Genomic DNA, 72,089 nt, shown 5'->3' on the forward strand with positions numbered 1-72,089 from the left:
GAGGCAAATGCTGCCACCTCAAAATACTTAGAGTCCCTGTCAGTTTCTCTGTTCTATTCTGTTTATCTCTCTTCTCTCTCATCTGTGTATCTCCTCATATCTCTTTCCCTCTCCTGCCTATCTCTTTCCTCTCATTTTTTAAGTAGCTTAGATACGAAATTGAAAGATTCTAGATATACACATTCTCCTTATATCTATTGACTGAAGAAATATGTTTTCTGTTTTAAACCAGGCAAATGTAATCTTTTGTCTTTTGAAAACAAAACTAATCAGGTCACTTTGTAACTTGGTGCCTCTGGGCATGTTACCTACTGCTCCGCGCCTCACTTTCCTCACCTAGAAAATGGGGATACTAACAGCATGTGTTTTAAAGGGTCATTATGAAGATGAAATGAGTTGATAGATATAAACAGCTTTATTTTTTTACCTTTTAACAGTTTTATTTTGAAGTAGTAATTAATATACCATAAAATTTACCCTTTTGAAGTTTACAATTGAACAGTTTTTAGTGGATTTACAGAGTTGTGCACCCACCACAACAATCTAATTCTATAACATTTTTGTCACTTCAAAAAGATACTCTTTAGCAGTCTCCATCTCCTAAATTCCCTAGCCCCTGACAACCAGTGTTCTACTTTCCATCTCTATACTAGACATGTTATATAAATGGAACCATACACTAACTGGTCTTTTGTAACTAACTTCTTATACTCAGCATAGTGTTTTCAAGATGTCAAGGTTCTCCTATGTTGTGGCATATATCAGAGCTTAATTGTTTTTCTGAGTATGTGTGTGTGTGTATATACATATAATTTTTTTCTTCTTGGTTCTTTAAAAAATGTCTAAAATTTCTTTGGTTTCCAGCTTTTTTGAGGCATAATTTACAAATAAAAAAAATTGTACATGTTTAAGATGTACAATGTGATCCTTTGATATACCTATGTATTGTTAAATGATTAATGCAATCGGGATAATTTTGCACATCCATCACTTCACATAGTTATCTTTTGTGTATGTGTGTGTGTGTGTGCAGGGGAGGGGGAGTGAGAACACTTAAGACTTATCTTCTTAGCAAATTTTAAGTATACATACAGTATTATTAATTATAGCTACCATGGTGTACAGTAGATCCCCAGAATTTATTCATCTTACAACTGAAATACTCAACAAGTATAAGGAAAGGTGCTCAACATCGCTAATCATCAGGAAATACAAAGCGCAGCCCCAGTGAAATATCACCTCACACCTATTAGAATGGCTATTATTAAAAAGACAAGTGGTAACAAGTATTGGTGAGGATGTGGAGAAAAGGGAACCCTGGTACACTGCTGGTGGGAATGTAAATTGGTACAACAATAGTAGAAAACAGTATGAAGCTTTCTCAAAAAACTAAAAATGGACCTACTATATGGTCCAGTAATCCAACTTCTGAGTGTATATCCAAAGGAAACGAAATCAGCATCTCAAAAGGATATCTGCACTCACATGTTGCCTGCAGCATTATTCGCAGTATCCAAAATGTGGAAACTACCTAAGTGTCAATCAACAAATATTGGATAACAGGTTGTGAGATTATATATACATATGTGTGTATATGTGTGTATACATATACATATACATAAACAAAATGTTATTCAGCCACAAAAAAAAAAGGAAATCCTGCTACTTGCAACAACATGGATGAACCTGGAGGAACTTATGCTAAGTGAAATAAGTCAGATACAGAAAAAAATACTTTTTACATATGGAATCTAAAAAGACAAACTCATCCAAGCAGAGTAGAATTGTGGTTGCCAGGGGCTGGGGAGTAGGGAAAATGGGGAGATGCTAGCTAAGGGATAAACAGCTCTAGAATGTGTGTGGTGCCTGAATGTGTTACGTATTTGCTAATATTATGAAGCATTTTTTTTTTACCCTCTTTGTGCATGAGTGGACCTCTATTTTTAAAGTCTTAGACATTGTAGTAAAACTCTACCTGTACTTATTTCTGTGATTATTTCAGGAGCATCTTTCACCCAAAGTCTCCAATGGTTAAGCAGAACTTTTCCATTTAAGTCAGCATTAGAGATGATTTATCACTGAGAGAAAGAAAGTGAGGAATTTAAGACCAGCCAGCACCTGATTCTTGGAGGGGAGTTGCTAGAAGGTTCTGACAGAACACTGGGTCTTGAATCTTCCCCTGTGTTGGGTGATACTGACTCTAGAACAGTAGATCCACACTAACATTTAACTTTGGGGAACAGTTTATTGCTGTTGTAACTGTGGCTGTGTAACTGTGGCTGTTGTAACTGTGTTATACCATAACTATGGTATAACAAAAATACCATAGAACAGGTGTATTAAACAACAGAAACTTATTTCTCACAGTTTTGGAGGCCAAGAAATGTGAGATAAGGGTGCCAACATGGTCAAGTTCTAGTGAGAGATCTCTTCCTGGTTTGCAGATGGTCACCTTCTTACTATGTCCTCACATGGTAGAGAGGTGCTCTGTCTCTTTCTCTTCTTACAAAAACACTAATCCCATTATAGGAGTTCTACCCTTATAACTTAATCTAAACCTAATTACCTACTAAAAGTCCTACCTTCTAATACCATGCCATTGAGAGTTATGATTTTAACATAAGAATGGGGGTTATGATTTTGACATGCAGTTCATAACAATTGCTACTTGTCAACTGTCCTTTTTATTGTAATTATTTGATATACCAGTCTATCTTCCTTTCAGGCATTGAGCTGCTCGAGGGATGGGGCGAGTACCTGGAATACACTGCTCATGGGACATTCAGTCAAATTTTATTGGGCGGAGACCAGTCAGAATGGCATAGAGGGTGGAGGCTTTGTACGTTTCCTCTTATGACCACACCAAAATTATGATGAAACCACAGAGTAAACAGTAAGTAGAGTCACCTGGGGCCTGGATGAACAGAAGCCTTACAACTAGGGAGAAAAATAAGAAATCACTTTGGAATGGCAGGAGGGGTGGAGACGTGAGGCTCCTCAGTCCCTGTGGGCTAAGCGAGACAGGCTATGGCAGCAGCAGCAAATAGGTGCAGATGTTCCTTTCAAAGGGACCATAACCATGACTGGACTTTGGTGGTGATGCACTTGCTCACTCTGAGCTCCAGCATTTGTGCATCTGCTTGAGGGGTACCAGGGACATATGGGTGGGGAACACTGAGTTGTTGGGCTTCGGGGTGACAGCCAGAGGGGAGGCTTTCTCCCGGGCATAAGTGCTGGCAGTATCCATTGTTCCTTTGTTGAGCCCTTCCCCCTCCCAGTGTATGGACACAGGTGCCGCCATAGCTGAGTGATCATTAAACTGGATAAGAGAGGTCGCTCCACCCGGAAGATTCCCTAAAACTCCGCCCCTCCCAACTTGTGGCCCTACCCAAGCCCCATCCAATGGTATTCTCAGTGTGCCCTGTGCCTCTTGTTAAGCAGCTCCAAACCCCGCACTGGTGGCAGGCAGCCAGCCTCAGTTTCTGGCATGGCCTCTTGAGGCAACCATAAGCATAGCATGGGTGGCATCTATATGCGGATTTCTTGGTGACCCTTACCAGATGGCCCTGGAGGGGCATAGGCTGGAGCTAAACTTGGCCTGCAGCTAAACCCCTCTCAGAATTATGCCACTGGGCCCCACAGGACACCTACTACATAGAGCCATGCTACTAAGACTGGGAGACTTAGGAGCTTTACTACTAAGACTGGGAGACTTAGGAGCTTTATTTAGTACGTAGAAACAGACACAGAAGGCAGCCAAAATGGGGAAGAGAAAGAAGCATGTTCCACATGAAAGTATAGAACAGAGCTCCAGAAAAAGATGTAAACAAAGTGGAGTCAAGCAATCTACCAGATGCAGAGTTCAAAGCACCAGTTATAAGGAGGCTCGAGGAACTTAAGGGAAAAGTAGATAAGCTCAGTGAGAACTTTAACAAAGAGATAAGAAATATAAAAATGGAAATGGAAATTATAAAAGGGAATCAATCAGAAATGAAGAATACAATATCTGAGATGAAGAGTACATTAGAGGGAATCAACAGAGTGGATGATGAGGAATACAAACCACCATTATAGAGGATTGGGTAGCAGAGGACACCCAATCAGAGGAGCGACAAGAAAAGAGGATCCAAAAAATTGAGACAGTTTAAGGAGGTTCTGGGAAAACATCAAGCATAACAACATTAGCATCATAGGTGTACCAGAAGGAAAGGAGATAGAGCAAGAAATTGAAAACCTATTTGAAGAAATAATAATGGAAAACTTCCCTAACTTTCCTTAATTTAGTAAAGGAAATAGACATACAACCCCAGGAAGTTCAGAAAGAGTCCCAAATAAGATGAACCCAAAGAGGCCCACACTAAGATACATCATAATTAAAATGCTAAATGTTAAATACAAAGAGAGAATCTTAAAAGCAGCAAGAAAAAAGCAACGACTTACCTTCAAGGGAGCTTCCATAAGACTATCAGCCAATTTCTCAATAGGAACTTTGTAGGCCAGAAGGACTTGGCACAAAGTATTCAAAGTGATAAAAACCTAAGATCTACAACTGAGATTACTCTACCCAGAAAAGCTATCATTCGGAATTGAAGGACAGATAAAGAGCTTCCCAGGTAAGTAAAAGCTAAAGGAGTTCGTTACCACCAAGCCAGTGTTACAAGAAATGTCGAAGGGACTTCTTTAAGAAAAAGAAATATGGATCAAAAATATAAATAAAGACTAGCAGCAACTACGTATCTATCAACAAATACCTCAGATGAAGAAGAATTAAACACTCCAATTAAAAGATGGGGTGGCTGAATGGATAAGAAAACAATACCCTTATATATACTGTCTATAAGAGACTTACTTCAGATTAAAAGACACACACAGACTAAAAGTAAAGGTATAGGAAAAGATATTTCATGAAAGAAAAATGCCCTATGATTTCATGTACATTTGGAATCTAAAGAACAAAATAAACAACAACAAAAAAAAAACAGCAAAAAAATGGAAATGAACTCATAGATGCAGAGGATATTTTGAGGGTTACCAGATTGGAGAGTATTGGGGCAAAGGAATTAAGAAGTACAAATGGACAGTTACAAAATAGTCAGAGATATAAAGTATAACATAAAGAATGTAGTCAATAATATTGTAATAAATATGTATGGGGCAGAGGGGTACTAGATTTATCGTGGTGATCACTTTGGGAGTTATACAGATCTCTAATTACTACGTTGTATACCTCAAACTAATATAATAACATACGCCAAGTATAATTGAAAAATAAAAAATATTTTTAAAAAAGTTTATTGGAAAAAAAAGTCAATCAGCAAGTCTAGACATTTTCTGTTTGAAAATATATTCATCAGTAGAGACTCTTTAAGTTGTCCCAGAAAACTGCTTTCATTCAAACACACTGCAAACACTTAAAAATGTACTTACAGTAGATGGAAATTATATTAATGGGAAAAAAAGTTGGTTTCAATGTTTGATGGTATGCAGTCATTCTCTCACAACCCAGTAATTTATGAGACAATAATTACACAAAACATCCTGCTTGGGTTTTATAAATATTTAAACAGATAATCCATGTTTTAATTTGACACTATTAACACATAAAAGATGTTTTAAAAGTAGAATAAAATATTCAAGAAAGCAAGTTGAAAAATTAATCATGATAGAATGAAAGACCATCAAACTCTCTGGGGTACATTCTAAAGATATATAACTCTGTTGAAGGTTCACTGACTTAGAGGGAAAGAGTATCTAGAGCTTACTATTAGTGAAAAAAAAACAGTCTAATGTATTTTTTTTTTCTTTAGAGAATATGCAAATACACCTTGAATTAAATTGGTTTTAACTCCAAGGTCTGTTAGGGCATGAACCCCGTTTTCCAATTCAGTGGTACATTCCCTCTGCTAAAAAAACAAAAAAACAAAAAAACTTGCTTCAGACAAAATAACATTTGAAAAGGGTATTTATGGTTGTTTTACTATTAAAATTTTTATTATATTACATTTCTTAAGAGCAATAGCACATCATGCCATTTATGCTCGCATAAGAGGCTGGGAAGAGCAGAGTACTACAGAGATGAATGTCGAAGACCTTGGGGGAGAATAATCAAGACCCAGCCTAAATCAATATCGTACATACTTGTTTCCATAGGAAGAAGTTTGTTCTCTGTAATTTCTAGTGGGAAAGAATAACTTGATAATACTTCTTTACTAGAAAGCCAAACGTCTTTCTATGTCTTTTGACAGTACTTTCCGCTATTCTCGACAGGCTACTTCATTCCATCATTTGTGTTTCTAGTGATGTGGGCTCAGAACTATCTTAGACACAGCGAGAACTGAGGCTCTAAGGATGTAAAAGTGACCTCTTAAAGACTACATGGGCAACAAGGTGACCAGCTTTTTTTCATATCAGGAGGCAAGGAGATATCGCTGTCCAGTTAGCATGCTTTTTAGCCAGGTTTTTCAATTTCAAAAAGCAGACTCTGAGAAGCCACCCCACAATGTCAAGGTGAAAAAGTAGATGACCATGTCTACGTTAAACTAGCAAAATTCCATCTCCTGGTGGTACCTCCCCTGCCAAGGGGAGAATAAGGGCTGCGTTTGATGAAGCTGGTATGGAGTAAAGCATCTGAGACAGCAAGGTGCCCTAGTGGGAATCCCGCGCCGCCCCCAGGACGCCCCCTGTCGCTGGTGGGGGGGGACAAAATGAGGTGGCTCAGGCTTGGATCTCCACACCCCATTCCCACCTAGCAAGGTGCTGGGGCCAGCTTTGGGAGGGGGCTCTTCAGAATTTTAATTGAGAGTGTCTTAATCCGGCCGCCCGCAAGGTAAGGAGTGGATCCCTCCGGTTCTGGGGCCTCCACTCCAAGCCGCGCTTGCAATGGAAAAGGGGCGCCGCTCGGAGCTCGATTGCTCGCGCCTGGCAGCGGCTGGGACTCTACGCTCGACGTGTCCGGCCTGGCTCGCGCGGGCAGTGACACGCTCTGTGGCCACTCTGGGGCCTCGCGCGAGTGGGAGGGGAGGCCAGGGCTCCCCGCGCGGGGATGTCGAGGAGCTCGAAGACGGTGCTGGGCCTCTCGGTGGTGCTGACGGTGGCCACCGTGGTCGGCGTGCATGTGAAACAGCGGCAGGACCAGCAGGTCGGTGTCACGTGATCGTCTCTTCTGCGGCCCACGCGGCAGCGGCCTCGGCCTCTGGTCTCTCGGAAGGGTTCCCCGCTCCTCTTGGTCTTATCCCTGCACGTCTCCTTCGCGGCCCAGCCGGGCACCCTCAGGCTTTCGCGACTGAGGCCGGGCCGCCGCCCGCAGAGCTCTGAGTGCTGTAGCCCCGGCGGCCGCGTGCGACCTCTAGGCCCAGGCCAACTCCTCCTGGCCGGCGCCTGGGAGCCCAGCCTTCCCTGCCGAAGTTGCTTGGCTCGCGTGAATGCGCGCCGGTAGGATAGTCAGCGGTACCGTTTTCAAGTCACAGCCAGGTTGCAGTGATATGACCATTCGGCATCTTACTAGGGCCTCTAGAAAGGAGAGGAAAGGAAAGGGTTACCTTGGAGTGCATTCAGTATGTTACCTGCCTCTCTCCAGTCCCAGGCCCAAGGTTGGATCTTACTTGGTTTAAATGCTAATAGTATTTTAACCCTAGGATAAAGAAGGCCTCCTTGCACCCGCCTTCGTGCCTTTGGCCAAGTTTTGGTGAGGTGCTTGTATTTATTTTTTACTTTTTTATTTTTTTAGGAACAATTTGCTATGGAAACAAGATGCTGGGAACGGTAGCGATGTTGGCCTCCAAATTTATTTAAGTTGTCCAACGTTTAATGACTTATCACTGTGTGCCAGGCACAACACTAGGCACTTTGGGGGAAACAAAGATAAGGAGGCATAGCCGCTCCTTGGGCTGTAAATGATTCAAAACAGTGCTAAATGTTCAGTGTGAGAACAGGAGCTAGGTCGTCGGTGAACTCTCAGAGAACACCTTGGGGCAGCTATTGGTTGAGCCTAGTTTGCCAAGGGCGAAAGCAGTAAACTGGATGATATCAATGATAAACTCATTTCTTGCATTGGACCGTGCTGTGTGCTCAGTATTCAGAGATGAACCAGCTGAGGTCTTTGTCCTGGTGTTCCCAGTCCGTGGAAATCAGACAAGAAGTCTGTGATGATTACAAGAATTTGGGAGAGGAGAGAATGGGATGATTAATAGTGAAAAGGCATGGGAAAAAAATCAGAGATTTTGGATTAAAGCATGTGTTCTAAGGGTACTTTTGGTATAGAGTCTTCCTCCTCAGAGAAGGAAAAGATGATCCCGAGAAAATCTGATATGGAGTGGAGCAGGAGTCCCTAGTCCCAGGGCTGCAGATAGCCTATTAGGAACTGGGCCACACAGCAGGTGGTAAGCGGTGTGCCAGCAAGTGAAGCTTCATCTATATTTGCAGCTGCTCCCCAGCGCTAGCATCACTGCCTCAGCTCCACCGCAGATCATCAGGCATTAGATTCTCATAGGAGCACTGGTTCCAGGTGCCAAAAAGATTCGAGACTGCTGGAGCAGAGGATGATCTGTCAGATGTAGCTCTGGTCAGTGAATAGGAATTGTCAGAGTGTCGGGGTAGAGCTGGGTTAGAGCTTGGTTTTGAACCCTAGTTACACATCCAATGTTTCTGGGAAGTTTTTATAATGCAGGTGAGGTTGGGCCCTACTCCAGATCTATTAGATTAGAATTTCTTGGGAATAGGGATCTGTCTTTGGTATGTTTTAAAAGCAACCAGAGCGGGGTGGGGGTGGGGAGCTGAAAAAGAAAACAAAGCGACCCAGGGGATTCTAACATGCATGCAGCAAGAGTTGAGAGCCACTGTGTTATAGAGAGTGGAAGAACAAGAAGATTTAGATATTTGGAAGTTAGAGATGAAGATGGATTAGGATAGCCAATGTTTATCTTATATCCATTCTGGACTTACTTTCTAGCAGAGGGAAAGAATTGGCCAAATGATTGACAGTGGATGTGTTGGAAGGTTCAAGGGAGCAAGAAATAAAATAATGGCTGTTGTTCCTTATTGTTTCTTGACTGTCTGTCACATACCAGGCACTGTACTAAGCACTTTATGTACATCATCTTTAATCCTTTCAGGAACCCAGCAAAACAAGTAGTACTTACATGAGAAGCCAGAGTTCTAAATGTTGGAATAGTAAACAAACACGTCTTAGTAGTTAGTAAGAGAAACGGTTAGTAGGAAGGTAAGTGGTTAGTAATGGTTTGTTGAGTGGATCCCACAGGAAGGATATGGGAGGCAATGAGGATAGACATTGAAATTTGGGGAAAGATAGCAAATGAATGGAGAACAAGATCCTAAGCATGTGCTAAAGTATCTGAAAAGGCAGGGTAGGATTTCAGACGCAGGTGTGGAACGATTTCAGTGGACAGCGAGGACTTTGGGTGGTTGTGTAGGTATGGTGTAAGGAGCACAGGAAGAATGGAAGGGAAGAGTGAAATTAGCATCTCTCCATTTCTGTCTCTGGAGATCTTGCCAAGGGTGCAGAGATCAAGAAAGTTGGCCCTCAGTTGAGTTATTAGTCTCAGGACTCAAATTTCTCTACTCCCCCATTATAGGGAGTAAGCTCTAGGCCTGGAGGAGGTACAGTATGAAAGTACTTTGTGAGTCTTTTAAAAAGACATAATAATAATTTAAAAAAATACCCAGACTTTGGGCCCTATCCCTATTAATTCTGCCTCATGAGGCTACTGTTAAAAACTTATTAGAGCATTTTGTATCCTGTACACTATAAAATGTTAGTTATTAGTAATGACTGAATTGATGCTTTAAAAAGTCTCATCTTAGGTGCCAGGTCCATGTTCTGGAATTTTTTATGTGTCTTTTTATGTGTCTTCCCCCCCTTCTTTTTATGTGTCTTTTTTTCTCCCCTTCTCTGTCTATTATGTACTAGATTAGTAATCCTGTATAATTTTTACTTTTTATGTACTAGTAGAAGCTGGGTTCTTTACTTTCTTGCATGCACCTTACAGCTTGTTCAAATTTTAATAATCTTTTTTTGATATTTATTATTCAGCTAAGATAATTGCTAACATGAAAGTAGATTACAGAGTTACTGTAGTAATTCTTGTCAAACTTTTAAAGTATCATATATCATTTAAACTCCTTTTAAAATTCAACGTAGTGTCAGTTTTTTTTCCTCTTTTAATTGTTATTTCCAATTAAGTCTTCTATACTAAATGTTTAGGAATTTCTTAAAATATGGTAAGTAATCATTTAAATGATGACATTATATCATACTACCAAATTAATCTGATGACACCTTTATTACATTTTACATTTGTACAGAAAGTTAATATAGTAATTGGGTATTTGGAATCTGAAAGTTTCAAGTATATTTTGGTAACACTGTTATTTGGACTTGAATGGCACAAGGATGGGAAGGAACCACCTGTTCAGAGTGTTACTGAAATCTGTTTCTTATGTTTTTAGAGGCTTCGTGACGGAGTGATCAGAGACATTGAGAGGCAAATTCGGAAAAAAGAAAACATTCGTCTTTTGGGAGAACAGATTATTTTGACTGAGAAACTCAAAACAGAAAGAGAAGATGTTATTGGCAAAGGATCTCAAAAAACATAACTTGAAATGAATGTGAACTATTGATGAGACAGATAGTGTTGAGTGTGTTGATGGAAAATAGCTTAGTGAGATCTTCACTCTTTTATTTATCTCTGTCCTTTTAAACACCATCACGTAAAAGAACAGTAGATCATACATTCTGAATTATTGCTTTAAAAATTCTTTATTTCTGAGCAGAGAAGTGGCATTCTTCTGAAAAGTATCTCTGTAATCCAGATAGAAGCTCCTTTAAGGTTGGTGTCCAGAGCTTAGGATTGTTACACAAAGCACTTCTGACCCTGTGAGAAGGAAGGGATGGATAGTAATATTCACCTGAGTAGTTTGATAAGTCGCCACGATGATGAAGCCACGAGAACATCTACCTCAGAAGGACTGGAGGAGGGTGAAGTGGAGGGGGAGACTCTCCTGATTGTTGAATCAGAGGACCAGGCATCAGTGGACTTGTCTCATGATCAGAGTGGGGATTCCCTCAACAGTGATGAAGGAGATGTTTCCTGGATGGAGGAGCAGCTGTCCTACTTCTGTGACAAGTGCCAGAAATGGATACCGGCCAGTAAGGAGCTTCTCAATTCCTTTGATTTGCCAATTCCTATGTAGTTTGTTTTTCTAACCCGTGAAAGAAACATGAATGTAAAATAGACCTAAATAAAAAGATGATTATTTCTTTTTAGTTTAGTTGATTAACTACAAATTTATATGAGATACTTGTGCTAATAAAAATTTTTTTGTCAACCACTATCATGTTGTTAAATTAACATTCTTGATGATAACCCAATACAAATTAGAAAATTGGAAATCCTGTGTTACTTAAATAGCCAGATTTTTCTAACAAAGACATGTTAAGAATTTGGGACCAAATTTTAGGCCCAGTGCAGAATTAAAGTTCACATTCATAAAAATTACTCTTAATATTTAGCTTCCGTGAAAAACTGCTGTTATATGGTGAAGTAAGGTCAGAATTAGCAAATTAAAGGTGTTTGGTGCCTTTTTCTAGGACTATTCTTGTGTTCTGCTTGTCGGCCTCTTTGATCTGCTGACTAGAGATAACGTATACATATTCTTCCCTGTTACTTAAGTCTTTCAACTTATTATTTTCAACTGCTACCTTCCTAGTTCTCAAGGAGGGGTATACTTTGTCAGTTATCTTGAGTCTTACCAAAACAGGATTTTTCCATTAGGCAGAGACCAGTAGAGATATACATACTAGAGGAATCTTTGTATGATAGAATTTGTAACTAGGTCAGAGAAATATTAATTGTAAAGTGGGTCATTTTTCTAGTATGTGGAAATGTTTTAGTTAAGATTCAACTCCTCAGATTAATAGTTACTACTAATAACTTTTTCACAGAAAACAAACCTCGAATTTATTATGTATTAGGTTGTTTTTGTTTCTAAGGTGTTTCTTTCTCTTATTCAGGGTCTTGCCTAGAAATCTCAGTGGCTGCCCTTTATGATCAGCCCCTGCTAACTTCTTTAGCCTCTTTTAAACAAAACTTTGTGGTTAGTATGAGCTTTTAATTCCCCACAAATCTTTTTATCTTTGTGACTTAGCACTTTTTAATTTCCTCTCAAATATGCATCTCTATAGCCTCCATGCCCTCCATACACACAAGCACCTCTCTTTCTCTGGCCAATTCTAGTCATTCTGTAGAATTCACTCTTTCTAGCTCTCCTATCTTTTTAATATGGATTGAGTACCACTTTTATGTGTCCTCACATTGCCCTTATCCTCTATCATCTTCCACTGCAGTAGTTCTCATTTCTTCCCAGAGCATCAGCATCACCTGGGGAACTTTAAAAAATGCAGAGACCTGACCCCGGACCCACTTTAGAGATTGATTCATTTCATGTAGGGTAGGCCAAGGCATGTTCAAACAACTCCCTGGGTAATTCTGATGCACAGTGAGGGTGGAGAAGTACTGTGCTGTTGTGATTACCTATTTTCTTATGTTTCCGTTACAGAATTTGTAAACTGCTGAGAGCAGGCACTATGCCTATCTTGGGTGTTGTATTTTTTAGCCTAATGCTTGACTCTCTGGGAGCTCAGATAGTTTTTGAAAGGACATGTGAAGAGACCTATAGGAGACAGGAATGTTAACAGTTGGAAAAACCAGTGAGAGCAATAATACCTGCTTTTCCCAATGTTTTTCTCCTGAAAATTAGGGAACTACTCATCTTAGTGGGCATACACTTGATATTGAAAGAATAAAAACTTTTCTTCTCTATTCCCTTTCTCACCTGCTTCCTGCAATGGACTGGCTCAAAAAAGGAAAAACAGCATGAAAAACTTGGAAAATCAGGTTGATAAATGAATTAAACCTTTTGGGTTACTGCTGCTCTAGATAAACCTATAATATGCCTTTTTGTTTTTTTCCTAGGTCAGCTGAGGGAACAGCTCAGTTACCTTAAGGGTGATAATTTTTTTAGGTTTACTTGTTCTGATTGCTCAGAAGATGGCAAGGAGCAGTATGAAAGGCTGAAGCTTACATGGCAGCAAGTGAGTAAAATCTCTTCCTGTAGAATTCATGGGGTTGGTCACCCAAGGAATTTATAGAGAAAGAGGAACATAGGTAGCGCTTTTGCGTTGTCTTCAAGGTCACTGTTTCACATGAAAATTGTATACTGAGTATATGGGGAATAGAGTACTTGGTGCTTACTGCTAACTTAGTGAATTGAGTTCGAGATTCTTGAAAACTTCACACACACAATTTTATTTATGTATAATACCAAACTTAATTGAAAATGTGGCTGACTGCATCAGGTCTCCATTAGCCAATAAATGGAGAGGGATAATTTAGCTTTCTGCATTTGAACTCAAACATGTTTGACCATTTTTTGTTTGATGAATATGTCCACTTTTAACCATCTTTAATACCAACATCCTTATTCCTTCTGCGTAGCCTGAACAATAGCTTTTTACTGATCTTAGGTTGTATTAATATTTTGTTTTTGTTTTTGTATTACTATGTCTGTGGTAGGCACAATGTATATATGGTCTTTAAGTTCTAAAAAGGAATGAATTATATATACTGTATCTTACATTTATTCATTCAACAGATATTGAGTACCTGTGATGAACCAGGCACCATTTTAGGCCTGGAGACATTTTCAGAACTTTCTTATCTTCCCAAAATGAAACTCCATATCCCTTAAACAGTAGTTCCCCATGGACAATAACTGTTTAAAGGATGCTTATTGGCTGATGTAGACCTGATGCAGAAATAAGTGGAAGAATTTGAAAAATCTTTTCATGGGTTAATTATCTGTTAAACCATCAGCAAGTTTTACAAGTTTAAGGATGGGAGGAATTGAAACTCAGTGGAATCATCAGAATTACCTGAGTCATAGATCTTCCCATGAGATCATTGGGGAGTTAATGCTTTAGACTCAGATATGTTATTTATATGTCTGCCAAATATTTACCAACTTGGGGCCATGAATTTATTACCTATTAAATAACCAGGTTGGACTAGATTGAGAGTTTTCGCATTGAGCTCTGGAGCCCTCTGAGAATGGGCTGAGCAGCAAGGCCTTTCAGGTCCCTGCCCCTGACTAATATTGATTTCATTTGAAGAAAGATTTTCACAGCTAAAAATAGTTAAATGCTGAGTAGGTGATATCTCACATTATTTTCAGAGCTTAGAAAAATTTATATGTGGGGGTGATTTTCAAAAATTTTAATAAAGGTTAGCACTCTCAGAAGATGCTGGCTGGAGTAGGCACCTGGAGGCCTCCTTGATGGCCAGTAGTTAGCACTTTATTTAGTGCTGCATTGTGTATGATGGAGGGATACTGGGATGGGGGAGGTGGTTACTTAGGGCAATGGTTATTTATCATATCAGTTCAACAGCACATCAGCCCTACATATGTAACATGTAAGGAACAACTGTACACAATTAAGCGGACTAGCGATATTCATCTGAAAGCAAAAAGGGAAGCAAAATTCTATACTGAGAATTTCCAAGATATTCTTTCTTTATTTCCCCTCCGTTCCCCAGCTTTACTACCCAGAATATAAAACAACAAATGTTTCTCCCTAAAGATTAATCATGCCTTTCTCCCAGCCCTTGTTTCATTTGTGTTTCAGGTTGTCATGTTGGCAATGTACAACTTGTCTCTGGAAGGAAGTGGACGTCAAGGTTATTTCAGGTGGAAAGAAGATATCTGTGCTTTTATTGAGAAACATTGGACTTTTTTACTAGGAAATAGGTAACGTGATTTTTAAAAATCTTATACTTGAACAAAGATGCAAAGAACAAAGTATATAAGATTTGAGACAGTCTAATGCAGCTCCTTAGAGAATTAGAGTGTGCATTTCCTTATGGCAATTACAGAGAATTTTGTAATCCAGAAAATCTTGTTACTTTTTAAGTTAAAAAACTTCTTTATGAAAAATCAAAATGGAAGTGTATTCTATTAAAAGTGTAGATTTTCATACTTCACTCATCCTACTCCCAGAGGAAGCTGTTGGTTTCTACAGAGCATGAAGAGATTTCAAAGTGTTTTGTAGAATGTAAAAAAATAGTGTTTAATTAAATGAGGCTCTTTGATAGTTGGATAAGTAACTATTTAATTTCAGGAGATAGCATTATTATGTCCTTTTAAAATTAGTGCCTTATGGGAGATCAAAAGAAGAAAAATAATGGCAGTTAATAATTGCATTCATTTTAATTGCTCTTCATTAATAGTCTTATGTTATTAGTATTTGTTTTCATTAACTGAAGGGAGAAACTGTTTTATACCTTTTGGTATTACAGTGTTTAGTACAGTCAAGGTACATTAATACACATATGGCTTATTCATTCATTCTTTTTTTTTTTTTCATGATAATGCTTTGATTTTGTTGCTGAGTGCACCCCTCCTTGGTGGCTGCTTTGGTTCATCAGACTTAGGGATTCCAATGCACAGACATTGAGACCATATGTTTTAACTAAAGGCGCACGTGGATCTAATAAGATCATTATTGATATCTTTATTGCTATTTAGGGATTAGTGAGTTTTCAACTGCATTGGTGAATTGTATTGGAGATTCTGAATTTTTTTTTTTAAGGTGACATTGGTTAATGAAATCCAGTAAGTTCCAGGTGTACAATTCAACAGTAAGGCATGTATATATATTGCATTGTGTGTTCACTGCCCATAGTTAGATTTCTTTCTGTCTGGAGATTCTGATTATTAATTGCCATCTGAAATCCTCTATGAGATTCATAAATCTTGCATATTGTGTCAGTGTAGACAAGATAAAGGCTCTGATCACATCAGGTCAGAGCAGGGAGTTTGCACCTGTCCTCACTCTGAACTCACTGCAGTCTCTGTTTCCTTGGATGCTGAGAAGTCACAGCTCTGCTAATACTGCTAAGAAATCAGGGAGGGTATTTGAAAGGAGGCGTGACTTTCTGAAGGCTAGCTGTGAGGAAAAAATAGAATAAATTTAGTACATTTTTACAAAGGAGTTATTTTTGTTCTTGAGTTTTTTAGTGGTACTAAGAAAAGAAATGACAGTATAACTCATTCTTTTTCTCAAAGAAAGGAAATCTGTTGTCTTAGTTTAATGATTTAGCACTATTTGTGGAACTTAATATACCCCATTTGTAAGGGACAAGAAAGGGAAAAAACTGGTAAAATTAGATCTTGGAATGTTTTCATGATCTTTCAGTGCTGTTTTGTTTAATAGATTGTCTTCTGAAAGAAATTGGATTTAAATTGCCTATTTTTAAGGATATTGCCATTATTTTAACAGGAGTTGTTCAGTTTCATTTATTCATTTCTACAGCCTGTTCTGAGAGGAATCAGCTAAAGCATTTTTCTTTAATACTTCTACTGAAAGGCATTAATTACTCTCCCACTGCTGTGTAGTTTAACCATTAAATTAGTGGTTTGGGCCATATTAGTGTATCACTTGAATTATCATTTACTTATTTAAATCAAGTCATTTCAAAAAATACATTCACTTTAAAAAGAAACTTCACACCACTCTCATAGGTGAAAAACTCTTATCATTTGCCATAAATAGAATGAAACTATAAAAATAAATGCACTAAAATTAAAACAGTGCCATTAAGTTGTAGCTGGATTCCATGGCCTATAGAGACAGTCTGAGGCCCTCTTTCTTGATTAAAAAAAAGGAGACTGCATGTGTTAGTGAGAATTTCAAGCAACAAACTTTCTCCTTGATCTAACCAGGAGTGAAAGAGAATTAAAAATTACTTTGTGACCTTGTCACTCAGTTTCCTGCCCAGTGCTAACCTTCACTTTGGGAACTCTGCTTTAAACATCAGTGATTGGTGGTCACTGCACACTCAGACATCTCTGTGTACGAACATACACCGAGTCACTGCATACCAGAGAAGCAGGCTGCACAGAACATTTACAGTCATACGTTTTTTTCTAGCTACTAAAGATTTTAATTCTGCTATTCATAGAACATATTTTAAATTCTTGAAAATAATAGCTATTTCTCATTTGCCATAGCAGCTAAGGGAATAGTGTACTGTGTAATACATTCTAAGTTTGAATATATTTTCTTTCAGATACTTATAAGTTTTGCTTTTATGCTTTTAATTTTTTTTTATCAAAGTTTAAGCATGAAAAGGATTATTTAGGGCTAACCTAAAAAACTATGTACCTATTATAGAAACAAAAAGTATACAAAAGCTTTATTAATTACTAACTACAGTTTAGTTGCTATCTTATGTGTGATCACTTAATTTGCTTTTAGAATCCTAGCCTTGAATTCTTCTGGAAGAGAGATAACTGATTGGTGAAGAATAGTTTGAATACTTTTTGTGTTACCGTATTTAATTGATTTTAAGATGCATATTATTTCAGATGCTGGTTTCTCTGACAGCTGGAAATATCTTACAAGTGATGGTGTGTCAAAATTTGATAGTTTTATTATTATTATGTTTTTACATAAAATGACATACCTTAAACTCAGTGGCTCTTATAGTTGATGAAATATGATACAACACATTCATAGTTTTAAAAATCGAAAAATTATATGACAAGGATTCTCAGAAGATAGAGTAGGAAGCACCAGAAATCTGTCTCCAGACCTAGACAAAATTTGCAATTGCAGAATCTGTCTTAAGTAACTATTTTGGATTTCTGGAGTCTGTTGAAGACTTATTTACTGTTAATTTCAGTCAATTTAAACTCAGCCCAGTAGCTTTTGCCTATCTCATACCTTTTAGCCTCCTGGCATGTTCCCAAAGCGCTTGCGCACAGCTCTGGGAACCAGGGTGAACAGAAAGGACACTCTGCTCTAAATATTGGGGTCTGTACTCTGATCACTGATTACTGCTTCTCATCACAGAGGTGCAGACAAAGAGGTGGGCAGCACTATTGTTGTACTTCCCCCATTGTTGCAAACCCCTGCCTCTCTGCCTGAACCAACTTTAAGGGGATTTAACAGGTCGGCACCTTCCTCTCCCCTCTTCATTTTTCTTTGTTCTCTTTTGGGGGCCAGACATTGAAGACTAAGATATTCAAAAGCAACTACACACAGGGGATATTAGAAGGTCACCACACATGCTCAGGAGAAGGTGCAGGCTCAGAAATGACCTGAGAAGACCTTAAGTTTATACAACTCAGGCTGATCTTTGGCACAGGGAGACAGCCTCCAACAATCAAAACAATAAAACCTGTAAATTCTGGGGAAGGAAGAGAATATAATTTCCAAAATTACTATGTTATTAAATTTAAATGTCCAATTTTCAACAACAACAACAAAAAATTAGAAAAAATACAAAGAGCAAAGTAGGCCCATTCAAAGGAAAAAAAGTTAACCAACAGAAACCATTCCTGAAAAAGACCTAATGGTGAATCTACTAGATAAAGACTTTAAAATAGCTTTAAGTAGGGTCAAAGAACTAAAGGAAGATGTGGAGAAAGTCAAGAAAATAATGTATGAACAAAATAAAAATACAACAAAGAGAGAGAAAACTTGAAGAAATTCTGGAGCTGGAAAGTACAATAACTGCAATGAAAAATTCACTAGAGAGATTCAAAGACAGGTTTGAGTAGGCAAAAGAAAGATTCGGTGAACTTGAGGATAGGTCAATGGGAATTAATCAGGTCTGAGGAATAGAAAAAGATCAAAGAGAAGTGAATAGAGCCTAAGGGACCCATGGGACACCACCAGCTGGACTAACATACACATTGTATGAGAAAGCAAGTGGATAGCTTCCTCCTTAGTATATCCTTTGGGCAAGAGGAGGGGACTTGGAAAGGTTAGAAAAAGTTACAAATGGGGAGAGGTGCTCTGGGATGAAAACACTGAGGGTAGAAGATATGGTGTCGTTTGCCCCATCTCAGGTGGTGCTTATGTCTATTAAAGTTTACTTTTTTAGTTTTAATGTGTTTTCTAGTACATATTTGTTCCTAAGAGTTTTCCTTTTGCTTCCCTAGCAGTATTTTCCAATAGTTACACTACCCTTCTTATGAAATACTTTTTTAAGATTTCTGGTAATTGACTTATGTTTTCAAGGTGGAAGTAGAACAGTTGCCTTTAAAAGAATTTTTGACAGGAAACTGAATAGTTGAAATTTTACATATCATTTAAAATTTTTGTTACATACACTCTTGGGTAGTTATTTTGAAATGCTTGCTTTTTTCTTTTGCCAAAGTTTTGTATTCCTCCAAGGATCAACTCTGTGTTTGTGGAACATACTGTGTAGTTTTATTCCCACTCTACTGCTAAAGGCCAGTAGGAGCAGACTAGAGTTGCATTTGCCACCTTGGGTAAAATGAATGGTTTACCAAGGCTAATAATTCTCCTGCTTGCTTTCTGGAGAGGTGTATTTAATTCACATATAAAAGCAACTCAAGTTAATTAAAATTAGCTTGTTGAACTCCGTAATCATGATGATTGTGAAGAGAAGTGTTTCATGAGCTTTGTTTGAATTATTTCATCCCCATAGCAATCTTGTGAGATAACTTCTATGATCCAGATTTTAAAGATGAAGAAACTAAGGCAGCTAGAAGGTGGTAGTGCCAGGATTTGAAGCCAGACAGACTTCAGAGCCCCTCGACTCTCATCTCTGTTCCTTCAAAGATTGGAGGTTCTGTAGCATATCACAGGCTAGGAGTCACAGAGTATACTTAAGAGTGTATTTTCCATACGATGATAGAAATGAAAAGCCAGTAATTTTTGAATTCTTGGGCTCTACAGGAAAAAGACTTCAACGTGGTGGAGCACGGTAGCAGGTTGCCTCAGCGTGGGAAGTCCTATGTACTTCCGTTCGGGTGCTCAAGAATTCGGAGAACCAGGATGGTGGAAACTTGTTCACAACAAGCCCCCAACAATGAAACCTGAAGGGGAGAAGTTGTCTGTCTCTGCTTTGAAAGTAAAAGGTACTGTTGGGAGAACAGTATAAGAGGTGCTAGCCAGAGCAAAGCCAAGCAAGTGTGACCTTAGGAGGCAGGCCCACTTTTGTCAGGCACAGCTCATCTGCCTCCTGAGCAACTCTGCTTGGCAATTTTATTGCGATGTGCTTTTTGTATGCCACAAATATGTGAAAATACTTGATAATTTCCTATCAGGTTCTCAGTTTTATAAAAATTTCCTTTGATATCTGAAAGGTACTCTATTTTAATGTGATTTTGTTTTTAGACTTTTTATTACAGAAAATTTTAAACACATACAAGTGTGAGGAGAGTAATACAATGAATCCCCATGTACCTTTTACTTCACTTCAACAGTTAATGGCTGGCAATCTCATTTCATCTAGACCGTGGGTACTTTACCCCAAATCCTCACTCTTCCCTAACCTTGGATTATTTAGAAGCAAATTCTAGGCATCGACATTGCACTCTTAAATATTTCATTATGTATCTCTAAGTGATAAGGACTCTTTTTTTTTGTAGTCTAATCATAATGCCATTTTCACACTTCAAAAAAATTAATAGTAACTATTTAATAGTAACAACACATTGATCCAATTTTTTAATCTAAAAAGTTTTTAATGAGCTTTTAAAGTTTTAAAAATATAATTGGGAAAAAAATAAAATAAGATTGAAGGATGTAAAGTCTGAAAGTTGCTCTTCTGTACCCACCCCTGCCTAATTTTCACTCCCCAGAGTAACCACTGTTGTCTCTTGTGAATGCACTTAGAATTGTCTCTGTACATTTAAGCATTTTCTTATTAAAAAATAAACAACTGTAAATGGACTCATACTATAATACTTGTTCTCCATTTTTTCCCCATTTATCTGTATATCTTGTATATTTTTCCATAGCAGTACATGTAGATTTACCTTTTTTAAAATTTTATTTCATTTTATTCCATCTGATATCTCTGTGATAATTTATTATATCCTTGTTGATGGACATTTTGGTTATTTCTACCTTTAGTTGTTATTTTAAACAAGATTACAATTGTACATATGTGGGTACCTGTGCAAATTTTTTCTTTTGTGATAAATTCTTGGAAACAGGTTGCTGTATCAAAAGACATCTTCATTCAAAACTTTAATCAGTATTGCTAAATTATTAATAAGGCATGAAAATGTCCATTACCCCATATGCTTGCTGAGCATTATCAAACTGTTAATGTTTACCAATTCCAATAGGTGAAAGATAGTTTTTAATTGTTCAAATTTGTATGACAATTTTTTCTTCTTGTTAAGGGATCTCTAAGTCCCAGTTTAGGGCATTCATTGAACATTTCTCTATTTTGAACATGGTAGAAGGTTCACAATAATAAATTAGTAAAAGGAACTAAAATTGAATGGTTATTTAAAAATTTAGATGTTTATTCTTTTCTAGCAGCCTCAAAACCAACTTTAGATCCCATCATTACCGTTGAGGGTCTTAGAAAACGGGCAAGTCGCAATCCTGTGGAATCTGCCATGGAATTAAAAGAAAAAAGGTCTCGTACTCAGGAAGCAAAAGACATTAGAAGAGCCCAGAAGGAGGCAGCAGGCTTTCTTGATAGGAGCACTTCTTCGACCCCTGTAAAATTTGTAAGCCGAAGCCGCAGGCCTGATGTGATTCTAGAAAAAGGGGAAGTGATTGATTTTTCATCCTTGAGCTCCTCTGACCGCACTCCACTGACCAGCCCATCTCCTTCTCCATCTCTGGATTTCTCTGCCCCTGGGACCCCTGCTTCTCACTCAGCCACACCAAGCTTGCTTTCAGAAGCAGATCTGATTCCCGATGTGATGCCACCACAAGCCTTGTTTCACGGTAAGACTTACCTTTCTTGGGTCTTTTATGTGTGGCACATGATATAAAAGTGTATGTTTTTACCTTGTGAGTGGAGTGCTCTGCATTTCTTCTTTCCTGCCTTATTCTCTGCACAGATGATGATGAGATGGAAGGCGATGGAGTCATAGACCCAGGGATGGAGTACGTTCCACCCCCTGCTGGGTCAGCAGCTTCTGGGACAGTGGTTGGGGGCAAAAAGAAGGTCAGAGCACCTGAACAAATAAAGCAGGAAGTAGAGAGTGAGGAGGAAAAACCTGACAGGATGGACATTGACAGTGAAGACACAGATTCCAACACATCTTTGCAAACAAGGCCTCGAGAAAAGAGGAAGCCACAGCTGGAGAAGGACAGGAAACCTAAAGGGCCCAAGTATACCCCTGTGAGTATCTATGAGGAGAAGATGCTTCTGAAAAGGCTGGAAGCTTGTCCTAGTGCTGTTGCCATGACACCAGAAGCTCGGAGACTGAAGCGTAAATTGATTGTCAGACAAGCGAAAAGGGATAGGGGATTACCACTTTTTGACTTGGATCAAGTTGTTAATGCTGCTCTTCTGTTAGTTGATGGGATTTACGGAGCCAAAGAAGGAGGAATTTCCCGGCTTCCGGCTGGCCAAGCCACGTATAGAACCACCTGTCAGGACTTCAGAATTCTTGACCGATACCAGGTGAGTCAGCACAAACTCTAGAGGTGAGAGTAGAGGTAGGATAGGCAGCTCCCTGGGATGGATACAGTTATGCTGTGACTTTTATTTTTATTTTATTTATTAATTTCTTATTTTTAAAAATTTATATATTTATATTATGGTGACATTGGTTAATGAAATCCAGTGTTTCACCTCTACACTTTAATAGTAAGGCATAATGTATTTACACTGTGTGTTCACCTCCCATAGTTAGATTTCTTTCTGTCACCACATATCTGACTCCCGTTATCCCATCTACCTCCCCCTCCCACTTCCACTAGTCTATTGTCCACGTCCGTGAGTCTCTGTTTGCTTGTCCTGTTCATTTGTTGCTTTTAGGTTTATATCCCAGATGTAAGTGATTACATATGATTTCAACTTTTTCTGTCTGGCTTGTTTTGCTTAGCATGCTTATCTCAGAGTCCATCCATGTTGTCACAAATGGCAGTATTTCATCTCTTCTTATGGCTGAGTGATATTCCATTGTATATATATACAACAGCTTCTTCATCCAATTATCTATCGTAGGACACTTCAGTTGCTTCCATTTCCTGGCTACTGTGAATAATGCTATGAACATCGGTATACAGCTGTGACTTTTAAAACCTGAGTAATTTTGGGATAGTGAAGAAAACAGCAGGAGAGAAAAATACAAAAATTGCTGGGCTTTATTTTTTGAAATTGTTCTGTATGAATACTCCTTAATACATCTGAGTTTTGTTTTTTTTTTCTCTCCTTTGGGCATTCAAGGCAGAACCTAGACATTTTCGTTGTATTTCTTAGTCTCTGAGTGTAGCTATACATGGTTTGTGTCATAGCTTTGATGATAGTTGTGTTGAGGAAATTAGGTGTACCATCCTCTGTGTTGAACAGGATTGAAGACATATAAACATTTGTATGGTTAGGAGACAACATGGATAAAGAGCAGCCAAGGGATCAGTGGTGTCAGTGTTGTCTGAGGTTATTCAGTGGAACCCAAGTCTAAGTGGGCTCCTAGAACAATGAATTCTTCTTGGAACTGCCAGAACACACCTTCACACAGCAGGAATGGAAGGTCTTATTTCCCTGTATCTTTGTTAGCACTTTCTGTTAACCAGCCTTTAACTAGTGTAGCTAACTGATGGCTGTAAAGTAAAATCTTGTTTTTTATTTATATTTCTTTGATTATAGGTAAGATTAAACATTTTTCATGTTTCCTACTTGTTTTGCTCTGAATTGACTATTAGGATTCTTTGTACACTTTTCTATCCTGTTCTTTTGAAAGTAGTGGGCTCTTATTGCAAATATTCTGTCTGGGGCTTTTTCTTTTATTGTGTTCAGCATTTGGTGTGCGGGTCCTTTCAATTTGAAACTTTCTTTGAGTTTTGGAAAGTTTTCGTAATTTTCTATCTGTTTTCTCTGTTCTGTCTTTAGAGCACCACTACTTGGATACTGGATCCTTTGGACCAGGGATTAGCAAACTTTTTCTGTAAGGGGTTAGATAGTAAATAGTTTCTACTTTGCAGGCCACATAGTCTCAGTTGGAACTATTCAATGCTGCTGCTGTAGTGGAAAGCAACACAAATGAGATATAATGAATGGGCATAGCTGTGCTCCAATAAAATTTTATTTACTAAAATAGGCTGGATTTGGCATATGAGCTATATATAGTTTGCCAGTGGCCCCTACTCCAAATGGATCCCCATGATTTTATTTTTTTCTTCTATTTCCTATCTTCCCTTTCCTAGGAAGTACTAACCTGCCTGCCTGTATCCTAGGAACCAAGTGACTTGGGCCAGGAGCTGACCATTCAGCTAGTAAACTTCCACTGAGTTGGCCTGTTTTCAGGACAGTACTTTCATCCTTAGGTATCAGGTGCCCCTCTGTCTAGAATCTCTCTTTCGAGCCTCTTCAGTTTTGCTTTGCTGGGAAAGATCATTTCCAGATGTGGGCAGAGGGGGCTTTAAGAAAGACTTAACTTTAGCAGGTCCTAGTGTCTTCGATTGCTGCACTTTCCTGAGACTCTGGCATGTAAATCATACTGCTCTTGGCCTGTCTTCCTTGCTGCCTTAGGTTTTGGCACTCCGTTCTAAGTTATTTGCCACTTATTCATATGTTTTTGCTGCTGTCATCTGTTCACCTGTTCTTTGTTCTCATGGGTTTGTCTTTTATCTCTATACTTTATTTTTTTCCCAGCTTTATTAAAATATAACATTTAGTTGCTCATATTTACATTGTACAATTCAGTGAGTTTTTTTCAATGATAGTTGACATATAATAATATATTAGTTTCAGTCGTACAGCATAATGATTAGCAATCTATATAACTCACCGAGTGATAACCCCACTAAATCTAGTATCCCTCTTCCCCCTTATATATTTATTCCAACACTGTTGACTATTTTCCTTATGCTACACTTTATATCTCCATGACTATTTTGTAACTATCCATTTGCCCTTTTTCACCATCCTCCCAACCCCCTCCCATCTAGTAGCCCTCAAAATATTCTCTGTATCTATAAGTTTGTTTCTGTTTTTTGTTGTTGTCATTGTTGTTTATTTTGATCTTTAGATTTCACCTGTATGTGAAATCATGTAGAATTTGTCTTTCTATCTGATTTACTTCATTCAGCACAATACTCTCTAGGTCCATTAAGGCAATACCTGTTTCCATCTTGTTCCCTTTAGTCTTTGTGTGTCTTTTAATCTGAAGTGAGTCTCTTGGCAGCATATGTAGGGGTCTTGTTTTCTTATCTATTCATCCACTCTATCTTGTGGTTGGAGCTCTTAATTCTTTTCACTTTGAGGTACTTGTTGAAAGATCTGTAGTTATTACCAGTCTTTATTAATGTTTTTGATACATGTTATTTTTTTCTTAAAGACGTCCCTCCAACATTTCCTATAATACAGTTTTGGTGTTGATGAATTTCTTTAGCTTATTTTTGTCTGGGAAGCTCTTTCTCTGTCCTTCGACTCTAAATGATAGTTTTGCTGGATAAAGTATTCTTGGTTGTAGATCCTGGGTTTTCATCACTTTGGATATTTCATGCCAAGCCCTTCTGTCCTGCAAAGTTTCTTTTGATAAATCACCTACCAGTCTTATGGGGCTCCCTTGTAGGTAACTAACTGCTTTTCTCTTGCTACTTTTAAGATTCTTTCTTTGTCTTTAACCTTTGGCATTTTAATTATGATGTGTCTTGGTGTGTGTCTCTTTGGGTTCATCTTTTTTGGGACTCGACTTCCTGGAATTGTAAGTCTTTTTTCTTCACCAGATTAGGGAAGTTTTCCATGATTATTTATTCATACAGATTTTCAACTTCTTGTTCTCCCTCTTCTCCTCAGTTACCCCTATGACATGGATGATTTTACATCATTTTTTGTCCCATAGGCTCCTTAAATAATTATTATATTTTGGCTTTTTTTTCTTGCCGTTCGGATTGCATGTCCTTCACTTCCCCATCCTCTCTATCTGTGGTTTGATCCTCTTCTTCATCCACTTTCCTCTTGGTATGCTCTTCATCTCAGATACAGTATTTTTCATTTTTGACTGGTTCCTTTTTATAATTTCCATTTCCATTTTTATGTTTTTTATCTCTTTGTTAAAGTTCTCACTGAGTTTATCTACACTTCCCTTAAGTTCATTGAGCATCTTTATAAACAAGGTTTTGAACTCTTTGTCTGTTAGATGACTTGACTCAGTTTTTCCTGGATCTCTGTTCTATTCTTTCATATGGTTTCTGCTTATTTGTCTTCCCATTTTGGCTGCCTTTCCATGTCTGTTTCTATGTACTAAGCAAAGCTCCTAAGCCTCACAGTCTTATTCATGTGGCTTTGTGAAGTAGGTGTCAAGCGGCACAGTCCTGAGAGGGGTTTAGCTGCAGGGCAACTTTAGCCTCACCCTGTGTCCCTCTGGGGCCACCTATTAAGATTCAGCAAGCAATCCACAGATGCTGTGCTTATAGTTGCCTCAAGAAGCCATGCCAGAAACCGAGGCCAGCTTTCACCAGTGTGAGTCTTGGAGGTGTTCAGCAAGGAGCACCTGACTTGCCAAGGACACACCTTGATGTGGCTTGGGTGGGGCCATGAGTTTGGGGAGGCGGATCTTCAGGGAATCCTCTGGGTGGAGGGACTTCTGTTATCTAGTTAGGTGAAGTCTCAGCTATGGCAGCCATGTGTTTGCACAGTGGAAGGGCTCAACAGAGGAACAATGGATACTGCCCAAACTTCTGCCAGGGAGAAAGCCTTGCCTCTGGCCCTCACTCCAACAACTCAATGTCCCCCTGTAAATCCCTGGTGCCCTCCAGAGCAGCAGACCCAGTGCTGGTGCTCAGAATGAGCGAGTCTGTTACTATGAGAGTCCTCTAGTGGACACGGCCCCTTTAAGAGGAATGTTTATGGCTGCCGTAGCTACTGTCCCACTCAGCCACTTAGGACCAAGCAGCCTCGTGTCTTCACCCCCTCTTACCTCCTACTGTTGCAGGGTGATTTCTTATTTCTCTCCCTAGTTTTAGAGCTTCTGTTCATCTAGACCCCAGGTGACTCTGCTTGCTGTTTGCTCTGTGTTTCCATTACACCTTTGATGTTGTCATAAGAGCAGAGGAACAAAGCCTCCATCATCGATGCCATTTTGCCCAGTCTCTTATACTTTATTTTTTTAATTATGAAATGTGTCATACCCATAGAATAATGCATAGAACATATGGGTATAGTTTAGAGATTAATAAAATAAATTCTTGTGCTTCTAGTTCCTGGGTTAAAAAAACAGAGTGTTACAAACAACTGAGAAGTCCTTGGGTGCACTGCGTGCTATCCCTGGAAGGAGCCATTCTCTGATGTTTAGTGTTAATTCCTCTGCTTTATTAATGTCTATATCCCTAAACAATATGTTTTTAGTTTAAAAAAAATGAAGTGGGAAGTACAAATCTGGCTGTGTAAGCAAATTGTCTCTTAGATGAAAGTTTCTAGAAGATAAGCTATACAATCTTTGTGGGTCATTGTTGTAGATTGAATTGTGTCCCCCAAAAGGATATATTGAAGTCCTGACCCCTAGTACCCACAAATGTGACATTATTTGGAAAAGGCTTCTTGTAAATATAATTAGTTAGGACGAGGTCATACTGAAATTGGGTGGGCCCTTAATGCAGTATAACCAGTACCCTTTAAGAGAGATGAGACACAGAGACAGATAACACAGGGAGAATGCCATGTGATAACCAAGACAGAGTGATGCGTCTGCAAGCCAAGAAACACCAACGATTGCCAGCAGCCCCAGAAGCCAAGAGAAAGGCCTGGGATAAATTATCCCCCAGAGCATTCAGACAGAGCATGGCACCTTGATTTTTGACTTCTAGACTCTAGAACTGTGAGAGAATAAATTTCTGTTGTTTTAAGTCACTCAGTTTGTGGAATGTTGACATATCAGCCCCAGGATACTGATACAGTCATGTTCTGGCTACAACTTTCATGAGCCCCTCCTGGAGAAGTCAGTGGTCAAGGTCATTAGAGAGTCCTGGGAAACATAAGGCTTACTACTGTCTGAGCGTCGGGTTGGGCTGCAGTGCGTGCCAGGCAGTGTGGCAGGAGTCTGAGCTGGGGAATGGGGTTCACTATATTTCCTGACTCTGGGCTAACATGCTTCCCTCCAGCTTGCTGGAGGCCAGAGCAGTTATTTGTGGGGGGGAGTATCCTCAGCTGATACAGCGAGCAGGCATGGGAGGAGTAGAGTGTCAGAGTACATGGTGAATGAAGTCAGGCAGGGCACAGGTGAGACTCCAGGCCACAACTCCTTAGGGTTAAAAGATGGTCCAGTGATGAAAAGGATGATAGCTTCAGTGTGTCTGCCCCTTGTGTCACACTGCTCGCTCTACTGGCTGCCGTTTGTGTTTGATACTCAGTGGTGTTGGGATCACCCCTTACTGGAGATATGTTTGCCCCCCTCTGTATTGACTCTCCTGTTTCCTGGGACCCATCTTTACTTTTTGTAGGTTTACTTTCTGTTTTGATAGAGCACATCCTTAGTAGCTTCCCGAGGAAAGCTGCCCGGGAAGTAAAATTTGAGACTTTCCATATCTGAAAAGGCCTTGAACTTAAAGCCAGAATCCTAAGCTAGCATTGGTTAAAGCTGAGGGCCAATTTGACAACAGTACTGGAAGCAAGTAGACAATGGAGCAGTGCTTTAAAATTCTGAGGGAAAATGGGGTTGAACCTGGAATTCTGTACATAGCCCCATTGTGTAGGTGAGTCCTCTGGAAGATCTGCAGTGTTTCTTCCTTGAGGTCTCTCTTATCATAGTCCCCACAGAGGAGTGTTCCGGTCTCAGAACCCTGGTTGCCATGTGGGGAAGGGGGAACTTGGCCTTTAGCTTGTACAGTGTTCACATGTCAGTGCTATGTGAGCTACCGTATCCAGAGCCCCAGTTAATGTTTCCTCTTAGAGATCAGCTCTCTGGACTTTAGCAGCAGGGAGTAGAGGTGGGAGTTGGGGATCTTAATGCTTTGTACACAGCTTTTACCTGTCTTTGAATGAGCATGTGCCCCTCGGCTGTGACAGTCATAAGTGCTTCTGAGTTCTTCCTCCCCAGTTAAGGAGGACAGGATGGCTAGAGGGAGCTGCAGTTGGTTAGGCTCTAATAAAACCCCAGTGTGCTCACTTCGGCAGCATAAAGTACGAAAATTGGAAAGACACAGAGATTAGCATGGCCTCTGTGCAAAGGTGATAATACAAATCTGTGAAGCCTTCCAAGTCAGACAAAGACAAATACTGTATGATCTTGCTTATATGAGGAATTAAAAAACTCATAGAAAAAATCAGATTTGTGGTTACCAGAGATGGGGATGAGGGGAAGGAAATTGGAAGAAGGTGGTCAAAAGGTATAGACTTCCAGGTATTAGATAAATACATCCTAGGAATGTGACGTGCAGCATGATGACTGCAGCTAACACTGCTGAGTGGTGTATAGGAAGTTGTTAACAGAGTAAATCTTAAGAGATCTTATCACCAGGAGACATTTTTTTTTCTTCTATTTTTTTAATTGTATTGATGTGAGGAAATAGATGTTAGCCGAACCTATTGTGGTAATATTTTCACAATAAATATATATCAAACCATCATGCTGTACACCTTAATCTTATGCAGTGATATGTGTCAGTTGTTTCTCAATAAAATTTGGGGAAAAAAATGTTTCTAACAAGCGATTTAAAAAAACCAATAGGTTAGGTTCTAACAAAATGGTTTCTCTTGAAGGCAGGTCTTGTTGAAAAGAATACACTGTACTGTGTTGTTCTTCAAAATGGCTACTTTTCTCCTCCCTTTGTCAGAGGCATGGGGGGATTTTTTTTTCATCCTTAGGAAAACCTGGTAGAGCTCTTGAAAGTAAAAGTCACAAAAATGTGGGACCCCCCTCCTCCCACAAGAGATTTTTCTCTCTAATTTGTCCAGTAGTTTGTCAGTTGCAGTTTGGGTTTTTCTACCCAGCACTTGTTTCCAGAGCTTTCTGTTCATGGGTTTCTGCTCCAATAAGTTGTGATTCTCTGTTTTTGCCTGTCTATCTCCAATTTGGGGGCAGTGTGTGGCCCAATGAGCTCAAGCCTCTGATTGAAGAAAAGTTGTTAGGATGCAGTGATGACTTCCAATCCCTGCAGACTGGAATCTGGAAGTCCTTTTATATCCTGCTTTAATCTAGGAAATTCTTCATCATTGCTTCTTTAAATATATTCCTCCTTTACTTTTTTCCTTTCCTTCTGGACTCCTAATATAGATGTTGACACCATTACTTCTTTATTTCTTCCTTTGCCTTTTTGATGAGACACCCAACCTGTCTCTAATAACATCATTCATCAAGTGCTTTATTTCTGTGATCATGCATTTAATATCTGATAATGATGTAGAGATGCTTCTCATTCCTGTTTCCAGGCTCCTTCATTACTTTGGAGCCTATTTATTATGCTTTTTAAAAACAGCTTTATTGAGATACAATTTATATACTATATAATTCACCCATTTAAAGTATACAATTCAGTGGTTTCTAATACATTCACAGAATTGTGTAACTGTCACCATAATCAATTTTAGAACATTTCATCATCCTTAAAAGAAACCCTGAACTCTAGCTGTTACTGTCTAATCTCCCACACCTAGCCCCCATTAATATACTTTCTGTCTCTATAGATTTGCCTATTCTGAACATTTTATGAAATAGAATCATATAATATGTGATATTTTCTGACAGCTTGCTTTCACTTAGCATAATGTTTTCAAGATTCATCCATGTTGGAGCATATGTTAGTACTTCATTTCTTTTTATGGTGAAATAATATCCCATGATATGGATATACCACACTTTATTTATCCATTCATCAGTTGATGGACATTGGGTTGTTTGCAGCTTTTGGCTATTATGAATTATGCTGCTGAACATTTGTGTACAAGTTTTTGTGTGTACATGTTTTCATTTTTCTTGGGTGTATACCTAGAGTGGAATTTCCCACTTTAATGGTAACAACATGTTTAACTTTTTGAAGAACTGCCAGACAGTTTTTTAAAATGGCTGCACTATCTTATATTACCACCAGTGTTGTATGAAGATTCTGAATTCTCCATTCATCTTTACCAGTGCTTGGTATTACCTATCTTTTTGATTACAGCCATCTTAGTGGATATCAAGTGATATCTCATTGTAGTTTTGATTTGCATTTTCCTGATGACTAGTTATTGTGCTTTTTAAAAATTATTTTCTGTCTGGTAAATTATTTCTGCCTTTTTCCAGTACAGTTTGTTTACTTGGTTGTCTTTTGTTTTGCACTCCTTATTTACCTCTTGATTTTTTTTCCCTGTGAATGCATATTCCCTTAGTGTTATCAGTTGCCTTTGTTGGCAGTATACACCTGGAGGGACCGGCAAAAGCCTGGTTCCTGCCTTGTCACCTTTTTGGCAACTTTTAGAAAATGAGAGGCCCTGGGCTCAACCACTTCCAATCATCACCTTTCCCATGATCGGGCAACCACTTCCCATTCTCACTTTCTCCGCAATTAGGTGACCACTTCTCATTCTCACCTTTTTATAATTAGGCAACCTTACCTCACAGAACCTCCTTGGACATCTGGCCCCTGTACTTCATTTTACCTCCCTCTGCTCTTAATGCCTGGATTATGGAATGCTCAGGGGCTGTCCTCAGGGTGTCTATCTCAGAAAGGCTCTGGCACTGCTCTGATATCATCCCTGTAATTGATACTTGGTGGCAGAGTTGCTTGACAGAGATCAATCCAGAGCAGAGGAAGTAGCCTAACTAGGAAGCTTCCCCATCATGGTGAGCCTTTTTCTCTGTACCCGGTTACCTTTGATCTCGTTTGGGCTTTCTCACAGCTTTTGTGTTCAATCTTCTCTCTCACTTTTTGGCATCTCCCAGATTGGGTTTGGGGAAGCCCACCTAGCTCTCCATTTTGTTTAGCACCAGAAGTTTGAAGAAGCTCATTTAACATTTTCCAAAGTTATTTGACTTTGAGATGCTTCCCCCCCCCCCCCCCACCATTTTGTCATCCAACTAACCTAAGTTGAGTACTTCATATGTGCCAAGCACAATTCTGTCTGGTGATACTGTAGTGAATTAAGACAGATAAAGTCCACCCGCATCCCCGCTTATGGAGCTGTCATCCATGAGCAGGGAGATGACAGTACTAATACCCTAAACAAACAGGATCACTTCCTACAAGGTGAGTGCTGTGGAGGAGCAGAGGGCAGTGGCACCACTTCGGATGGGGTAGTTAAGGACAGCCTTTCTGTGGAGGTAACACTTGAACCAAGTCCTGATCCACAAGGAGGAGCCAGGCTGAGGAAGGTTCAGGTCAGAGGCCCAGGCCCATAGGACCTAAGACAAGAGTCAGTTTGGTGTATGGACCTGAAACATAGTGATGCCAGAGGAAGGGGGTAAGTGGAGATGAGGCCACAGGCATAATAAGGGCCAGATCCTGCGTGTCAGACAAGGAGTTTGAATTGTATTATGAACACAGTGGGAAGCCACATAGACATTTCCATCAAATTTATTAGGTTTTGAAAGAAGAACCTGGCTCTCTATCGAGAATGGATGATGGGGTAAAAATGGCAGGCAGAAGGGAACTAATAGGAGACAGCAACAGTGGTCCAGATAGGGTGGTTTAGACTTGGGAGAAAGCAGTAGTGATGGAAAGAAGTTGGGATAGTGTGTAACGTCTATAGAGATCCATGAAACTCATCTTGAGACATTAACCAGATAGTCTTTCCTGGTCTATTGGTTCAATGGCTGGTGTTATGCTTATCTGTTGCTGCATTGCAAACCATCCCAAAATTACTATTTAATATTTCTTCTGATTCTGTGGGTTGACCAGGTTGATCTAGGTGGTTCTTTAATGGCTGCATTCAGCTGAGAGCAGGGTTAGGACTGAAATGAACAGGATGGCTTCTCTTCCTCCAGAGCCTGTCTCTGTGTGACCTCTAATAACTCAGTGGTCCAGCCTGGACACCATGGCCGCTGAACTCAAAAGTGGGCAAAAGTGTAAGCTGCCAGTTCTCTTAAGGCCTGGGATTTAGAGTCCCAGAGTGTTGCCTCTGCCATTTTCTGATGGTCAGAGCCTGTCACAGGCCCACCCAGATTCAAGGGGAAGGGAAACTGACTCCGCATTTCGATCCGAGAAACCACATGTACCTAGAGAGACGCGGGAACAAGTATGGGGTCAAGTTTGGAAATTATATACCACAGATTTCAATTTTACTTTGAAACTTATTTGAAAGTCCTGGAAGAATTTCAAAGTTGGCCTTTGAAAATTTCGTTGTCCAGTTTGGGAAAGTAGTGAGAGCAAATTATAAAAGAAGGAATTTTGCTCTTCTTCCAACAAAGTTATTTCTAGGCTAAGAGCAAACTGATTCTATAAAAACAACTCAAGTTTCTAAACTTTATCCAGCCTTTGGCAAACTGCTTTATGAACGTGCCTTTTAATCTTCCATCTGAGCTCTTTGCTATAAAACCTTAATTGCACATGTTTTGTTACTACATGACCGAGGGCCCTGGAGCAGCACTCACTGAGCAGCAGATCTCTCCAGTTGGGCTCCTGGGTTGAAACCCACCAGTTCAGTTAGGAAATCTGCCTAAGGAGCAAAAACCACATCCTCACCGAATCTCTAGCAGGGCCTTTCCACTACTGTGATTTGTTTTAGGAATGATCATCTACATCAGTCCTACTTTTGTCAAATTTACTCATTTCAATAAAGACATATTTTAATAAATCTATATACAACTACACCAAAAATTGGCCCCCATGGCTGTGTGCATAACGAACTACTCATAAAACATGATCCTTGTTACCTACATGCTACCTAGTGCCAGTTAATATTTGATGAATGGACTAATAGTGTACTATAGACAAAGTGAAACCTAGAGAAGCTGTAAATTCAGTACTCAGTCAAGTATTTAATTGGTTTTAAACATTTTAAAATAAACATTTTTAAATTATTTTGATTTTAAACCGTTAAAACCATAATTAGTTTTGCATATCTAATTTTATGCAAAGTTACCTATGAATTTTTTGTTGAAATTTGAGCTTTTCAAATACATAATGTAAAAAGACCTTTCTGACACATAAAATGTCATGAATACTAATTATCTGTAGAAATTAAACCAATCCTTTGAGTAATTTTATTTTTGTATGACTAATGTTTCATTCTCATAGACTGCCTTGCCATCCAGGAAAGGATTTCGGCACCAAACCACCAAGTTTTTGTATCGTTTGGTGGGATCAGAAGATTTGGCCGTGGACCAGAGTATTGTCAGCCCTTACACTTCTCGGATCTTGAAACCATACATCAGGTATACGGAGAAAGCTGTGATATTGCGTTTATCATGAGTAATGTTTGTGGTTTCTGCTCCCCCATCCCTCTGTTGGAGTGAATAAATACTGAAACCTGTGAGCAGGTGCTGGTAAGAACTGGGTCTGTGCTCTGTGTTCAGTCTCAGCCTTGGCCTGTTTCAGGTGCACTTTTTTGCATAAAGGATGGTCCTTCGATACAAACATAAAAAGCAAGGATCAATTAACTCTTAGATATCATTATGATGTTCATACTTGTTTTGTTTTAAAATTTAAAGTTGTATGTATTTAGTAATCTGAAATAAAAAAAAAAATGGGAGTGATTGTCTCAGTCAGGCCTATATCTAGGCTGCATGTTGGGCAGTTTCTGATGAGTCTAGGCTGTGCTGTGGAAACTGAGCTGATGAGAGAGGCTTCCAGTGCTGTCCTGGCTGTGACTGACAGAGCACGTAGTCTTAGTTGACCATCTGTGCTCTGTAGCTCCATAGTCACCTGACCCTCCTTCCCCGGCACTGCTGCCCAGGGAGACACGTGGAAAGGCAGTCTGTGAGCCTGCTTCAGTACCCCTGGTGTCTGGTGCCCCTCAGCTGCCCTAGCAGGGTTACACCTTCCCTGTCCTGGTCTCCGTCCTGGTCAGAGCACTCAGAGGACTAAACTAGGAAGTTGTGTCAGTTTCCTTACTCTGTTCATAAGACTGACCAGCTTGAGTAGAGTTTCTGGCAGGTGCTAAGGGGTTTGATCCGACAAATATTAACAGAGTGAATTTTAAATTCATACCAGAAAACTATTGTAGCTGTTATCAAGCTAGCTGCCATATAAATTAGTGCAAATTAGTTCAAATTTCAAGCAGATCAAAGAGTTTGTGTGAATCAAATTTCTAGGAATAATATTGGTTTTTGGTTTTTTTTTTTTTGCCTTGTATTTATTTATTTTCTGATACTGGAGGCGTGATTATGAAACAAAGCCACCCAAACTGCAACTCCTGTCACAGATTCGTTCCCATCTGCACAGAAGTGACCCGCACTGGATGCCGGAGCCTGATGCACCTCTTGATTACTGCTACGTCCGGCCAAATCACATCCCAACGATAAACTCTATGTGTCAGGAGTTTTTCTGGCCTGGTATGTCCTCCCACCCCAAACTGGGCAGATCAGTTTTCTGTATAGTTCACTTTAGTAATTTTTAAAATTAGTGTATGCCATGTGACCCTAAAACCTTTACTCATATAATCTCATTCAGTTTGTTTCTACTTAACATAGAAATATTAGAATATAAAAACCTATTTTTTTCCTAAGATCAAGAAGAAGCCTACAATTAAAGTAATAAACAGTGTTTTGATTTCTCTTTCATGTTTGTCTCTGCTTCCAGAATAAAAGATTGATCCTGTTTGCTTCCGCATATGTTTAGATACCAGGTAATGTCTATCAGCCAATCACAGACTGGTAGCTGGGGCATTTGGCTTAATAATTCTGTATACTTTTTTTATTTAGCTATTCCTTAGAGAGTGTTAGTACAGCCAAAAGGTGTTATTAAAAAGCCAAATACCCCAATCATAGACTTTGAAAGTAAGAGTAAACTCAATATGATTTGTTATTAACATACTGTCTCTAAAGACCAAAGCCATCAATTAAAGGAACACATTTTCATTGCTAAATATAAACACATTCTTTGGGGGATCTGCTTTATTGTTCTGCTTTGAGATGTAAACGGAATAATGTGTGTCTTCCAGATGTTAGGTAAGATTTCATCAGGATGAGAGCTTTGTCATCTTTGTTGTCTGATAATCATGTAACTGCATGTGGTGCCAGAGTTGTGCTCACTCTTTTGGGAGTGGTATAGGGGCTGAAAGGAACATTCTGGAAGCATTTACTACTTCCTGCCCTTACACTAGGTGCTTCTATACATTATGCAAGGGAATCATTTTTTATCTAATCTTTTCATTGTAAAATGTAGCATTTGTACAAAAGAGCTTATAAATTGAAGATGTCTGAGGTAAAGAATACAATGAAATGGATACTCTCAGGGGATTTTTACCCAAAATCTATCAGGTCTAGGTACACTCTCATTATAAGCATTGTAGAAACTGAGGCTGAGACATTTAGAGATGTGCATGCTGATACCTGTGGCAAAGAGGCTGAGTTCAAAGCCAGGTGTGTCCAGTTCTGCAGCTGTGCACTCTCTACTACCCACCCTGTTTTGCCTCTCTCCTTTTAACATATGTATTTAGAAAAAAAAAATGTTAATTTTTGTATTTTTTAAAATTCACTTTTAATAATCTGGATGTATGGTGTCTATAGTAATATCTTTGTCTCATTTTTTTGTTTCATTTTTTTCTTAGCATGCAGGTGTAGCTGTAAGTACAGACTCAACAGCTTGGTGTTCATTAATTCCGAAAGGCATATGGTTTGAATCTCCAATTGTCTCTTTTCTTTAGGCATTGACCTGTCTGAGTGCCTGCAGTACCCAGACTTCAGTGTTGTCGTTCTGTATAAAAAAGTCATCATTGCCTTTGGTTTCATGGTTCCCGATGTGAAGTACAATGAAGCTTATATTTCATTTCTGTTTGTCCATCCTGAATGGAGAAGAGCAGGGATCGCAACTTTCATGATTTATCATCTGATTCAGGTATTTTGTCTGTGCTCATCACCTGCCCACTTTATTCTGGGCTTTTCAGAAAAACTTGTAGGAGGTGAAGCTGAGGAGGGCCCTCCTAGAACCTCCCAGTGGAATGTGAGACCAAGTGAAAGAAGGCCAAGCACCATCATTCATGAGTTTATTATAACACACAGACCAAAACGTTTGCCCCTCTAAAATAAGATTACTGTTCAGATCCAGGTTTTAAAGAAGCCAGTTTTTGAACACATGTAGTAAATAAAATGATAAAATACCAAGAGTGAGAGCCTGAAGCACTTGTATTATCCATATTGGTAATGCTGCTGCTCTTAGAAGCAGCACCACTGGACTCTGAGAAGTGGAATGGAACTATGATTTTTAGTTTTTAATTATTTTTAAACATTTTAGCTAAACTGTTATCAATCAGTAGTACATATTCTGTTCTTGCTGATTGTTTTTACTATCACTATATAAGCTGGTATGAATCTTCTAAGACTTGATTCTCATATCAAATTATAATTCATCCTTTGTTACATCTGTGAAGAAAATACGTCATGTATTTATGTACTTACATCAGAAAAACATTCAAGGATTTTTTCTTACCCCAGAATTTTTCTGGTTATTTTTATTTATAAATTATTTGGTATGGATAATTTTGTGTTATTGGTCAAGATTCCTTTTTTGTTTTTTAGATTCTTTTTTGTTATTGAGGTGTAATCGACATACAACATTTTATGAGTTTCAGCTGTACAACATAGTGATTTAATTTTTATGCATATTGTGAAAAGATTACAATAAGTATAGTTAACATCCATCACCGCACATAGTTACAAAACATCATTTTTCTTATGATGAGACCTTTTAAGATTTACTCTTTTAGCAACTGTCAAATATGCAATACTGTATCATTAACTGTAGTTGCCATGCTGTACCTAACATCCGTGACTTATTTATTTTATAACTGGAAGTTAGTACCTTTTGATTTCCTTAACCCATTTTGCCCACTTTCCACCCCACATCTCTGGCAACCACTGGTCTGTTTTCTATCAGCTTGTTTTTTTAGGATTTCTTTTAAATAGAGGATGGAGATGATAAAACATTTTTTTTCTCAATTTTTAATGATACTTGCTCAGTAATTCCCAAGTATTGGCAGGAACCTTGAGAACTATTTTCCTAGAAATTGCTTTCTTCTCTCTTCCCTTGGCAGTTAACATGTGCTACTTTGTGTTGTCTCGAACTGAGACCTTCCCAGTTATTTCTACTGTATCCTTTCTTTTCTCTGCCTCACTCATCTCACAGAATTGACCTCTACTGTATGGTCATTCTCCTGTCCTAGCAGAACACCTACAGGATTTGTCTTTCCCTTCACTGGCTAGGGCTTGAGGGCAGGGCAGAGATGACAGTTGATGTCTGTGCCTGATACAAGGCCAGGTCCAGTCTGTCCTCACAGAATGTTTGCTGAGTGGGAAGAGGAGTGTTCTTTTTTGTATGCGAGTACCTGGAATCCAACCAGACATATATTTCAGGCCCAGACACAGTCAGTAGTACTGGGTGACGGCCATGGTCACATTGTGCATAAAGAACACTAGTCTCACCCCACAAAATTAGTTTTATACACACTCATAACACATTCTTGTCCTTGGTAAACTAGTAGTTCTGTCTTATCCTAAAAATGCCTTTGGATGCAGAATGTGAATTAAGCAGAGAAAAGAAGGTAGCTGTCTACCTTTGACAGTGTTCTTAAATAGAGGCTGTACAATCTCAAGGACCCTATCAACCTCGGCACTTCAGTGCCTTCCTCATTAAAAAGAAGTTCTATATATGACTTTTGGGGCATTTTATTCTGTGTAGCTAATTAAACAATCTAAAGACTTGCCTTAGATTGGTAGAACCATTATTAGTCTTTTCCCTTAGGATTAGGCTGATGCTAAATACAGATATCTCAGTTCTGAGAATTGAATTCCATCAGGTAGGGAGGAATGGGAGGTGGACTTTGGGGTTCAGAAGATCTATACAGACTCTTCTGGTATTATAATTAAAGACTTAATATTTCATATGTGGCCACATAATTTAACATATTTCTAGTAAGACTAGGAAGGAAATTGTTACAATTTCCTCGCAGGATAACATTTAGTTTTTAAAGGCAGAATATCTTGTTTGCTGTTTCTTCAAGATTGTCACAGTGTTCGATATTGCTGTGTTTGACATATTTAAATGTAATTGAATTATAAATAATATAGTTGACAATAAAATATCCCCCTTGGCCCTTTGCTTCAGAAATTAGAAAGAACACTCAGCATACTATCAGTTTCCTTAGTCTTGATGAATGTTTTCATGAATGTTTTGATCAGCAGCAAAATGTCATTCAGTTTTCAGCTGTTGCTAGGTGTTGCAATGTCTCAACTTCAGTTCCTGCCTTCTTTAGTTTCCATAACTAACTACCTGCCTACCCTTAAAAGAGTTTCTTCACCTACTCATTTTCCCTCAGGCTTTCTCCTTTTCATCTTGTATTTTTCCACTCTTTTGGCAGACCTGCATGGGCAAGGATGTAACCCTTCACGTCTCAGCAAGCAACCCCGCTATGCTGCTGTACCAGAAGTTTGGATTCAAGACTGAGGAATACGTTTTAGATTTTTATGATAAGTATTACCCCTTGGAGAGCACAGAGTGTAAACATGCATTCTTTCTGAGGCTCCGACGCTGATGCGAGTTGAATAAGAGACAGATCTTCACATAAACCTTATTCATTTCACTGTGGCTTCTAATCTTCTGGGATTAGACATTCATTCAAACTTCTCAAATGAGATGAGAAAAGAGGTAGGCAGTGGAATGAATATTGAGCAGCCCTTCGGTAAAATCACTGTCTAGTCCTTTCTGAAGAGGCCTTCAACCCACATCTTGGGACTCCACAGTTAACAAAAACTGAAAGATGCTGCTATACTCTTTCCATTCAAACTGACACTCTGAGTGAGGGAGAATCTGTCTGTCTTAATTTAAAGGATGAGCAAATGTGATTGCTATTAAAGATTCATGCAGTGCCCGAGAGGCACCCTCTTGTTCTGGAATGATGAGAGATTATGAGAGTATTACATAAAGGGATGTCAACCCTTTTCCCAGCCTCGATGTTTTATCATTGAACCCAGCAGGACTTCTGGGGAACTGAGGTTCTGTTGTCTCTCTTTGACTTTGGTCACAGTCAGAACAAACTAAATGTGTCTACACATCACTTTACTAGTGCAATTGTTAGCATCTCCCGCCAGGGTCTTGGCCTAGAAGTAGAGAGTCTCATTGTCCTTGTGCCTGTGAAGTTGGTTTGGGGTTAGAAGGGCTGAGCAACCTGCATTTATATTGTGCCACTAGATGAAGTTGTGCAGTGATGGAAGGAGAACCAGCCATGGACAGATCTGTATTGTCTGCAGGACTAGGCTGTTTGGAGATGGACTGTCCATTGGGTCTCTTTGGATCCAGCAGGAGCATTTCCTAAAGTGTTAGATGTCCCTCAAATAAAAATCTTTCCGTGTAACAACCTCTGGCCAGAGCTTCAGTCTAATCAGTTTGCTTTCAAACTCTCTTTAATTAAGCACAGTGGTTTTTAACTTTTGGGGACATGGATCCCTTCGAGAATCCAAAGAAAGCCAAATACTCTCTAGAAAACTGTGCACCTTTAAATTGGATCAGAGGTCTGTGGACCACAAGTTAAGAACCTCTGCTCTAGGGGCTGTGTGTAGAGCCCACTCGAATCCCTTTGCTCAAGGAGAATGTGTCACGCTTCTATGTGAAGACAATTTGGAAGTTGTTCTGTCTCTTGTCTCTATTAACCAGGTCCAGGGCTGCCATGCCAGTTTTGTCCTGCCCAGCACTTGGCTCAGTGCTGGATACATAGAACAACTCTGCTGCCAAGTTCCCCAAAGCAGTGATGGCTCAAGTGCAGAGAACAAGTCCTCAGGACTCCTACCACCTTCCTCCCCTTCCAGAGAGCTAAACTAGCACTTCCCAGCCTTATTCTGCCAGGACCCAACAGAGAGGGTAGGACCAGCTGTTACCTGACATGCACTCATGTCCTTTAAGGTTTTTTTAAAATTACAAGTATGTTTTATTTTACTCTTTGAATATATCTGTTCTAATGTTAAAATAATGGATTTTTTCAACCCAAAGCTTTAGGTAGCGTTGACACTCCAGGAAGATGGGCAGTTTGAGCCTCTGCTCAGACAAGCCCTTGTAGTGCATGGATGTGCAACACAGAGCTGCCGTCTCATTCTTTTCCTCAGAGATGATACTCAAGGGTTTCAAGACAGACCTGTCTTCTTTTTGAATGACACCTTTTAATTCAAGTCATGTTGAGAGAATTTTGAGATAAAGATGAGTGTCAGCTGAAAAGCAAACATACTACTAGGAAGTTCACATTTAGTTAAAATGTGTAGTTTTCTAATTAAACTGAGTATGGCTCAAGGCTACATTAAAGTAAAAGCTACTTCCAACAAAAGACATTAGGTTCCAAGTGGAATGAAAAGCAAAGTCCCCATCTCAGAGGTTCTTAGAAAAACAAGAATGGTTGACGTCTTAGGCCTCTGGGGCTTACACCTTAGGTAGTAGCCTTGTGTCTCTGTGGAGCAGCAGAACAGCACTCGGAATTTCTAGAGCCAACAGATTGGGTTGAGTGGAAACCCCAAAGCCATAAGACATTGAGTAGACACATACTAGGTTATAAAAATACAAAAATAATAGTAGCTATCACTTCTGAGCTCTTAATTCTCCCAAGGACTCCATAAGATAGTGCTTTAATGGGCTCTATTTTATGGAAGAGAAAACTGAGGCTTGAGAATTTGAGTAACTGTGTCAAGGGCGTGCAGATAGAAAGCAGAGGACAGCAACCCCATCTAGGCTAGTGCTGCCTCTGTGCTGACCCTTTTGTCTGTCTGCAGGTCTGTGAAATGGAGGAGGAGCTCTCCCTGTGACCAAAGGGTCTTCTTTGGTCCCTGTAGGGTGACCTGTGATTCAGTGCTGAGCCACTCATTTCCCGCACTCGCTACTTGGATCTCCCACCTTCTGAGTGTGGGGGTGTTTCTTTGTGGGTCTCCCAGATTAGGGTTCATAAACTGAGGTGGTTGTGTGCAAAGGCAAGTAAGTGAGAATGTAAGAGTATGAATGTTTTTTTTTTTTTGTGAACGGGGCCTGAAGCTCCATCAGATACAGACATTCAAAAGGTATGTGAGCCAAAAAGTAATATACCCTGTTTGAATTGGAGGAGGGAACTTTACAGAGCCAGCCAAGTGATTGTGACAAAGGTTCAAAAGGAATGACTCAGCAAACAATACCCTTAAAATGCTTTGTTTTTAATTTGACAAAATTTTAGGCTTGACAGAAAAGTTGCAAAAGAAGACAAAGAATTCCTAGATACCCTTTATCCCAATTCCCTAAATGTTAATAGTTTACACATTTGCCTTTCTCTTTCTTGCTCTCTTTACATGTGTGTACACACACACTTACATACTTTTTTCTGAACTATTTAAAAGTTGCAAACATAATGCCCTTTTACCCTTAATATTTTGGTGTGCATTTCCAAAAGCAAGGACTGTTCTCACCTAGCCACAGAACAATGATTGAATCAGGGATGTTAACACTGCCACCTATAGACCTAATTCACATTTCACTAATTGTTCTAATACTGCCCTATAGAGCAAAAGAAGTCCAAGATCAAGTGTTGAATTCAGTTTTCATGCTTCTCTAGTCTTTTACAACCTGAAGCTCTGGTCTTTGTTAGTATGGACACTTTTTAAGAGCACTGGCTACTTGATGTGTAGAATATCCCAGAACTTTTGGGAGTGTCTGCTTTGTCCTCCTGTTGGGAGTTCTTTTAGGCACATTGGCAGGAATACCATAACCTGATCCTGAGTTCTCAGCACATCATTTAGGAAAGCACATACTGTCCACTAGTCCCGTTTCAGGAAAAGTTAACTTTGATCTTCTACTCTTTGCAACTAAGTATTCTGTGGGGAGGTTCACTGAGAAGATGTAAATATCCTGTTACTCTACATACTTTCCACCACTAGGTTTAGCATTCAAACTATGTCCTTTTAGCTTTTTAGATGTCAAGAAAGCTGTCCACGCTTCCTTGAGGAAGCAGCTTTTGGAGCTGGGTCAGCAATGTCCTATTCTTTTGTTGTGGTACATGGAGCACGGAGCTCAAGGAGGGCCCAGGTACATTAAGTAGGTCATTCACATCTGTCCCCCTTCAGTAAAATGCTGCCTAGTCTTCCCGCATTCCCTCTGCTGCTGCAGGAGTGTAGCAGCAGTGTCATGGGAAGGTGGAAGGACTTCAGTCTGGGGCCAGTGACTCAATGCCTTGTAGGTTGTACATCTCAACATTTACCAGAACTTTCTGATGACAAAAAGAATACCTAGTGCTACATAAGAAACCACAACGAAAATCTAGTGGCTAAACACCATATCAGTTTATTTTCTCTTGGATTCTATTGGTTTTCTGGGTGGTTCTCTTTACATGGTGCCAGCTGGGGCCCTGGGGCAACTGTCATCGCCTGGGAGTTCAGCTAGAGGTACTGGCCAGGGTCTTGGTTCTCTCCCAAGTGGGCTTCTCCACTTGGACTGCTTCAAGGCATGGTGACTGGGTTCCAAGAAGGAACATTTTTCCAATATTCCAGGAGAACAAACCCCAGTTGCAAGTGCTTATCAAGCCTTTGCTTGTAACGTGCTTACTACTGACTCATTGGCAAGAGCCAGTCACATGGTCAAGCTTCTAGTCCACGTGGGAGAGCTTCACAAGGGACAAATACCAGGATATGTGGTTCATGAGGGAGGCCACCAAACTATAATCAAACACAAAAGACCATTATTGACAAGTCATCTGACATTCTCATACTTAGGTGGCAGCTGCCCATGGTGGAATGTTCTCCTTTTGGGCATCTGGGTGGTCCGTAGCTGGTGGACACCTCATCCATGCTAGGAATATTTGTAAGGGTGCCACTACTGGCCATAGTGCAGGAGCTCTGGAGTGCCCGTGGTCTTTTATTTGTTCCTGGGCTAGCCTTAGGAATGGACCAGGAAAGGTGAGACAGTTGTAGATAGACTTGAGGTGAGAGGCTTCTTCATGAGGCCTGGCTGTGATTCGTCCTCAAAATCTGGAAAGACCTCCCCTTACATCCATCCTATTCTTAGAATAAGTAGCTTCTCCCCACTTTTAAAGTTTTATTGAGATATAATTTACATACTATAAAATTCACTAATTTTAAGTGTATAATTCAGTAGATTGTTAGAGTTGTGCAGCCATCACCCAGTCCAGTGTGAGAACATAAGGCCAAAAAGATCCCTGGTACTCATTTGCAGTCCTTGCTCCTACCTTCAGCCTTAGGCAACCACTGATTTGTTTGCTGTCAATAGATTTGCCTTTTCTAGACATAACATGTCAAATGACTGTTTTTTGCTTTACCTCAAGTTGGTTTCTATTACCAGCTACCAAAGAGGTTTCTCTAACCCAGCAGAGCCAGTCACTTTAGATATTTTGGTATAAAGCTTCCAAAGCCTTTTGTTTTATGCGCAAACACATGTCATTTCATGTACCAACTTTTTTCCATATACTAATTTTTAAAATAAACTATGATCATAGTGTATATCTTGTTCTACATTTTTTTTCTGTTTTTTTTTTTTTTCTTTAAGTGGTCACAAACAACATTCCAAACATTTGAAAAACATGTATGATAGGATTGCATTTCATTAAGGAGTATACCATAATTTAACAAATCCCCCTTGTTTTCAATTTTTCTATTGTGAACAATACTGTATTGGAATTTCTTAAAGCTAAATCTGGATGTATATCCATGACTGTTTCTTTAGCATACATTCCTAGAAGTGGAATTGCTGGATTAAAGGAGATACACCATCCTGAAGTGCAATCAGTAGTGATCATAGTAATGCCTATTGTTTACTGAGTGTTTCTCATGAGCAGGCACTATTCTAAGAACCTTGAACAACTCATGTGTATCTAAATCTCTCAACAGCTCAGTGAGGTGGGTACTATTATGATTTTCATTTTTCCAAGTGGAAAAAAAAACTGAGGCACAGAGAAATTAGTAACTTGCCCAAAATGTCACAGCTAGTAACTGGTGCAGCCTAACTAATGGTCTGGCTCTAGAACCTTTACTTTAACCACAAAAAATGTTTTTATATTATTTATATCTACCACTCCTACTTTTGTTTTGAATAGACAATTTGTGGGGTTCAAGAAGAAATTCCAGAGCAAAGCTGGAAAACTAATGTCTAATTTTCAAAACTTAGTACAAAGCTACAGTGATCAAGGCAATATGGTGCTACTATAAGGACAGATAAAACAATGGACTAGATTAAGCTCAGAAGTAAACACTTCTATTTATAATCGACTGATCATTGAGCAAGGAATGGTCTTTTTAGCATATAGTGCTGGGACAATGGAAATCCATATGCAAAAAAATAAATTTGTACTTTTACCTCACACCATGCAAAAATTAACTCAAAATGTATCATAGACCTAATTGTAAAAATGGCAACTTTATACAACTCCTAGAAGAAAACATAGAAGTAAATCTTACTGATATTGGATTAGGGAATGGTTTCTTAGAACACTAAAAGCACAAGTGATAAAAGAAAAAAAAATTGATAAATTGGACTTATTAACACTCACATTTCAAAAGACACCACATAGAAAATGAAAAGGTAACCCACAGACTTAGAGAAAATACTTGGAAATTACTTATATATAGGCTGTCTAAAGAACTCTTACAATTCAACAATAAAAAGACAATCACCCACATGAGTTCACTGGTGAATTCCACAAAACATTTAAGGAAAAATTATACCAATTTTCTACAATCTTTTCCAGTAGAAGCAGAAGGAATAACTTTTTTGAGGCCAACATTATCCTAACACTAAAATCAAACAAAGACATTACATAAAAAGAAAATACCAATATTTCTCATAAATATAGATGAAAAATCCTCACCAAAATATTAGCAAAACAAATCCAACAATTTAGAAAAAGAATTATGCACCATGACCAAGTGGGATTTATCCCAGGTATGATACAGAAAAAGCATTTGACAAAATCCAGCACCCATTTGTGATAAAACTCAGCAAAGTACCAATTAAGGGAAACTTCCTCAACAAAAGGTCTATACTTTACCATCATGCCTCATGGTGAGAAACAAGCTTTCTCGGTAAGATCAAAAATAAGGTGAGGATATCCTCTCTCACCACTCCTTTAACATTGTACTAGAAGTTCTAGCTAATGCAGTAAGACAAGAAAATGAAATAAAAGATACATATTGAGAAGGAAGATATGAAACTGTCTTCATTTGCAGATGACATGATTGTCTATATAGAAAATCCAAAAGAATTGACAAAAAAAAAAAAAAATAAGTGAACAGCAAAATTGCAGGATGCAAAGTTACTTTCCCATATGCCAGCAGTGATCTAGTAGAATTAAAATTAAAAATACAAGCATTTATGTTTGCATTCCCCCAAGTGAAACACTTAGGTATAAATCTTTAACAAAATATGTACAAGATCTACATGAAGAAAATTAGAAAACCCTGATGAAAAAATAAATGGGAAGAAATTCTGTGAATATAAAAAATATTGTCAAGGTGTCATTTCTCCTCAACTTGATCTATAATTTCAATGCAATTTCAATCAATATCTCAGCAAATTATTATTTTTTGGATATCAACAATATGATTCTAAAGTTTATATGGAGAGCTAGAAAACCCAGAATAGCCAACACAGTATTGAAGAATAACAAAGTTGGAGGATTGACACTACACTAGAAAGCTGCAATAATCAAGACACTGATATTGGTGAAAGAATAGACAAATACATTAATGGGACAGAATAGAGGGGCCAGAAATAGATCCACATAAATGCAAAAATGATCTTTGACAAAGGCAATAAATACAGTGGAGAAAGCATAGTTTTTTCACCAAATGGTGATGAAACAGCAAGATATCCACATGAAACAACAAAATGAATGTAGACACAGACCTATACCCTTCACAAAAATTAAAATGGATCATAGATTTAAATGTACAATGCAAAACTGTAAAACTCCTAGAAGATAAGATAGGAGAACATTTAGATGACCTTGAGAATTGTGATAACTTTTTAAATAAACCTAAAGCACAATCCATGAAAGAAAGATTTAATAAGCTGGACTGCATTAAAATTAAAAATTTCTGCTCTGTTAAAGACACTGCCCTGAGAGTGAGAAGACAGACCATAAACTTGAGAGGAAAATCTTTGCAAAGCACACATCTAATAAAAGGCCGTTTTCTAAAATATAGAAAGAAATCTTAAAACTTAACAATAAGAAAATGAGCAACCTGATTTTAAAATGGGCAAAAGAACAGATGTCTCACTAAGAAGATATACAGAGAGCAAACAAGCATATGAAAAAATGATCCACATGTTATTAGGAAATTGCAAATCAAAACGATGAAATGCCACTACACACCTATTAGATTCAAATCCTAAATCCTGACAGCACCAAATGCTGGTGAGAATGTAGAGCAGTAGGAGCTCTCACTCATTGCTGGTGGGAATGTTAAATGGTACAATCACTTTAGAAGACAGTGGCAATTTCTTACAAAATTAGACATACTCTTACCATACAATCCGGCAAGTGCATACCTTTGTATTTACCCAAATGAGATGACAAGATGTCCACATGAAAAACTGCAAATTAACTTTTATTCATAATTGCCCAAACTTGGAAGCAACCAAGCTGCTCTTCAGTAGGTCAATGGATAAACTGTGGTACATCCTGACGAGATATTTTTTAGCACTAAAATACTACCCCTCCCCCCCCCGACCCGCCCCACCAGAATGAGCTCCCAAGCATGAAAAGACATGGAGGAACCTTAAATGCATATTACTAAATGAAATAAGCCAGTCTGAAAAGGCTACATGCTGCATGATTTAACTGCATGATATTCTGGAAAAGGCAAAACTATGAAGCAAGTAAAAGGATCAGCAGTTTCTAGGAGTATGGGAGGAAGGAGTTAATAGGTAGAACAGAGGATTTTTAGTGAATATACTCTGTATGATACTTTCATTGTGGATACAGGCCATCATACCTTTGTCCAAACCCATAGAATGAACACAACCAAGAGTGAACCCTAATGGGAGAGGGGGGAAAAAATGGCATAGATGATAGAGGCTCTGTTCATCCCTCTGGTGACCAAATCAAAATTGTGATGGAAACAAGGAGCAGCAGCAAGGAAAAATCGCCTGGGATCTAGAGGAACAGCCATACAACTAGGGAGAAGTCCAAGAAAGCACCCTGCAATAGCATAAGGTAGGACGGGACAAGGACATGGCGCTGCCCCGTCTCAAGTGGCCGAGTGAGATGGAGGCTGCAGCAGCAGCAGTGGCAGACGTCTCTTAAAGGAGCCACACCTGCAAGCAGATTTTTGAGGTGACAGACCTGCTTGCTCTGAGCACCAGTGCCTGTTTGGCTGCGTGCAGGGGGCACCAGGGACTTACAGGGAGACGTTAACAGAGTGAGGGCTGAGGCGAGACTCGCTCTGCACAGAAGTGCCGGCAATATCCATTGTTTCCTGTTGAACCCTCCCCTTATACCAGTGCACTGGACACTGCACTGCCATAGCCCAGAGGTCATCAAACTGGATAACAGAAGTTGCTCCACCCAGAGGATTCCCTGAAACCCCACCTCCCCCCACTCATGGCTCTACCCAAACCACATCCAGGTATATTCTCAGCAAGTCAGATACTCCTTGTTGAGCAGCACCTAGACACACTGGAGGCAGTTGGCCTTGGTTTCTGGTGTGGCCTTTTGAGGCAACTATAAACACAGTATCTGTAGATTAACAGGTGGCCCCGGAGGGGTAGAGGCTTGGGCTAAGTTTGGCCTGCAGCTGAACCCCTCTCAGGACTGTGCCACTGGACACCTACTGCACAAATCCACACTAATGAAACTGGGAGACTTAGGAGCTTTGCTTAGAAACAGACATGGAAAGGCACCCAAATGGGAAGACAAGGAAACAGAAACCATGTAAGAGAACAGAACAGAGATCCAGGAATAATGGAATCCAGCAATCTAACAGACACAGAGTTCAAAACACTGGTTATAAAGATGCTCAAAGAACTTAGGGGAAGTGTAGATGAACTCAGAACTTCAACAAAAAGATAAAAAAATAAAAAATGGAAATGGAGATTATAAAAGGGTACCAGTTTGAAATGAGGAATACATTATCTGAGATGAGAAGTATATTAAATGGAATAAACAAAGGGAATAAAGAAAAGGACCAAATGCCCTATCTAGAAGATAAGAAAGCAAAGGACATGCAAGCAGAATGGCAAGAGATAAGATGCGAATACTATAAAAATAATTTAAGGAGCATATAAGACACTATTAAAGGTCCAAATACACGTCTGATCAGCAAAACTGAAGAACATCAAGATGTTGAACAGCTGTTTGAAGAAATAATGATGGAAAACTTCCTTAATCTGGTGAAGGAAATGGACATAAACCCCAGGAAGCTCAGAGAATTCCAAAAATCAGGTATCCAAAGATGCCCTCACCGAGACACATCATAATTAAAATGCCAAAGGTTAGAGACAAAGAATATTAAAAGCAGCAATAGAAAAACAGATAGTTACTTATAAGGGAACACCCATAAGACTGGCAGCTGATTTCTCAAAAGAAACTATGCAGGACAGAAGGGCTTGGCAAAAAATACTCAACAGGATGAAGACCCAGTTTCTACAACCAAGGATACTTTATCCAGCAAAGCTACCATTTAAGTCGAAGTACAGATAAAGAGCTTCCCAGACAAAAATAAGCTAAAGGAATTTATCAACACTGAGCCAGTATTACAGGAAATGTTGGAGGGACTTGTTTAAGAAGAAAAAATACTAAAGATTTCAGATTAAAAGACACACAGAGACTAAAAGAAAGGGGATGGAAAAAGATATTGCTTTGATGAATCTAGAAGATATTTAAGTCAGATGAAGAAAGATAAACACTATATGATTTCATTTATATGTGGAACCTAAGGCATAAAAACAGACTCACAAAAATAGTGGACAATTTGGTGATGGAGAGGGGAGGGGGTTTGAGAGGCTGAGAGACTGAGGTGAAGGGTTAAAGAAGTACAAGTTAGTATCTGATGGATGGTCACGGGGATAGGGAGCATGGCATAGGGAATGCAGTTAGCATTAATACGTTGGCTAGATAGAGGGTCAGAAGAGGGAAGGAGCAATTGGAGGCATTGTTTTACAAACCATATAGATGTCTAACCAATGTACTGCATACTTGGAACTAATTAAAATAAATAACTTATATTAAAAAAGAGTGAACCCTAATGTAAGTTATGGACTTTACTTAATAATGATGTGTTGATGTAGGTTCTGCTGTAACAAATGCACCGCTCTAGTGTGGGATATTGATAATGTAGCAGGTTATGAGCATGTAGGGGAGAGGTGGTGTGAGAAATATCTATAGCTTCTCATTTTTTCTGTGAACCTAAAACTGCTTTTAAAAAATCTATTTAAAAAAATTTTAAACAACAAACAACCCAATTTAAAAATAGGCAAATGATTTAAAAAGGCAGCTCTCCAAAGAAGATATACAAATGACCAGTAAGCACATGAAAAGATGCTCAGCACCTTTAATCATTAGGGAAGGGCAAATTATATTCATAGGATAACTATAATCAAAAAGACATAATAAGTGTTGACAAGACTGCAGAAATAGGAGCCTTCGTACATTGCTGTGAGAATATAAAATGGTACAGCCATATTAGAAAAACGGTTTGGCTGTTCTTCAAAATGTTAAACATAGAATTACCACATGACTCAGCAATCCTCTCAGGAGAAATTAAAACATATGTCCGCACAAAGACTTGTACATGAATGTTAATTGAAGCATTATTCGCAATAGCCCCCAGATGGAGAAAAACCCAAGCAGTCATCAACTGATGAATGGATAAACAAATGTGGTATATACATACAACAAAATACTACCCAACAATAAAAAAGAGTGAGGCGCTGAAAAATGCTACAGCATGGACAAAACATCATCATCAAAACATTTCATAACATTGTGCTCAGTGGAAGAAACCAGACACAAAACCATTATTTAATTCCTTTTATATGAAATGTCCAGAAAAGGCAAGTCTATAGAGACAGAAAGATTAGGGATTATCCAGTATTGGGATAAGAAAGGGCAATGACTGTTTCTTATTAGAAACGTTCTAAAATGGGATTGTGACTCTAAATTAAATATGCTAAAGCTCACTGAGACATACACTTAACATGGGTGACTTTTATGGTAAGTAAATTATACCACAACAAAACTGTTAACTTTAAAAAAGGGAAAGGAAAGAAGAGACAAAAGAAGAAGGAACGCTAGGGCCCTTTTTGCTTCCAGTCTTTTTCCTTGCTGTGTTTTCTAGCTCAGAGAAAAGCCCTACTTCACTGGTCAATGCGTTGTCCACAGTGAGTTGAGCCTTGATTTACTCCATCCTACTCAGCTTTCTAAATGTTTCTTGACTCTGACCAGCCCTCTTCACCCCTTTCAATCACCTTCTCTCAGTAACTTGAGTTACTGTACTAACCTTCTCATTGTTCTACCTTCAATCTAGCTTCCATCCTGTGCTTCTTTAATATAAATCAGATGTTTTGTATGTTAATTGCTGTAAACACAGTAAAAACATTTTAAAAAGAAAGCAAAAAAATTTTTTATATTCAAATTGCTTTTATTTCTGAGGGTCAGTTTATTTTTTAATCATAATGTAATCATGGTACACATGAAGTTTTGTGTCCTACTATTATCACTTAATGTTTTATTATGGGCATTTTTTTCAAGTTTCTAAATGGGTTTCATTACCAATTTTCTTAGTTATTCTACTGTTCCTCATAAGATTCCTGCTTTTATTCATTCATTCATTTGTTTGTTTATTTTTATTTTTTACTTTTTTAAAATTAAGTTTATTGGAGTAACATTGGTTAGTACAATTATATAATTTTCAGATGTACATTAGCATTTGACATCTATCTATTCTATTGTGTGTTTACCACCCAAAGTCCAGTTTCCTTCAGCTACCATATATTCGATCCCCTTTACTCACTTCACTCTCCACCAACCCCCCTATATTTGACCCCCTTTACTGTGTCTACCTCTCCCCTCCTTTTTCACCCCCTACGCTCTGGTAACTACTAGTCTATAGTCCATGTCCATACATCTCTGTTTGAAGATTCCTGCTTTCATAAATAACATTGTAGCAAACATTGTCAAAAACCTTAACCAAGACAGGAAGTAGGTGGGTCTGTGGAAGGAGTTCTCACACCCTATGTCTCTCAAAAGCCCTACAGGAAGAGCTCTGAATTTTAGCAGCCTTTCTTAACTTCCTCTTCCCTTCTAAAAAGAACTTCCTTCTTGCTCTGTCTTCCTGCACATGGCTCAATATGGCCACACATAGCAGATTGTAGTCTTTTTTTTCTGAATAAATCTTTTTTCCTGATGAAAACTTAATCAACTTTTTTTGTGCTTGAGATTTTTCTTTTTTTGCCATGGATAGGATGTTTTTTACTTCTGGATTCATTCCCAGAAATGAAATTCTTTTTTTTTTTCCCATATGTGTTGAAAATATTAAAATATAAATTCAGACATTGTACATAAATCATAATGAAGACTTATGGGCAGCAACTGATTTTTAGAAGATATAATATGTAATCACATATAAATCATCCTTTCATTTACAAATATAGCCAAAAGGTTAACTCCTGTCACAAATCATACTTGATAAACTGCATGTAAAAATATGGATTTTGTTACTAATAAATATATTTTAGTAAATGCCTCATGTAAAATAAACAGTTGCTTTTTAGTTTTTTCAGTATTCACTATATTTCTGCATCAGTGATATGCCTTAGAGCAGTTTGTAGAAAACTTAAGAGCAGGTGAAAAGAGAACTTAATAGAACTGTATATTTTATCTAAAAGTATGCTCTTAAACTTTATTTTTTAGATTTAAAAATATTTATTTTATATGTCTCTACCTATTTTTTTTTTAGCATAAGGTGATATTAAATGAATAAACCCCAGCTTTAAAAAATCATACATTTAATTTGGGATCACAGAGGAGAATTGAAACATATTCCTCCAATTATTTTTTTAATTTTTATTTTTCAATTAAAATTAACATTCGGTATTAGTTTCAGAAATGAAATTCTTAAGGTATGTGAACATTTTCATTGCCACTTATTGATAATATGGTAATTAATGTATTAAGGTACCAATTTCACCTCAAAACAACTAGAATAGGTATTATCCTTTAAAGTACTTTTTGCTAATTTTTAAATAAGTAATAATTTGCCATTTAAAAAATTATGAGTGTGGTTAAACATTTTCTATTGTTTGTTTTCTAGTAGTATTCTTTTATAAATTGTTTGTGTCCTTGTATATTAATCTCAAGGGAATATGGGAATCTTGGTGTTTCTCCGCATTTTTTTATATGAGTTCTTTCTACAGTTGAAGTGGTGATTCTCATCCAAATCTAAGATGGCTGCTCCAACCTGGGAAATTTATGGACAGGGTCCTTCAAAAATCTTTTTCATGAGTTATTAAAAAGGGAGGTAGTGGGTGGAGGGAGGCAAGAAAAGGGAGGAACTAAGGCAAAAACAAAAGGTCTTGCAGCATTTTTTTCTATGACCTTAGCTGGTCTTCCACCAACTGCCATACTTGTTTCCGAGTTCTGGGAGAAAGGGCTATAAAGAAAATTGGGCATCCATTCACTATCTGGGGGCCCTTTGCTGCAGCTGCTCAGCCCAATTCCCTCTTTCATCTGCTCCCATTAGTCCATGGAGGCCTGGTCTCACAAAATCGGCCACCCCAAGAATCCCACTTCTTTCCGTGGGCTCCCTCCAGTCAGCAACGGTGGACTGCTCTTTCTGCCTACCCAGCCCTGGCTCCCTTCTGAACCTCATGGAAATTTGTTTTCCTATTCTCTAGTCATTTGAATCATAGGGATGTGTGTGGCAGGGCTATAGAAAGTTTGGCCTCTGGATTGTTTAGACTTGGCTCCTGCATTGGCCACTTGCTGGGCATGCCTCAGTTTCCCTATTTGTTAAAAATGTAGCACCTTTGGTAGCATGTGAAATACCTGGCATGCTGCCTGGTCACTGATGGGCATGCTGCCTGGTGGCTATGCTCAAGAGAGTGGAGAAAACCCTAGTTAAAATGGAGCTGGAACTATGTAAATCTCAGCTTTGGCTGCAAAACTCAGAGAATTTGATATACAGTAGACTCTTGAACAATACAGGTTTGAACTGTGGTTCCACTTATATGAGGACTTTTTAAAATAAATACTGCACATGTATTTTCTCTTCCTTATGATTTTCTTAACCTTCTCTAGTTTACTTTCTTGTCAGAATACAGTATAAAATACATGTAACATATAAAATATGTGTAAATCAACTGTTTATGTTATTGGTAAAGCTTCTAGTCAACAGCAGGTTATTAACAGTTAAGACTTGGAGGAGTCAAAATTTACATGTGGATTTTCTACTGTGCAGGGAGTGGGTACCCCTTAACACTTGTATTGTTTAAGGGTCTTGGATGTGGCCTGATCACAGGAATTTTTAAAAGCATCCCAGCTTGGGAGATTCTACCAGATGGCTGAGGTTGAGAACCACGGACTTGAGGGACCAATTACAGATGGAAGTCTGTGCACTTTCTCTCACACCCCTCCCTACACCACAGTTCCGTGCCTTTGCTTAGCCCCAACCCAGGTATTAGTTTCTTTTTCTCATTTTCTGAAATGCATTCCTTCTCCAAGCCGAAGGACTGTCTGAGTGTTTGGGAACTGACCAGCTCAGAATAAATTAGAAGAAGAACCTACTTTCCCTTTAGGTAGAAGCTGACTCAGTGTTTAATTTCATAGCCACTTTTCCTTAAGTATCATACTGGTGTTCTTTTCCTTTCTGTACTTCTGTAGACAGAAAACCAGATTCACTGTTGGGCTCCGAAGGTCTAAACTGTTAATGCACTTTGGAGAAGCCCAGGTATAAACTGATTTTGAGGAAAGCAAGGCTGAATCCTGAGCTCTTCAGAGATTTCCTGAGGCTGGAGAAGATGAGGCTGGGAAGGAGAAGGCTGTGCAGGTAGATTAGGCAGCATGCTTTAGGCTGCAAGTAAATTAGCCCCAACTCAAACTGGCTCAACCACCACCACCACCAAGCAGAAGTCAGAGGCAATACATCCATGGTCATGTAACTTATCAGCTTATTAACTACATGACCTTGGGCAAACAACTTAAACTCAGTTTCCTCATCTGTGAGAAAGGATTGTTGCATGTACAATGACTTCATAGAAGTAAAGGTATTACAATGATATGTAACAAAGTGTTTTATAAGCATTATCTACTTCATCAATCTGTCATTGCTGTAAAACAAATGCAAAAATCTCAGTGGTCCACAGCAATAAGTATTTCTTTCTTATGTATCTTCAGGTTGGCAGGGCATGGCTGGGCCTCTCTAATTCAGTCTTTCTCCACAGCTGGGTTAGACTCAGGTATGCCCCACATGTGTTTCTTCTGTATCCCAGGGCAACACTACAGCAGGTACAAGGGAGATGCTATTTGTATGACAAGCACACAACAGTGAAAAACACAAGGCCTTTTTGTTTGGAACTGGCACATTGTCACTCTGCTCCCTTTCCTTTGGCCAAAGCAAGTCACATGTCCCAGTCCCATATCAGTAGGGAGGGAGAGTTACCTCTACTCAGTCTAGTGGGTGGTAGTGTAAAGTCATATGGGAAAGGACATGAATTATAAAACAGTGTATAAAGGAAAAGTGAACTGCTAGATTGAAGTATTTTATTCTTTAACACTGTAAAATTCAGAATATTTTCTAATTTCTCTTGTGACTTCCTCTTTGACCCATGGGTTATTTAGAAGGGAGTCTTTTAATCTCCATATCTTGAAGGAATTTCCATCTATCTTTCTGTTACTGATTTTATTTTAATTCTCTTATGATCAGAGAACATACTTTTTTAAATCAATGTTACATTCCTGAAGCTAATGACTGTGCTGTGGTTATGTAACAGAACACCTCCATTCTTAGGAAATGCATGCTGACGTATTTAGGGGGTAAATTCCCATGATGTATGTAATTTACCCTCAAATGAATCAGGAAAACTCTCTCTCTCTCTCTCTCTCTCTCTCTCTCTCTCTCTCTCTCTCTCTCTCTGTGTGTGTGTGTGTGTGTGTGTGTGTGTGTGTGTGTGTAGAGATTAGGAGCGAGTGAAAGTAAGGAATGAGTGAGGGAATGAAACATGCACAAATCATAAACCTAAAGGGGTAAAATGTTAACAGAAGTTTAATCTGGGTGAAGGAGATACAGGTGTTCTTTGTACTATTTTTATTTTTACATTTTTATAAGTTTGAAATTGTTTCCAAATAAAAAATAAAATGGAAAGGAAAAACTAATACTCTGCTCCCACTCTGCTTCTCCAGGTGTGTATCTTTCCATACCTGCTTCTTATTCACACAGATCTATACTAATATTTTTATATTTAGATGAGATTTTGTTGTTTTATTAAAATGGATCATTCTCTGTGCATTATTTATTGTGCAGCTTGATTTCTCTCTTAATACATTCTAGAGCTCCCTCCAGGCCAAAAGACATAAGTTTAATTTACTTTTAAACAGAGCTGTATAATATTCCATAAGTGTATAAGTATGACAGTTTCTTAAACCATCCCCTTGTTGATGAATATTCTGGCAGTTTCCTTTTTTTTTTTCTTTTTTGCCACTACAAACAAGGTATCAAAAACCATCCTTGTACATATAACCCATTGTATTAGTGCCGAATACTCTGTGACTTACTTTTGAAATTAGAATTTCAGAGTCAAGTAGCATCACAAAGTCTTCCCAATCCATTATGCGCAGGGCTCTTTTGCGGTGGAAGTAAGGCTGGTCTCCAGAGGCCATTTACTCACACCCCATGTCCAGTGGCATGCAAGCCCAGCATTTCCCAGAGCAAGACAGAAACATCCTCTAGGAAGCTAGCCACACCACGCTTCTCTTTGGACATGAAGAGACTGTTAAAACCTGTCTGCTGCCTTGTGGCAGATGCCTCATCTTTATATGGCAGCTGAGTCCAACATTACCACTTCTTGACCAAACTTCACACATCCCTTCTTAGTTACTTCATGGGTGCCTGCTAGTTATATAATTTTTAAAAGGTTTTGCTAGAAATTTTAGGCAGGGCCCAGGCTTCTGTAGGTGGGGCCACATATGGTCTACAAGCAGCCGGTTGGATGCGTAGGTGGAGTCAACTTCTAGCACAAATAATTTGGCTGAGATTATCTTTTTGATCTCCACATGGGACACAATGCTGCACACCAAGAATAATAGCATTCATGGAATGTTGCCTCATGCCAGGCACTGAACTAAACACTTTTAAATAGACCACCTCATTTAATTCCTTTCACAACTCTGTGAGATTCAAGAGTCATATAATCCTTGTCTATTACTTACCCATTGCCACAATAATTCTGCATAAAACCATGCCAAAACTTGCAGTTTAAAACAGCCAATTATTTGATTGTGATTCTGAGTGAATAATTTAAGTTGGGCAGTCCTTCTGGTCTCGGCTGGACTCTCTCATTGTTCTGTGGTCGGCTTCAGGTCAGCTAAGGAGCTCGGCTTCTGGAAGTTGGTTGGCTGTGGCTGGAGCAATAGGGACTTTTGATGTGGTGTCTCATCCTTCAATAAGCTAGCCTGGGCTTGTTTACATGGTGGAGAAGGGTTGAGAGTAGGAAGGAGGAGAAGGAGAAAGAGGAAGACAAAGAGTGCCAAAGTTTGTTAAAGTCTAGCTCAGAATTGGCACAATATCACTGCCACATTTTGCTGGCCAAAGCAAATCACAAGGTCAACCTGGATTCAAGAGGTAGGAAAATAGAGTCTATCCCTGGATGGGAAGATCTGTAGTTACATTGCAAAGGGTGTGGATATAAAGAGGAGTGAAGGTTTGTGGCCATTTTGGTAATTTAATTCTCTGGCCTTTGCAGGTCAGAAGAGCAAGGAACTGAGAAGTTATTTAAAATTGTCTAAGCTCACAAAGCCAAGTGTCAGATCTGAACCTGGGCAGTCAGACACCAGTGTCTAAGCATTCAGCCCCCTCTCCCATCTTTCCATATCCATGAAGGCTTCCTGACTATTGCAACCTTTATGATCTCACCCTCTCTGAAAATTCCCAGCACACACAGTCAACTTCATAAAGAAAATCATCACTAAAGACCCTTAGCTCCTTCAAGGAGAGATGTACGATAAGTTGGAAGTAGTGTGCTGGTGGGTTTGTGGATAAATGGCTTGGTGGATGGTTGGAGGTTGAGTGAACATGTTGGGTAAGTAGGTGGGTGCATGGATGGGTGGGTTGACAAGTTGTTGGCAAGTAGATGATGTGAGGAAGCTAAGGACAGCTCTAACCTCATCTCTGCTTGGATTTTACTAAGTTGAGGGGCAGGAAATAAAGAAATCTGAGCCTTCAGAATGTCTCTCTTGGAGCCTTAGGCTGAAGGCCTGAGATCTGAGGTCCACACCATGTTGAGACAGCCCTTTCCAATCAGAATACGTGAGCAACTTCAGACCTCTGAGCTGGAGACAGTAGTTTCTGCGGATGGAGTGCACGGAGTCAATTTTAAAAGATATTCTTCAGTTCTAAGCTTTGAGCTAATCATTTCCCATTTCTCTAACCCTGTGTAAACCATTAGGATTCCAAAGAAGACTTTTATCTTAAAGGAGTTTATAATCTAGGCCAAAAACCCAGGGACAAGGTCTAGAATATGGCTTATAGGCTCAAGTCTTGGCTGATGGCCAAATAGAGGCCTTCCCTATCCCTCTTTGTGGGGTTACCTGGATAGCTGTGTTGTAGATCCCACATTTATGACCAGGCTTCCTGTCAAGGATCCCAGCCCAGTAAAAAGAGATTTGTGGGAAAGGCCTTAACTCTTACCTAGAAACTGTCCCCACTCATCTTAGGCTATCTGCCAAGTAGGGTCATGAGTATTTGCCCCCATATACATGGGTTCACAGTTCATCCAAGACCCCATTTCCTCAAGAGAGATTGGATTGGGGCCAAGGGACTCTCCAGCTCTCTGAAGGGCCTGCTGTGACAGACTCCCAGATGAGGCCTGAGCAGCTTCCTCCCAATACCACTATGCTTTTTTTCTTTTAAATTTTTGTATTTTCTTGAGTCAGCTTGGTGATTTTTTTTTACCTAGGTATACCAGATGTCTAGATGAAGACATCAGCTCTTTTTAGTACTGCAGTAGGTTTTTTTTGCTTTCCCTAGTCCTCTCCAAGGTCACCACTTTTCTGACTATTATCCCCATTGGTGAGTTTTGCTAGTTCTTGACCTCCATATGCATGGAATCATCTTGTATTCCATGCTTTCCTGTGGTTGTTCTCATTGTTAATTTGCACTACTTTTTCCCCCACAGGGCTGGAGCCCCTTGAGGGTAGCACTAGGTCTTAATCAATTCTGTGCCCATTCTCTTTTTCCCCAGGTTTGCAAAGAGCAGGGTATACAGTGGATGTTGCTTCTGTGAAGGCCAATCTACCTTTCCACAGCACAGGGTGATGCATAAGAGCATTCAAATCCTGACACTCTCACCTACCACTGTGCAACATTGGGCAAGGTACCTAACTTCTCTGTACCAGACCAGAGAGAATAATTGTACTTGCCTTATAGGATCATTGTGATAATTAAGTCTGTCAATATTTATAGTCTTTCCAAATGTCTGGAACATAGTGTGGCTATATAAGTGTTTGTTAAATGAAGACATGAAAAAAAAAATATTTTTCTACCTCAGCAGCTGAGGACAGAGAGAGCTAAGTCTTCTTTTTTAACCACCACTTCCTGAGTCAGGGATCAGCAAACTACGGCCTGCCCACCACCAGTTTTTGTAAATAAAGTTTTACTGCCACACAGCCAGACCTATTGGTTTGTGTGTTGTCTATGGCTTCTTCCAGGCTACAATGGCAAAGGTGAGACTGTATGGCTCACAAAAGCCTAAAACATTTACTATCTAGTTTTTACCAGAATAAGTTTGCTGATCACTTTCCTGAATTTTCTAAACCTTCTCTCAATAAGGCTATGCTGTAGCTTTAAAGCAAACTGTTCTGACCTGGGAAAAAAATGGTTTATGTGGCAGTTGCATGTTTAAATTCCTCAACTAGCTTCTTTGTGTGAAAACCCCTTTGATTCTCAAGGGTTTCCTTGGTCTTCATCCTAGTCTTTGAGAGCCCCTGTGGGCTGAGCTTTTGTGGCCCTTCGTTTGGGGGAGGTGGTGTGAGTTCGAACTTGTAATATTTAATAGTGAGAACAAGTGAGGAGAGAGCAGACACACTCTCTGGGAATTGAAGGCCCACACAGAGAAATACGGCAGGCTCCCTCCCTGCCACAAGGGGCACAGTCACAAAATGGTCTTGTTTGAAGTAGGTTATTAACTGTTGGGCTTAGGGTCAAGCTCTGGCAAGCCTACCATTTCATCTAGCACTTTCCGCCAAGCTTATTGGAGATGACTCAGGAAAGCACCACAGAAAAGATAATGAATACAATTTCCTATGTAAATCTGGGGCTGGTCTTAGCAGGCTATGCCTGGGTTTACTGAGGCATCACTCAGGGCCTTGCAGAGACTTCCCATGATATTATTCCTGGCAATGGACTCACCCATAGTTCACTTGACCAAGTCTGCTGCTTTCACAGACTTACTCATATCCAGGGTTGCCACATGTCCAGGATTCTATTGCCAACTAAAAAAAAAAAAAAAAAAAAAAAAAAAAAAAACCTAAAGATGATGATAACAACAAAAAAACCTAAAGCTGATGACATCAACAACAACAACAACAACAACAACAAAACAAACAAACAAACCAGCAAGAAGGCAAAACTTACTTGAAAAGTGGCATATGGGGATAAAAGGACAGATGACTTTAGCATTTCTGTAGGAAAAATCCACTCATATGTTACCTGTTGGTGGGAATGGATATTGAGACAATCTTTCTGGAAAGCAAATCGCCAATGTATCAAGGACTTTTAAAAGTCATAGCCTTTGACAAAGTCTACCAAATAATACTAATAAAATAACCCCTCTATTTATTAGTCAGCTATTGCACAATCATGCTGTGAAACAACCATTCCCAAACTCAGTGATTGATTATAATAGTTTTTTGTTTGTTTGTTTTGTTTTTTTTTGTACATGCATGTCAAGAACAGTGAAGGGTTAGAGATTTTATTGTATTTACAAGTTAACAAGTTAGTCTGTGAGTTTCATGGGAGCTGATAGGAGACATGAGTCTTCTAGATCAAAGATAGATAGTCTATTAGTCACAGTGGTAGCAGTAACCAGATTATCAACATTTGTACTAGTTCTTCAAGTTCCAATTATCACAGAGTAACATAATTAAGGCCAGGTGATACCCATACATGCAGTAGATTGCAGAAAACTGCACAAAAATCAATTCAAGGTGGATTAAAGACAGAAATGTAAAAGGCAAAACAATAAATCTTCCAGAGGTAATCTTGAGATAGGGAAATGACATTAAACATAAAGGAAAATTGATTAATTGGATTAATTAAAATATGTTTGATGTAGCTTGATAACATTTCTAACTTTGTTGGTGGGGAACAAGGATTCTGAATAATTTCAGGATTTGAAGAAACACATAGAGAGGCTATTTGAATAAATTAACCAGGCAGTACTGGCAAAACCATAAACTGGCTTTCTTTGACTTCCCGATTGCCATTTTTTTAATTATATATAATTTTTTACTTTTTCAATTACAGTTGACAATATTTTATTAGTTTCAGGTGTACAACATAGTGATTGACATTTATGTAACTTATGAAGTGATTGATCAACCTGATAAATCTAGTTCCCATCCAACACTATACATAGTTATTATAATATTGTCGACTATAACCTATGCCATACTTTACATTTCCATGACTACCTTGTAATTAATAATTTATACTTCTTAATCCCTTCCCCTTTTCCACACATACTCCTACCCCCCTTCCCATCTGCTAACCATCAAACTATTCTCTCTGAGTTTGTTTCTGTTTTGTTTGTTCATTTATTTTGTTCTGTAGATTCTACATGTAAGTGAAATCATATAATATTTATTTTTCTTTGTCTGACTTACTCCACTCAGTACAATTCCCTCTAGGTCCATCATGTTGTTGCAGATGGCAAGATTTTATTTTTTTTAATGGCTGGGTAATGTTCCATTGTATATATGTACTACTTCTTTATCTATTCATCCCTTGATAGATAACCAGGTTGCCTCTATATCTTGGCTTTTGTAAATAATGCTTCAATGAACAGGGATACACAGGTCCCTTCAAAGTAGTGTTTTGGGTTTCTTTGTGTAAATACCCAGAAGTGGGACCACTGGGTTCTTTTTTGTTTTAAAGTCTTATTCCGTCTGGTGTAAGTTTTGTTACCCCAACTGTTATTTTTATTTTTATTTTCATGGACTATCTTTTCCATTCCTTTGCTTTCAGTCTATGTATGTTTTTTTGAATTGAAGTGAGTCTCTTGTAGGCAGCATATGTACAGATCTTGTTTTCTTACCCATTCAACCACACTATCTTTTGATTGGGGCATTTAATTGATTTACATTTAAAATAATTGTTGACAGATGTGTAGTTATTGCCATTTTATTATTCATATTCTTCTTCATCTCTTCCTCCCTCTAACATTTCTTGCAATACTGGTTCGGTGGTGATGAATTCTTTTAGCTTTTTTTTTTGTCTGGGAAGCTCTTTATCTGACCTTCAATTCTAAATGATAACTCTGCTGGCTTGAGTAGTCTTGGTTGTAGATCCTTGCTTTTCATCACTTTGACCATTTCCTGCCAATCCCTTCTGGCCTGCAAAGTTTCTGTTGAGAAAACAGGCGACAGTCTTATGGGAATTCCCTTGTAGGTAACTAATTGTTTTTCTCTGTTGCTTTTAAGATTCTCTCTTTGTCTTTAACCTTTGTAATTTTAATTATAATGTGTCTTGGTATGGGCCTCTTTGGGTTCATCTTGTTTGGAACTCATTATGCTTCCTGGGCTTATAAGTCTATTTCCTTTACCAGGTTAGGAAAATTTTCAGTTATTATTTCTTCAAATAGGCTTTCAATGCCTTGTGCTCTCTCTTCTTTTACTGGTACCTCTGTGATAGGAATGTTGGTATGCTTGATGTTGTCCCAGAAATCCCTTAAAATATCCTCATTAAAAATTTTTTTCTTGTTGCTGTTCTGATTTGGGTGTTTTCTGCTACCCTATCTTCTAAATTACTGATTTCAATCCTCTGCTTTATCTAATCTACTGTTGAGTGTCTCTAATGTATTCTTTATTACAGTTACTGTATTTTTTAAATTTCTGACTGTTTCTTTTTCATGGGTTTCTTCTCCATTTTTATGCTTCTTATTTCTTGAAGTTCTCACTAGGATCATTGAGCATCCTTATAACCAGTGTTTTGAACTCTGCATCTGTTAGATTGCTTGTTTCCATAATGTTTAGCTCTTTTTCTGGAGATTTGTTCTGTTATTTCATTTGGGACATGTTTTTTTGTCTCCCCACTTTGGCTGCCTCCCTGTGTTTACATAATAAATACATATATATGTATATATATGTGCGTGTGTGTGTGTGTGTGTATACACATATAAGCTGCTATGTCTTCCTAAGCTGGGTGCTCCAGGTGTATTCCTTTATATGGGTTGTGTGTGCCCTCCTGTTGTAGTTGACCCTTGGTTATTATTTGCATGTCAGTGGGAGGGATTGATGCTCAGGCTGATTGATTGTGAGGACTGGTCATGGCTACAGTGGTGGATCTCTTGTTCATGGACTCACCTCTATGGAGTAGGATTCACTTTAGCAAGGTTCTGGTGCCTGCCCAGGCTTCCCTTTGGCTGTGTCGTTTGTGGAGGTGGTTAGATGGTGCTCTAGTGTGGTCTGAAGCTGGGTGTGTTGGTTCTGGGCCTCTTGGGAAGGGCTCTGTTGCTGTGCAAGGTCAGCCTGTGCCCTGCCCAGGCTGTATGAACTACAAGGTAATCTTCAGATGGTTGCCACTTGTCTGCACTTGGAGGTGCCTGGGAGAGGCTAAGATGCAAACTAAGGTTAGCTGCTGTTAGTGCCAGGCTTAAGGCTGCTTGAGAAGAGGTATGGGGCATGTGCAGGCCAGGTGCTGCTTGTTTGGGGTTTGTGAACCTTTGAGAATTTAGGAAAGTTCACAGCAAGACAAATTGTTTCTATGGAAATGCCACTGGAAGTGGCTTGTGTGGGTCTGCAAGTTGAGTGGGGTGGTGTCTCAGGGAATCACCAGGGAGGGAGGAACAATGTTAGTCAGATTTATGGAGACTCGTGGCACCCACCTGGGCATGCAGGCTGTGTAGGGGAAGGGCTCAGTAAAAGAATAATGGTTTCTTCCAGTCCTGTCTTGGAGAAAGCCACTCCTCTAGCTCTCGCCCTGAAGTCAGATAATTCAGTTCCTCCCTGTATATATCCCTGGTGCCTTTTGAGATGCTGTCCCAGTGCTGGAGCTCAGAGTGAGTTAGTCTGCCAGCAAGTAAGTCCATTAACAGGCCCTTTAAGAGAAAGGCTTAGGACTCCACCAGCCTTCTGTCTCACTCAGCCATAATCTCTGCTGGTTTTCACAACTGTATTTGTGGGAACTTCTCTTCTTAGCACTGGAGCCCTGGTCATGGGATCCTCGTGTGGAGCTGGGACCCCTCATTCCTCATAGGGACTTCCATAGCCAAGATATCCCTCCTGATTTTTAATCCCTACATATAGGTGTGGGACCAGCTCATTCTGAGTACCTCCGCTCCTACTCATCTCTATGTGACTTTCTGTATATACTTAAAGAATTTCTGTTCTAGAATTCAGGTGATTCTCAGTGATGATTGTTGTGTACTTTAGTTGTAATTTTGATAAGTTTATGAAAGGAGGCAAAGACAGAATTTACCTACTCTGTCATCTTGACCAGAAGCCCTGACCACTGTCTAATGCTCTTCCCTCTGAACCACCAGAGCACAGCAGAAAAAGGGTTTGTGTGTGGAGTTAAAATACCTGAGGTTGAGCCTTGGTTTTATTATTTACTAGTTGTTGACTAGCATGTGACCCTTGCTGAACTTCAGCTTCCAGTGCACACAGGAGAGATATGAATATATAATTCTGTGGTTGTTGTCAGGAATAAATGCGACAATGTAAGGCTCATAATACATTGTTGGACTCAGTGTGAATAATAGTAATAGTGGCAGTAGTAGTAGTAGTAGTGTAGTAGTAGTAGTAGTAGTAGTAGTAACAAGTATTATTATTATATATATAGGCTGTTACCTTCTTGGTTTCTCCATCCAAATTGGAGTGCTGCTGGCTACAGATAATCATAGGTAGCAGTTATTAATGACTCCATGCTAGGGACCATTCTACATTCTTACATATGCCAATTACTTTTTCACAGCCACCTTGGGAAGTAGGTACTCTTGTCATCTCTATCTTATTGGTGAGGAAACTGAGGCACAGAGAACTCAATGGAGGAGGAGTCAACCTTCAATCCAGGCAGTCTTGGGATGGAATCAGTCTCTCTGGATTCAGTGCCAGTGCTTTCCAATCCCATGGGGTATTGGATTCCAATGACTCTTGATCTATAGTCACCCAATGTGGAAAGATCAAGTGCAGTCAGTGATGACAGCAACCACCTCAGTGAAGTCTGTTACATACTGTGTCAAATCCTGGTGAGTTAGGTGTTCACATACATAAACAAACAGTTATCACTCAAAGATTGACATAATGATCTGGAAATGGAGTAAGTCAAAGTGACAAATTCCTGCAAATGCTTTATTCAAAGCTGATTTTTCAACAAAAGAATAAACCATAACAAATAGGAATATCGATTGGTTCAATGTAAGTGAAAGAAGATCTCAAACTTTATGTATTAATTTGGAACCACCTAGAAATACTATGTCAAAAAACAGGATTCAAAATCTTATGGGTTCCTGTGGTTTGCTATTATTTGTGTTAAAAGATATAACTATATAAAAATATAATATTTATTATTTATATTTATTTTAGCCTATGTGACACATACACATACACAAACACAAACAGAGTAATACTTCCACAAGTAGTCCAAATATCAATCTCAAACCTGCGAATATGTTATGGTACATGGTTGGCAAGATAAAATTAAGGTTGCAGATGGAATTAAAGTTGCTAATCAGCTGATGGGAAGATTATCCTGGAACCATTATAATCACAAGGGTCCTTGTAAGTGAAAGAGGGAGGCAGGATATTTAACGTTAAAGAGAGGCCATATGAGAGAGACTTGATCTGCTATTGCTGGCTTTGAAGATGGAGGAAAAGGGCCATGAGCCAAGGAGTGCAGGTAGCCTCTAGAAGCTGAGAAAGGGAAGGAAACAGATCCTCCCCTGGAGCTTCTATAAAAAACTCAGCCCTGATGCACCTGGATTTTAGCCAGGTGAGATTCAGTTGGGATTTCTGTCCTCCAGAACTGTAAGGTAATAATTTTGTTATGTGGAGCCATTGTTTGTTATGTGAAGCCACTGCATGATACTTTATACCTTTTAGCTTTAAACCATGTGCAATTATAATCTGTCGTGTATGTGTATGTGTCACATCGGCTAAAATAAATATAAATAATAAACGTTATATTTTTATATGGTTAAATCTTTTAACACAAATAATAGCAAACCACATACTATTTTGATTCCAGAGTCATTGGAATCCAATCCCCCATGGGATTGGAAGGCACTGGCACTGAATCCAGAGAGACTGATTCCATCCCAAGACTGCCTGGATTGAAGGTTAACTCCTCCTCCATTGAGTTCTCTGTGCCTCAGTTTCCTCACCAGTAAGATAGAGATAACAAGAGTACTTACTTCCCAAGGTGGCTATGAAGAAGTAATCGGCATACATAAGAATGTAGAATGGTGCCTAGCGCAGAGCCATTAATAAGTGCTACCTATGATTATCTGTAGCCAGCAGCACTCCAATTTGGATGGAGATTTTCTTTTTCTTACATTGAACCAATCAACATTCCTATTATGAAAAATAAATTAAAATTTGAAAGAAAGTAATTGATAGATCATTTAAAAACACACATTAAGTTCATCGCCATCCAGGGTGCTTAGGGAAATGCCCATGTGGCATTGGTGGCTTACACTGTCATATAATTTTTAAAAATCTTATGGGTTCCTGCCAACATCAATTCTCAAACTTTAACTACACATTTCAAAAAGAAACAAAGAACAGCCAGAGCTGGATGGTTTCTTTACATGAAGCCCCGTGGAGGCTCAGGTCTAACAGTCATCCAGGCCAAGCTGAGCAGCCAAGAGTGAAGTGATGAGGTCATCCCCAACAGTCAGAGCTCAGTCATGGGCTGTCTGGCCTTTCATAGTCTTCTTTTAGATGCTTACATTGTATCTGTGAATGGGATAGGGGTGAATTGAAGGATGTGGGCACTTGGACCTGAGGGCCTGGTTTTTCCCTGACACAGAAGCCAGTCTGGGAGCCTCTTGCCCCACCTTCCCAAACCAGTCCCCAAGAGGCCTGCATGACCTCCATTCTCAAAAGGCTCTACACTGACACCTTTTGAAGGACTCTATGATTTCAAATGTTCAATTGCCAATCCTGGTTATCGGTTCCCATTACATCAAAGTCCTACAACCAAGTGTATTTAAGTGGGAAGCAACATTTTCATTGTGCATTGAAAAATCCTTAGCAGCCAGGAGCCATGGTGGGATGGTGGCCTTTATTCACAGGCACAGCTATTCAGGAATGGGGCTCTTTTATGGAGCTCACAGGTCAACAGGGGGATTGCCTCACACACCAGTTTCTAAGGATCAGATCTCCTCCTTCTTCTCTTCCTCCTTCTCCTTTCTTCTTTGTTCTTATTATTGGATCAAAATAATTAACCTACCAAATATGGGAGAAATTCTCTTTGTCAATAGCATTATGAGGTTGTTCCTCTCCAAAGGCCAGGTTGGGTTTTCTCTTAAAAGCTCAAGGTTTATTAAGAACGTGCTCTAGATCCTCACTACATACTAGCACTGGCATCCCCTCAGAGCCTTTTAGACATGTACAATCTACCCCAGACCTACTAAGTCAGAATATGCTTTTTAACCAGATTCTGGGTGACTCGTGTGCACATTAAAGTATGAGAAGCTTGATCAGGTTCATCTTGAGGTGCTGTATTAGGAGAATACATTATATCCCTTTATCAACATGAAAACGGGCATCATCATTTTCCCTATATTTTTCTCTCTTCTGCCTTCAATTTGTCCTCTATGATCACAGAAGAGTCTCTTCCTCTCTCATCTTATGAAATCTCAAGTGGTCACTTTTAGGACTTACCTTTCTCATGAGATCTTTCTGGTTACCTTCACTTGGCTCTCAGTCGCTCTGATTATTCACTCATTCTCTGAGTGCCTGCCTGGTGCCCTGCCAGGGCCAGGGATGCCAAGTCCTATGTGATCAGGTGTCCATCCTCCTGTCCTAAATGTAGGGGTGCACGCTGCCCTCCCCCTTATCCTTCATGTGTCTTTCCTCCCTAATGTCTTAGGGCTTAACCATCTACCACTTCACCCAGAGTTTCTCGAGTTTTCAATGAATCAAGTGTTTCTGTTGTTTACATTTGTGATGGTTGCCCTACTTACCCAGGAGACTCCTGAAAGCAGAGACTGTCCCTTCTCCTCCCTCCACCACTCACACCTCAAACAGACTTTGCATTCCACACTTAATGGTTTCAACTGCTGATTTCAATGACTCAATTTTCTCTAAAGATACTTTATTTTTGACAGCTGTTTCCCCAAATATCCAAGGACACACCATACTCCTTAAATGACTTCACCCATCTGTGACATGGCTTTGAGGTAGAACATGCTTTCTCAGAACTCAGGGCCTCAACACCAGACACACCTGAAGTTGTTCAGTCAAGAAGGTTTGTCAGAGGATTTTTCAGAGCAGGCTTTGTCCAGGACTCACAATATAATCTTTTGTGATTCTTGTACTTTAAAGATTTCCTTGTCATGCAGAAACAGATCCAGTTGTTTATTCAGAACTAAGCAACATAGTGGACTAAGGTAAAGTCTCACCTAGTATACCTTGAATTACTTAATAAAATAAATCTCCACGGCTTAAAGTCTAAGAAATAGACTGACTGATGGTTACATTTTTGTCACCTGGCTACTGCAGCAGAGCCATGAGACTGATTGTTAGAAACTGCCAGTGGAGTAAAGAATGGCAACTACTGTCCAAAAGTGTGCAGTCCCTTCTCCCTCTCCTAGTGGAAACCTCAAGCGTGTTGTCTTAGTAACGATTCTGGAGTCAGTAGCGTTAGATACCTGTAATATCACTAGAAGACTTTTAGTTCAACAAGTCAGGCAGCAGGATATAAGCAGTTATTTAACTGAAACTTGAATGACTCACACTGAAGAATGTTCTACCCCAGGTTTCTAACATAATTTTTAAGAGAATAATAAATTCATAGGCTGAAAGAGAAGGACTGGACCAAGACCAGAACAGTATGTAACAAAGCCATTCCACATGACTTGATATCTCTCTGTCACGTTTCAAGCTGGAAAAGCCAAGGTGCCAGGAGATAATGTGGTGAAGTCAGATGGACAATCTCCTGCTCAGTGGTGGTAGCATCCAAGGACAACTGTATATCATTTTCTTTTTGCATTAACTTAATGGGTTTATTTCCATGAAGAATATGGAGCTCTCTTTTATCAATCTCAACAGTTATTATCATGATGAAAATATTTCTTAATACCCCTGGAGCCATGGATTTGGGGGCCTCACAGCAGTGTAAGGTCTTGAGTTAACAAAGTGTATCATCATTTATTAAAGCTCTAAACTAGGCAAAGCAACAGCCAGCTGTTTTATTTTACCAGAATTTGGAAATTAGAAAGAAATAAGCCTTTTAGTAAGACTGAAATGGGCTAAATGATTCTTAAGTCCTTACTTGGCTCATGTGCTCTTCTCTGCCTATTGTCCTTACTATAAAACTGTCAACTTTTAGTAATTAATGTAAACAAGTTTTTAACAGCTTTATTGAGGCATATAACTTATATGCTATAAAATTTACCAATTTAAGGCATACAATTCAATGGTTTCGAGCATATTATTGAATTGTACACCATCATCCAATTTCAGAACATTTTCATCATCCCCATAAAGAACTTTCCACCCATTAGCAAGTTAGCAATCACTCCCCATGTGTACTCCGAACCCCTTGAATAATATAAAGGTTCTGTCTAGTCATTTAACCCTTTTCAAACAGTTTTTAATTAAATGCACTGCGATGGTCACAATATTGAAAAAAAGAAAACTTTCATCCGAAAGAGATGGAAGCAGAGCACAAGGCTAATATCCTCAGAGATTTGTTCTTTGGTTGCACTACATCATCAAGCAGCTGTTCAGTCACAGAGACTATTCCTTCTCCTGTTGGTCCTACTTCTTTCAGCAGGAGTCTATTTTCAGGATGCATGATTACAGAATGTGGTTATTTTCACTGCTGCAAAATATTTTTACTGTCAAGTCCCACTTGTCCAGGCTCAACCCTCAAAGTTAGAGGTCCTGTTTCCAGTTGCCGGGCATGGGTGAGCATATCCTCGCAAGGTTTTCAAAAGCCAGAGGCACAAATAATCACTTCCAACATGAATCTTGTGGCCTCAGGCATTAATCATCAGGAATCTGAAATGTCATAAAAGTATTTTGATGATCTAATCTTTATATTAAATCTAAATTCATTTTCACTTCAAATGCTAGTTGCTGAAAGAATTAAAAAAAAAAAACAGTCTAGAAAGCAGGAGACATTACTTTTAGTACATTACTGCCACTGGATCCCAGGAGTGACTATGGTGGTTCTGTTTATAAAGTGGAAATAATACCTATCCTCCTCTCTGGTTCCCTAGCAAGTCATGAGGGTGGCAGAGATCAACCAAGGGCTCTGAACCTCTCAGAAGTTGCCGGTCCAGGCTGCATATGCCTCACTCTAGGATGATTGCCTTGGAACAAGGTACTTTGATCAGTAAACTCCCAGTAGGGGCTTAAGGGAACCTGAAAGCAGTGGAATCCACAGAATGTCAGCTCCATGAGGGCAAAGGGCTTGTTTTTTTTTTTTGTCATATACTCAGCACCTAGGAGTGTGCCTTGTATATTGTGCTCAAAAACAATTATTGAATTGGTAAATAATTTCTGATTCTTATCTCTAAAATGCAAATGAGAAAATGAAGACACAGATCTTACCTCCCTCTCTTTCTCCTGAGCACACCACCTCAGTTTATTCTGTACACCTGATTCTCTGACTCAGGCTCTGCTCTGGGCAACCTGACCCAAGATAGCGTTTACCATATTAGTATTTTTAAGGAGCTTTCGTGTACATTTCCTCATCTGATATGCTCAACCTCCCTATGAGGGCCTATGGATTTATCCTCATCTTATAAATATTCATATCACCTAGCTGTGAACATATTAGGACCCAATAAATATTAATTGTCCCCTTTTGCTTGTCTTCTTTCCTGTGCTTACCCAATCACCAAGCTGCATTAATTAGTCTTGGCATATTCTGACTTTTGTCCAATATTTGTTAGACATTTATGGGCTTTGTGGCAACATCCCAGCCACCATTTAAGAGGGCAGATCAAGAGAGACATGGCCATGACATTTGATTTATTTTATATAAGGCAAATAGGTAAAAAAAAAAAAAAAAAAAAATCAGCAGAATGTTTTGCCAGCCTTTCCTAAAATTAGATGTATCACAGATATCCATGTGATTGTGGGGAGCACTAATAAACCCCAAAATATAGTGCCACCTGGGTGAATGATAATTCCTGTTCTTGCTGAATTTTCTTGTCTGGAAACGTGCTTTTCTAAGCTCATTTTGAAAAATCTTATACTGTGTAACTTCTCCTTGATATGGATCTTATGGAAGTATTTCTATACAGCAATAACCCACAAATTACTGTTTTTGTCAACTCCCAAGTGAATAAGTTCTGAAGATTTCACTTACCTTGTTTGAGACTTGAATACAACCTGGTGTTGACTTTATAAACATCATAATGGATAGTAAAGAAAACC

The 72,089-nt window shown here is 39.1% G+C and overlaps 2 protein-coding genes and 1 non-coding gene across 5 annotated transcripts; all 3 read left to right on the top strand.

Moving 5' to 3' along the window:
* The first annotated feature begins 6,952 nt into the window (after positions 1-6,952).
* Positions 6,953-10,637, top strand: LOC107511611 (protein PET117 homolog, mitochondrial). Its single transcript, XM_016146124.2, has 2 exons — positions 6,953-7,138; positions 10,465-10,637. Exons 1-2 carry the CDS (start codon positions 7,043-7,045, stop codon positions 10,609-10,611), a joined length of 243 nt encoding a protein of 80 aa, XP_016001610.1. The 5' UTR covers positions 6,953-7,042; the 3' UTR covers positions 10,612-10,637.
* KAT14 (lysine acetyltransferase 14) lies at positions 7,569-44,550 on the top strand. 3 transcript variants are annotated; one of them, XM_016146118.2, is made up of 11 exons: positions 7,569-7,589; positions 10,465-11,164; positions 12,990-13,108; positions 14,699-14,820; positions 19,784-19,965; positions 21,380-21,799; positions 21,916-22,484; positions 34,178-34,314; positions 35,258-35,433; positions 36,747-36,937; positions 39,456-44,550. In XM_016146118.2, the coding sequence occupies exons 2-11, from the start codon at positions 10,906-10,908 to the stop codon at positions 39,627-39,629; spliced, it is 2,349 nt and encodes a 782-aa protein (XP_016001604.1). In that variant the 5' UTR covers positions 7,569-7,589; positions 10,465-10,905; the 3' UTR covers positions 39,630-44,550. The 3 variants fall into 3 exon arrangements, with proteins under 3 accessions (XP_016001604.1, XP_016001609.1, XP_016001606.2); XM_016146123.2 differs by lacking the exons at positions 7,569-7,589; positions 39,456-44,550 and adding an exon at positions 35,681-35,726 and having other exon boundaries at positions 10,872-11,164; positions 36,747-36,881; XM_016146120.2 differs by lacking the exons at positions 7,569-7,589; positions 10,465-11,164 and having other exon boundaries at positions 14,676-14,820.
* On the top strand, positions 29,122-29,228 carry LOC118610162. The gene has a single exon (XR_004953817.1). It is a non-coding gene; the product is annotated as a U6 spliceosomal RNA (small nuclear RNA).
* Positions 44,551-72,089: the final 27,539 nt, after the last annotated feature.

The sequence above is a fragment of the Rousettus aegyptiacus genome, unplaced genomic scaffold (assembly GCF_014176215.1).
Source record: "Rousettus aegyptiacus isolate mRouAeg1 unplaced genomic scaffold, mRouAeg1.p scaffold_m13_p_12, whole genome shotgun sequence".
NCBI lineage: Eukaryota > Metazoa > Chordata > Mammalia > Chiroptera > Pteropodidae > Rousettus > Rousettus aegyptiacus.

Bases quoted from the DNA above. Each gene is read 5' to 3' on its own strand.
- KAT14 (XM_016146118.2), top strand. From the start codon at position 10,906: ATGGATAGTAATATTCACCTGAGTAGTTTGATAAGTCGCCACGATGAT. The intron at 34,315-35,257 runs GTATACGGAGAA...CTGATACTGGAG, and splicing joins ATCTTGAAACCATACATCAG to GCGTGATTATGAAACAAAGC. The intron at 36,938-39,455 runs GTATTTTGTCTG...CTCTTTTGGCAG, and splicing joins TGATTTATCATCTGATTCAG to ACCTGCATGGGCAAGGATGT.
- LOC107511611 (XM_016146124.2), top strand. From the start codon at position 7,043: ATGTCGAGGAGCTCGAAGACGGTGCTGGGCCTCTCGGTGGTGCTGACG. The intron at 7,139-10,464 runs GTCGGTGTCACG...TTATGTTTTTAG, and splicing joins AACAGCGGCAGGACCAGCAG to AGGCTTCGTGACGGAGTGAT.